The sequence below is a fragment of the Dermacentor andersoni genome, chromosome 11, assembly GCF_023375885.2.
Source record: "Dermacentor andersoni chromosome 11, qqDerAnde1_hic_scaffold, whole genome shotgun sequence".
Classification (NCBI taxonomy): domain Eukaryota; kingdom Metazoa; phylum Arthropoda; class Arachnida; order Ixodida; family Ixodidae; genus Dermacentor; species Dermacentor andersoni.
The window spans coordinates 13,081,530-13,142,566 of NC_092824.1; the positions used below are offsets into that span (position 1 = coordinate 13,081,530).

At 47.5% G+C, this 61,037-nt stretch overlaps 2 pseudogenes; both read right to left on the bottom strand.

The window, feature by feature from the left end:
• Positions 1 to 40,362: 40,362 nt before the first annotated feature.
• On the bottom strand, positions 40,363 to 42,978 carry LOC140214184 (uncharacterized; annotated as a pseudogene).
• Positions 42,979 to 52,153: 9,175 nt separating this feature from the next.
• Positions 52,154 to 60,544, bottom strand: LOC140214185 (uncharacterized; annotated as a pseudogene).
• Between the last annotated feature and the right edge of the window lie 493 nt (positions 60,545 to 61,037).

Here is a 61,037-nt window from a genome sequence, read left to right on the forward strand (position 1 = left end):
AAAGAAGAGAGAAGAAGACAGGAAAGGTCAAAAGTGAGAGATAAAGACGAAGATTTGAGGAGAGAGAGACAAGAAAAGGCGACTGCCGATTTCCCCCAGGTGGGCCATTCTGGAGGTGCCGTCTATGTGAAGCAGAGGCCAAAGGGGTGTGTTGGCTCCGCCGGGGGGCCTTAAAGGTCCAAACACCCAGCATCGGCTCAACCACCAAGATCCCCCTTCCCCCAGACATGGATAAGCCGCCCACGGCTACACGCGGGAGGGGCCAACCCTCGTGTGCTCGGTCGGGTACGTGGTGTCGCAACACACCAAACGTCTGCTCATGCACACGCCCCTGCGGGGAATTCTACCGCAATAACGAGAGGGTAGCAGTAGTCGTAAGCAAACTTAATAATTGGTATAGATTCATCATCATCATCATGATCATCATCATCATCAGCCTGGTTACGCCCACTGCAGGGTAAATGCCTCACCCATACTTCAACAACCCCGGTCCTGTACTAATTGTGGCCATGTCGTCCTTGCAAACTTCTTAATCTCATCCGCTGATCTAACTTTCTGCCGCCCCCTGCTACGCTTCCCTTCCCTTGGAATCCAGTCCGTAACCCTTAATGACAATCGGTTATCTTCCCTCCTTATTACATGTCCTGCCCATGCCCATTTCTTTTTCTTGATTTCAACTAAGATGTCATTAACTCGCATTTGTTGCCTCACCCAATCTGCTCTTTTCTTATCCCTTACTGTTACACCCATCATTCTCGTTTCCATAGCTCGTTGCGTCGTCCTCAATTTAAGTAGAACCCTTTTCGTAAGCCTCCAGGTTTCTGCCGCGTAGGTGAGTACTGGTAAGACAGAGATATAATACACTTTTCTCTTGAGGGATAATGGCAACCTGCTTTCATGATCTGAGAATGCCTGCCAAACACACCCCAGCCAATTCTTATTCTTCTGATTATTTCCGTCTCATGATCCGGATCCGCCGTCACTACCTTCCCTAAGTAGAAGTATTCCCTTACCACTTCCAGTGCCTCGCTACCTATTGCAAATTGCTGTTCCCTTCCGAGAATGTTAATCATGACTTTAGGTTCCTGCAGATTAATTTTTAGACCCACTCTCCTGCTTTGCCTCTCCAGGTCAGTGAGCATGCACTGCAATTGGTCTCATCAGTTACTAAGCAAGGCAATATCATCAGGGAATTCCTTATCCGCATATTATTCTGTTCCGCAAACTCTACTAATAACTCTCCCCTGCTCTTCCTAGTGCCTGTGCCATATTCCCCCACTGCCTTGTCTCCAGCCTCCTTCTTGCCTACCTTGGCATTGAAGTCGCCCATCAGTATAGTGTATTTTGTTTTCACTTTACCCATTGCGGATTCCACGTCTTCATAGAAGGTTTCGACTTCCTGGTCATCATGACTGGATGTAGGGGCGTAAACCTGTACAACCTTCATTTTGTACCTCTTATTGAGTTTCAAAACAAGACCTGCCAGCCTCTCGTCAATACTACAGAATTCCTGTATGTTACCAGCTATGTTCCTATTAATCAGGAATCCGACTACTAGTTCTCGTCTCTCTGCTAAGTCCCGGTAGCACAGGACAAGCCCGCTTTTTAGCACTGTATGGGCTTCTTTTGGCCTCCTAACTTCACTGAGCCCTATTGTATCCCATTTACTGCCGTCCAATTCCTCCAATAGCACTGCTAGACTCGCCTCACTAGATAACATTCTAGCGTTAAACGTTGCCAGGTTCATATTCCAATGGCGGCCTGTACGGAGCCAGGGATTCTTAGCCCCCTCTGCTGCGTCGCAGGTCTGACCGCAGCCGTGGTCAGTTGCTTCGCAGCTGCTGGAGACTGAGGGGCCGGAGTTGGATTGTTGTATTCATATAGGAGGTTGTGGCCAAGTACTGCACCAGGGTGGCCAATCCTGCTCTGGTGAGGGAGTGCGTTACCGGTTCTGGTCACCGGGATCAGGCCACACTCCAAGCCTGTTTATGCAATTTTATCAACAGGCGGATTTTTTTAATCCGGTGGAAAATTGCGCGGCACCGGGATTCGGACCACGGACCTCTTGCACGCGAGGCGGGTGTTCTACCTCTACGCCACCGCTGCATCGACTGACAGCTGGTATAGATTAAGGTAGTACAAGCCTACGCTCCAACATCCTGTCACGATGATGACGAAGTAGATGAGTTTTATGAAGATGTTGAATTAGCGATGAGAACAGTGCAAACTCAGTATACTGTAGTATTGGACGACTTCAATGCAAAAGTGGAGAACAAGCAGGCTTGTAAACAAGCAATTGGCAAATACGGCGTCGATTGTAGAAACGCTAGAGGAGTGATGCTGGTAGAATTCGCAGAACGAAATGCGCTGCGAATACTGAACGCCTTTTTCAGGAAGCGTAACAACAGAAAGTGGACCTTGAAAAGCCCTAATTGTCAAAAAAGAAATGAAATTCATTTCATACGTTCTGCTGATCCCAGCATAATGCAGGACGTAGAAGTGTTAGGTAGGGTAAAGTGCAGTGATCATCGGTTAGTAAATGAATGTGTGTGGTATAGTGGCGCAAGGGCCAGATATGGCCAAAGAGCGCCAAGACAGTGTTAGTGCTTTCGTGGTGGAATAATGAGTTTTGTGAAGATGTGACTTGGCTGTAGAGTGGCCTAAAAATAGTCGCTGTAAAGTGTGCGAAATCTACGTGCTATAAAATTATGGCGATGACTAATGACGAATACTATGAACATTAAAATCCATCGTAGAAGAATGATGCAAAATAGAAAATATATAAGATGGTAAAATGGCTTGGAGCACTGCTGCCTTGCCAGAGCCCTTGAAACACAAGGGCCTAGAGGCATGTGCTATGCGAAAGAGCTATCACAGCGGCATCCTCTGAAGAGAGGACCCGCTACGAACATGTGGGGCTAAAAACATGCAAGACGACATCTTTCAGAAAACTTAGGACTGCGTTGGTGTCAAATAAACGTTCTGGGCCGAGTAGCATTACCGGATGTAGGGGGATGTGCTGCCGGTATGCTAGGGAAAAATGTTTCCTTCTTTCAGGTTCGGCTGCCCGACACTCCAAGAGGACGTAGAGGACGGTCAGCCTCTCGCCGCATCTACCGCAGGTTGGAAGACCATTTTCAGTGCGCAGAAAGTTATGCGTGCCAAATGTGTGTCCTATTCTGAGGCGACAGAATAGGACATCTGTTCGCCGTGATTTTGCCACGGAGGGCCAAGAACCTAACTGTGGCTTTATCACGTGCAGTTTGTTATTTACTTCTGCGTCCCACATACGTTGCCAGTGGTTTCGCGGTTTTCTTCTTAAGAAAGGCTTGAGGTCTGTGACAGGGACCGAAGCAGTAGGACTAACTGCATGCAACGAAGCTGATGTGGCCATCTGGTCCGCTAGAACGTTTCCCTCGATGCCCCTATGTCCAGGCACCCAGCATATATTCACATGTTGGTTAGATATATATGCTTTACACAGTACGGAGTAGAGTTCATTAATTACTGGATTTTTGTGGTTACAGAAAGACATCAAGGCCTTCACAACACTAAGGTAGTCCGTATATATAATTGATTTCTGGAGTTTTGATTTATTTATATGCTTTACGACCGGCAGCAGTGCGTAAGCCTCAGCCGTAAAGATACTAGTTTACGGATGCAGTAGTACATCGGTTTCCGAGAAGGATGGACCGACGACTGCATAGGACACCCCGTCGTGACTTCGATGCGTCTGTGTAGAACTCCGTGCAGGAGTATTTGTGCTGGAGTTCCCGGAAATGCATTTGGATTTCAATCTCTGCAGCGTGTTTTGTAACTTGCATGAAAGATATATCGCATTGTATCAGCTGCCACTCCCAAGCAGGTAGCAGCTTGGCTGGATGCATTAGGCGAAGCATCGGTTAGTGAGGGCTAGGATTCACTCCAATTTGAAAATAGAGAGGGTAAACTTGCTCAAGAAGAAAAAGGCCAACCTAGAGGCAGTAAGCGTAAAAGCATACAAACTTAGGCTGGTACTTGCAAACAAAAATACAGCCTTACAACAGAGAGATGAAGATGACATAGAGGTAATGAGTGAAACCGTAACTAGGCTGGCTTCAGATGCAGCAGTTGAAGAGGGACGTAAGGCGCCAAGGCAACCAGTAAGTGAGCTCTCCCAAGTAACAAAGGACCTAATAAAGAAACGACAAAGAATGAAAGTGTCCAACTGAAAAGATCAGATACAATTCGTGGAGCTGTCAAAACTAATCAACAATGAGAAAATACGGGATATTCAAAGCTATAACGTGATAAAGACTGACGAAGCCGTAAAAAATGGGCGCAGTATGAAATTAGTGAGAAGAAAACTTGGCATAGGACAAGCCAATATGTATGCACTGAAAGATAAGCAGGGTAACATCATCAGCAATCTTGAAGGTATAGTAAAAGCAGCGGAAGAATTCTATAATGACCTGTACAGTACCCGGAGGAGTCATAGTACCTCCATCGGAAGCAGTAATGAACAGGAAACGTAAACTCCTCCTATAACTAGCGATGAAGCCAGAAGGGCCATGAAAGACATGAAACGGGGAAAAGGGGCAGGACAAGATGGAATAACAGTCGATTTAATCAAAGATGGAGGTGACATAATGATTGGAAAACTGGCGGTTGTCTATGCGAACTGTTTATGTACTTCAATGGTCCCAGAAAACACCAATAATGCAAACATTATATTAATCCACAAAAAGGAAGACGTTAAAGAATTGAAAAATTATAGGCCCATTAGCTTACTCCCAGTATTATATAAAATATTATTGCCATAGATATATATTACATAAAATATAATTTGCCATAGAATAAGCGCAACATTAGACGTTAACCAACCAAGGGAACAGGTAGGCTTCAGGAAGGGATACTCGATAATGGGTCACATCCCTATCATCCGTCAAGTAATCGAGAAATCCGCAGAATACAATGAGCCTCTCTATATCGCTTTCATAGATACGAAAAGGCGTTTGATTCAGTAGAGATACCAGCAGTCCTAGAGGCATTATGAAATCAAGGAGTACCGACCGCTTACGTGAATATCTTCGAAAATATCTAGAGACGTCCTGTCTGCTTCTAATCTCTGTCCGTGTCACTTCGCCCTACAGTCCAAGAATATCTATAGATTCCACAGCTAGCCTAATTCTACACAAGAAAAGTAGGAACATGCCTATCAAGAAAGGCGTCGGAAAAGCACACACAATCACTCTAAAGCTATTCACTGCGTGCTTGGAAGAAGTATTAAAGCTACTAAATTGGGAATGCTTGGGAGTAAAGATTGACGGAGAATATCTCGGCAACCATCGGTTTCCAGATGACATTTCTCTATTCAGCGACACTGCAGACGACTTACAACAAGTGATCGTGGACCATAACAGCGGGAGTGTATAAGTGGGGTTGAAGGTTAACAAAGAAAACAAAGGGTAATTATCAATAGGCGGGCAAGAGAACAAGAATTCCGAATTCAGGGCAAGAATTCAGAACAAGAATTCAGAACAAGAATTCAGGGCAAGGAACAAGAATTCAGGAAGAGAACAAGAATTCAGAAGAAGAAACTGTGGGTTGGAGAAACTGTGGTTGAAGAAACTGTGGTTGAAGAAACTGTGGATTGAAGAAACTGTGGTTGACTCGTGAAGCGAACAAGAAGAAACTGTGGGTTGAAGCAAGCCTGGGAAAACGAAGGGACAAGTCGCGTTCTGTTCTGTTCACGGGCTGTTGTCCCTGGTCCCTGCTGGCCTCGACAGAGCGACCGCTTCGTTGACCTGCAGTGGTGTTTCGGCTGAGTATCGGGTGGTTTATGGTGTCTCAATAACCGTTTTTTTAGTTCCTGGTTGATTGGCATTCCTTGCGTCAGCCGTCTTGAGCTGATGTCGACCAGTTCTCCTGGCCAGGCGCGATCCGCCTGGTCGGCATCCCTGCCACCTAATGAATTGCCCATAGATTTATTTTTCGCAGTGGCGTCAGCACCATTCCTGTGGCGCTTGTGCCTACCAATGGAGGTTCCATCAGGATCACGAATCCACAGGCTGTCCAGAAGGCACTTAAGGCCCCGTCCAACCACTTCCAGACCGTCACTGATGTGCGAGCGTTCGGACGGGGAGGTATAGTGTGTCGTTCACCCGACCAGACCTGTGTAGAAGACCTCTTGAAATGCACTTCATTCGCTTCCACCCCGGCGAGTGCTTTTATTCCGCCTCACCTTGCGTGCACCAAGGGTCTTGCACGGGGCGTAGACTCCCGATTAAGTCCTACTGAAACCCTGGACAAGCTATCCGCAGCAGGCGTCATTGCCATCTACCGTTGCAATCGACTGGCCAATAACGAGAGGGTTCCGACAGAATCTGTAATTGCAACGTTTGTGGGCACATCATGTCCATCTGAAATAAAGGTGTGGCCTCTTGTGTTCCGTGTAGAGCCGCTTGCGTCACGTCCAATCCAGTGCAAGAATTGTTGGAGATTCGGGCACAGCGCAGGAGGATGTAAGTCTAGCTTGCGTTGCCGCACCTGTGGGGATGGTCATTCTTCAAGTGAATGCTCTACTCAATCTCAAAAGTGCTGCCTCTGTGGGGGAGAACACCCAGCAGACTATTCGAACTGCTCAGCTAGCGCTCAAGAAATACAAATTCTTGAAATAATCGACCGCCGTCGTTGCTCCCGAAGAGATGCAATTTCAGTTATCAAAGACAGGGCCTTCGGATACTCTGGTGTTACAGCGCGCAACACTCCAAGCATGGATCTTAACCTCTCAGAAGCAATTGACTCTGCTGTGCAAAAAGCAATGGCTAAAACTATGGACAAACTGATATCCAGTCTCTCTGATTGCTTAGCGCAAATCATTTCCAGTCACATGATGCAAATAATGCAGCCCACTAAGACACCAATGCAGTGCCCAGTATCTAACGCCACACCTCGAACGCCTAGCAACGAGGTAGACACGCCTTCCACAGTTGCAGAATATTGCACAGACACTACTTCGCTATTCCGAACACGCGAGGATGAGCCCTCTTATTCAGACACTGTTATTGTCACAGACATGGAACTTGAGACTCGAGCTCCCAAATTAATGGGGTCCCCAATTTCAGAAACTATGAAACCAAAATCAAAAAAGAGTCAACCAACTCCTGTGCTTACAGAAAGTATTCTAAAGGCGGCAGTTGCCGCTGCTGTGCGTTCAACACCATTGGACAGTTGAAAGTGCTGCAGTGGAACTGTCGTTCTATATTTTCAGCTTCAACAGATTTATCTTGTCTATCTATTCAATTCAATCCAGATATCTTACTTCTTCAAGAAACGTGGCTTTCACCAGAGAAAAATTTTCATTTAAAAGGTTTTCGCTCCTTCCGATTAGATAGAGACTCGCGAGGTGGAGGATTAATGATACTTGTTCCCAGTAAAATTTGCCACAAGCCAAAAATTTCTTTTCAAATCATGGACTGCGACTATAATGCTTCTTATATATATTTATTATGTATATTTATATTAATTTATATTATAAATGCTTATTTCTCCAGCGGCGTGCAAGTACACGTCAACTTGATAGGGCTGTGGCTGCCTGTAGAAAAGAAATTTTGTTTGTAGGGGATTTTAATTCGCATCACGTGTCGTGGGGGCAAAAAACAGATGTGCGTGGTAAGCGACTTTGGGAGTGGACTATTGATAGTCACCTTTCATGTCAGAACACAGGACAAGTAACGCTTGTTAGAGGACCCTTCCGTTCAGTGTTAGATTTGACATTTTGTAGCGCTGGCATCAAGGTTTTGTCGTGGGTAGCGGTTGAATCAGCAACCAACAGTGATCATCTTCCTGTGTCATTTGAAATCAATTGTCAAACAACATCTTTAGAATACCAGGCATGCACATTTATGGACCATACGAAATTTAAGACTTTCTTGCGTTCTGCCGTTTCGAAACTTGCCAATGCCAATGATAAGGAATTTGCTTCAACCATTTGCTCAATACTAGAGGATTCCCGGAAGCAACCTGAATTTGTCATCCCTTCGGCTAAAGGCACCGCTTGTCGTTGGTGGAATAATGAGTGTACGCGGGACTATAGAAAAAGAAAGGCCGCTTGGAAAATGCTTCTGCATAATCAGTGCCCGACAAATTGGAAAAATTATCAGTTTCATGCTGGTGTATTTAAGCGTACTGTTAATCGAGCCAAAGAGGAATACGATATTAGACATTACGATTATCTATCTAATTCAAAAAATAAGCGTGCCTTATTTGCATTCCTTCGTGCTAGGAAGGTGCTACCAACAAACACCCTTAACATTAGATTCAATTGTTTTGACCCCGCAGGAACTGAGCGCCTCCCTAGAAGAGATTGCCGAAGGCTCAGAAAATCGATTTACGGCCAGTCATTCTACATTAGGTCCTTGGGATGGCTTTACTCCAATTTCCTTAGCTGAACTAAATGAGACTGCACTATGTTTACCGAATTCAGCCCCTGGCCCTCATGGCGTCACAGATGCAATGTTAAAAATATTGTTACAGGAATCGCCTAACGTTCTTTTAGACCTGGTGAATTATTCAATTAAATATGCTTGGATTCCATTGCACTGGAAGCTTGCCAAGGTAATATTGATGCTTAAGAAACAAGAAGGAACGTATGTATTGGAGAACATTAGGCCTATTGCGCTTACATCAAACGTAGTAAAATTCATTGAGAGGCTTCTTCACCGTCGCATCATGAAATTTATTAATGATAATTTCATTCTTAGTCCCTGTCAGATTGGTTTCAGGGTGGGCTGCTCCATCTGGCATGCCCACGTCGACTTAGAAAGCCGAATACAACTCGCTCGACGTCATAAGCAATACGCTGCCTTAGTGACGCTCGATATCGCTAAAGCATACGACACTGTGGAGCACACTATATTGATCAATCGGTTAACTTCCTGTGGTGTTCCTGGGTATATAGTAGCGTGGATTCAGTCATTCTTAGGTGAAAGAGAATTCTATTGCTACGAAAGCGGCGTTTCTTCTTCTAAACACAAACAAACGAGAGGCGTACCGCAAGGCTCAGTGCTTTCCCCGGTACTTTTTAATATTCTCATGAGCACACTACCTTGTCATCAAGAAATAACTACTTATGTTTATGCAGACGATATTGCGTTTTTTGCATCTGCAAACGACATCCACACGCTATAGCAACGACTGCAAACTTACCTTTATGATCTGGAGAGGTGGTTAGATGCTAGTCACTTCACACTCAATGCCAGCAAATGTGCTGTTCTCGTTTTTCCAATACGTGACATAGTGCCGATTTCATTGCCTTACCACCTTCAAGACATACCACAGGTGGAATCTGTTAAATACCTCGGAATTATTTATAACGCCTCTCTCAACTGGCGCTCACACATAGATCTGTTGACTGGGAAAGGTACCCGTGCAATTGGCACATTGCGTAGGCTGAGCAGTCGTCGAATAGGATTGAGAAGAGATACACTCCTAATGATATATCGTATGTACGTTCGCCCTGTATTAGAATTTGGTTGCGTACTCTTCTCTGGAGCTCCAGCCTACATGTCCCGTCCTCTAATCCTCTTAGAAAGACAAGCATTACGTCTGTGTTTAGGTCTTCCTAAATTTGTTGCAAATTCTATTCTTTATCTAGAATCCCATGTTCCGCCACTTTCGTGCAGGTTCCGGCTTTTGACGGTGCAGACGTTCTTAAGGATTTACGAATCACCACTGCGTCATCCCCAAAGAATCTTTATTTCACAACCTGCGTTGTTTTTCGGTGTCATCTGGCCGCGCCTACATAAGCCGCAAATTATATTCGTGCAACAATTACTTGACTCTTTGGGCGTGCGCATATGCGATGTACTTCCTGTTACCGACAGAGCTGTTGCCACGGATATTCAATTTGATGACATCTTTCCTAATAATGCAAAATTACTTCCACACCGTATTCTAGACGGTATATTACAAGATCACCTGAAAACCTTCAAACAAACGTTGTGATTGCTACAGATGCTTCACAATGTGAAGAAAAGTCAGGTGTAGGAATATTTTCCGCGATTCTCGATTGGACATTTTCTCTTCGGCTGCCAGATTTCATACCGATTTTTTTAGCCGAATTCATGGCCTTCGTGTTGGCATTACGCAAATTAGGACCATCAATTACGTCAGCCGTGATAGTCACTGATTCTTTATCATTGTGCTCATCCCTTACTGCTTCTAGTGATTCTCGCGTGAAGAGGACATTTTAATCATTGGTACCTGGTTACTTGAGAAGCGTGCGTTTGATTTGGGTGCCTGGCCATAAAGGACTAATCATTAATGAAATTGCAGACTCTCTAGCCAAGGCATCGATAAGTGGCCCGATTCTTCCTTGCTGCCCTTTGACTGCTTATGTTACTGCAGCTAGATTTCGCAGGAGTATCATTACACAGTCAGTATGAGGCTCCGCAATTACTAACTCTGTGGATTACGGACATCTCCTGCACCCTTGGAACAGAGATTTTTGCCGAACACGGAAAATTGAAGTGTCCATCACGAAGCTGCGCTGCCGTATACCTGCATTGAACTTCTATCTCCACAGGTCTGGTCTGGTCCCCTCACCATTATGCTCATTCTGTGGTGAAGCGGAGACAATCGACCATTTCTTGTTGTCTTGCAGACGTTTTTCTATTATAAGAAAACGACTACTCGAAATCCCGCTTCGCTCTATTGGTCTAACTTTAGCAGTGCCTGTTATCCTATCTTTTGGAGCCTCCATTGTTGGGTTCAGCCACAGAAATGTTTGCTTGGCGATCCAAAATTACCTAATTGAAACCAATCGATTTCCACGTTAGGTTGATCGTTCTCCCTCCCAACCATAGCTTTCTTTTATTTCTTATCTATTATTAATTATTATTGTTATTACTATTATTATTTTCTTAAACCCGGTTTTCATCTGATTATTTTTTTTCTCCAAACACAAAACGTTTACTTTTAAACTCACACGCCCAAATTGTTAACTCCCTTGCTATCATTATTATTTTTAGGCATCTAATTAAACCGCCCGATTCTTGGCCAATCCCCCACTGTGGGTATGTGCCACGGCCACTCAGGACAACAGCAACAACAATTCAGGATGGCCAATCAGCTTGTAGAGTCTGTGAAAGGATATGATTACTTAGGTCAATTATTCACAGGTAACCCCGATCATGAGACGGAAATTCCCAGAAGAATAAAATGGGTTGGATCGCATACAGCAGACATTGTCAGTTCCTTACTGGAAGCTTACCATTATCATTACAAAGAAAGGTGTACAATCAATGCATTATACCGGTGCTGACATATGGGGCAGAAGCTTGGAGACTGACAAAGAAGTTCGAAAACAAGTTAAGGACCCCGCAGAGAGCGATGTAACGAATAATCGGAGGCGTAACGTTAAGAGACATGAAGAGAGCACACGGGTATAGCCGATATTCTAATTGACATTAATAGAACAAAACGAAGCTGGGCAGGTCATGTAATGCTCAGGTTAGATGACCATTGGACTATTAGGGTTACATAATGGGCCTCAAGAAAAGGGAAGCGCAGTCGAGGACAGCAGAAGTGTAGATAGGGCGATGAAATGAGGAAATTTGCGGGCGCTAGTTGGAATCGGTTGGCGCGGGACAGGAGGGATAATTGGAGATCGCAGGGAGAGGCTTTTTTCCTGCAGTGGACATAAAATAGGCTGCTGCTGTTGATGATGATGATATACTTATTTATTTCATTTAAGAAAGAAAGGAAGCTTTGGCTTCGCAACTCCTATCTAAATACACGAATCCGGCGAAATTGTTGTGCCGGCACCCACTGCACTGAATTTGTTCATATTCGTTGCATTTCAAGGGGGAAAAAAGTTGAAACAAACTGCACTGTGAAAAATTCGACGTTGTTTTTGCTGCACTTTTTCCGGCTGTACAGCCTGCCAACTATTTCCAGCAAAATGTAGAGATGTCTATAATTTGGTTCCGCAGTGCTACAGTAACAAGCCGTTACAGTTATAGTATTTCCCATAAAATATACATAAGACTGTAATTTCATTCCACTTAACCGTAAAGTCAAGGCCATCAAGTTTAGGGGAACTTACCGCAAAAAAATACAAAAGTCCAGTTATATTCCGTGGCACCGATAAAAGGCCGTCATATTACAGCGATTGCCGTTCTAGCAGGAAGGTGCTTTACAAAGTACGGTACATGTATTGAGATTTTACCAGGAAAAAAAGTTATGTGAAAATAGGTGACTGATTTTTCTGCGTTTTTGTAACGTTGCAATAACATTACTGCGGTGAATCACGTCTTCTGTTCTTCCTGGAAATCAACATAACCGATTTTATTTGTGTAGTACTTTGCACCTAACCTAAGTATCAGAAAGTAAAATTATTGTTTCTTTAGTAACAGACTTACGTTTCCTCGTAAAAATCACAATTTTCTTGGTGCAGACGTGCAGATTTCTTAAATGCGTGTTGACCAGGAGAGTGTGCTTGTTAGAGCGAGTCCGAGATATTTGTATTGATCACACATGCCGATAGACATATTGTGAAGGGAAGAAGAAAAATGTCTCGGTAACTTTTTCGTGCTATTCTTAAGGGAGCGGTTTTTTTTCTTATTAAGTCCTGTGTCGCATTGCTGGCGCCATGACATGACAAGAACTTTATTTGAGTCCTGAGGGACTGAGGTCTTGGGGAGCTAAAACCGAAGGCTCCCGAAGATCAAGTCGGTGGCGCCACCCACGATGGGACCGGGAGATGAAGTTCCACCGTGGGCCCTCTGGACAGCCTGGAGTTGCATGTGGACATTGCTGCTCTTGAGCGATTCCTGCCATTGTTCTTTCGTGATGGGTGGAGAGGCGTTAAGGGCTGGGCACAGCCAGAGCATGTGTTCAAAAGAACATGAGTCATGACCACATTTGGGGCACGACTGTGAGTGGGCAGGATCTATCCTTTTGAGAGACCGAGAAGTGGGATATGAACGGGTTTGCAGAAGTCTGAGTGTGCTAGCCTGAGGTTTGTTCAATTTAGGGTGAGGGGGTGGAAATGTCCTCCTGCCAAGTCGATAATGGGAAACAATTTCATGGAAAGTACATAATGGATCTTTGTGGATGTTGACCACGTTACGAGCCTGGCTACCCGCGACAGCGCGGTACGTGAAATCACGCGCTCTCCGGTGGGCCTGCTCGTTAGGATTACATCCAAGCGGGTTAACTGAGCTATCTAGATGGGCTGGGAACCACGAGATGTGGTATCCTTCGCTGCTCGCCCTAGTCTTTTGAAGTGCTTTAAGCAAAATACTGTTCGCCTGTTCAGATACGAGAGCGGACGAGAAGGATCTAACCGCCGTGCGCGAGTCCGAGAAGATGATAGCGGGAACTTTTGAGCTGTGAAAAGCCAGAGTGATCGCCGCTTCCTCCGCCACATGGGTAAACTTCGTATAAACAGAGGCTGCATTGACCAGGTTGCCTGCCGCGTCCACCACCGAGACAGCGAACTTATCCCCACTGTCATATCTGGCAGCATCGACAAAGAGGGCATCTAGTTTCTTCTGATTTATCTTTTTAAGGATGGACTTGGCTCTCGCTAATCTCCTACCCTCGTTATGCGCTGGGTGGATGTTTCGTGGAACGGGCTCAACTATGATGCGATTTCTGGTTTCCCGGATCAAGCTAACTTTGGTCGCCGGTTCATGTCTTGGTTGGATTCCCGCTTCTTCTAAGATCTTGATCCCTGGCTTAGTGGATGAAAGTCTCATTATTTGACCCTCTGTGTGAGCTTCTATTAGCTCATCGATGGTGTTATGGAGTCCTAGCTCCAGCAGCTTCTCAGTGCTTGTGGACTGCAGAAGGCCGAGCACGCGCTTGAGGCCGGTTCTGATTAGGGAGTCGAGCTTGGCCTTTCCCGATTTACCCCAATTAAGGTACGGTGCGATGTAGATAACATGACTCAGGAAGAATGCTTGATAGGCTCTGAGCAAATTGTCCTCTTTGAGACCGCCTCTTCGATTTGAGACGCGGGCTACAAGTCTTAGGACATTACTAGCCTGTCCAGTGAGCCTGTTGAGGGCCGTCGAGTTACATACAGCCCTTGGCATCAATGAGGAGACCTAGAATTTTCACCGAGTCCATCCTCGGTATAGGATGCCCATTTTTAGCTGGAATTTCTATCGGCAGAGTTTCCAGAGGCGCAAGGTTTCTGACCCCCTGTCTGGACTGGCGGTATAACAAAAGCTCTGATTTAGCGGGGGAGAGTTCAAGGCCCGTGTTTGAAAGAAAGTCTTCAGTAGCCTCCAACGCGCTCTGTAACGAGTGTTCGAGCATGGCTAGCGATCCGGCCGGTGCCCAGATCGTGATATCATCCGCATAAATGGCGTGACCAACGTTTGGGATTGCAGCGAGGCGAGTGGAGAGCTTGTGCATGGCTATATTAAATAAGAGTGGGGACAGGACCGAGCCCTGCGGGGTGCCGCAGGTGCCTAGTTCGTAGGGTCCTCCTGTGGCCATGCCTAATCGGAGGTGTGCCTTGCGATCTGCGAGGAAAGATCTGGGGTAATCATGAAACCGCTGGCCCAGGTTGAGAGACGAAATCTCCGTCAGTATGTGTTTATGCGTGACCCTGTCGAAGGCCTTGGAGAGGTCCAGTGCGAGGATCCCTCTCACGTCGCGAGTATAGGGTTATCAAAGATTGCTTTCTTAAGCAACAGCATAGCGTCCTGTGTGGACAACGCCTGTCTAAATCCAATTAGGTTGTGTCTAAAGAGCTCCTTGTTTTCAATATGTTCGGTTATCCTGTTATGTATCGCGTGCTCCGCAACCTTGGCGATGCATGATGTAAGGGAAATAGGCCGCAGATTATTTATATGTGGGGGTTTTCCTGGTATGGGTATGAGTACCACTTTTGCGGTACGCCATTCTATCGGGACCTGTCCACTTTTCCATACCTCATTTATTTTGGCCGTGACTATCTCGATTGCCCTATCATCTAAGTTCCTGAGAAGTTTGTTCCTGATTCCATCAGGTCCCGGGGCTGACCTGCCGTTTAGATTGAAGAGAACGTGTCTGATCTCTGACACGGTGGAAGGTTCGTCTAGATCAGGTGCCGAGAATCCCATGTAGTTCACACGCTCTACCGGGCGATCCGCGTCTTTAGCGAGGGGGAGATAAGTATGAGCTAAGTTGTTGGCTAATTCGATGTCGGTGAGACCGATTGCAATTTGCTTCTTAATGAGCCTATCCGTTGCAAGGTTAAGGGTGTCCTTAGACTGTTTATCGTTGAGAACACTTTTCAATAAGCTCCATTTGCTACCTCTTCGCATAAGCCCGTCCATTTCGGTACACGTCTCATCCCATTGCTGCCGGGCGAGCTGGGCCGAATAGGCTTCAATCTCCTTGTTAAGAAGTGCGATTTTGGATCTTAAGCTACGATTAAGCTTTTGGGTCTTCCACCTTGCTGAGAAGGCGTGTTTGGCCTCCAGAAGGTGAGCGAGTCTCGAGTCCATTTTAGGAACTTCAAGATCCGTAATGATTTCTTTGGTTGCTCCTTTAACTGCCAAGTTCAGATTCTCTAGCAGATCTGCATACGTCTCGTCTGGCTGGACTGTGTCATTTCTGATTTTTCGAAAGAGGTCCCAGTTCACATACTCATATCTCGTGGGTGGTCTGGGTTTGACACGCAACAGAACTTCAAGTATGTAATGGTCACTGCCTAGCCACTCCTGGAGGTTGTCCCACGTGCCTTCGATACCACGGAGGAAGGTGAGATCGGGGGTCGTATCTCGACTGACCGAATTACCGGATCTGGTGGGGAGCCTTGGGTCTGTGACGAGTATTAAGCCGAGCTCTGTAGCGTTGAAGGCTAAGTTCGTTCCTTTTGCACTTTTGTAACCATACCCCAATTCCGTATTGGGTGCGTTAAAGTCACCCGCGACAACGAGAGGCGCGCTTCTCGCCGCCCTAGACGTGGTGCCTAATAATGTTTTGAAGTCTCTTTTCCTGCCCGATGGTGCGCTGTCCACGTTGAGAATGAAAATGTTAGAATTGATTGTTCTGTTGGGTACGATTTCTGTTAACTGGGCCTCGAGTCCCGCTTTGTACGCGCGGACCTCGTGCTCAACGAACGAGATGTTCTTTCTGATTAGGGTAGCGATACCTCTGCCCTTTTCACTCCTCTACGCTATGGTGCGGTATCCCGAGAGTGAAATTTCTGCTGTACATAGCGTTTCTTGTAACAATATAACTTGCGGCTAGTCCGCAATAGACCTGATAAGCTGTCCCAATGGGGTCTTGCGCCTCTGGAAACTTGCGCAGTTCCACTGCCAAATTTTCAGATTGCTGCTATTTGTGTTCGCCATTTTGTCTACTGAGAATGATCAATTAGCTCTTTAGCCCTACTTTCGGGGTTCGGGTTCGCCTGATTCTGCACTCTCGACACCGTAAGCCTGCCTTTGGCTTGGACCTTGGGCCTCTTTAGTTGAGTTAACCTCGTCTCCATCCCGGAGAGCATTTCCATCATGCGTCCTAGGGTCTTTTCTATTGCAGCTAGCTTGCCTCTGTTGTTTATTTTGGCCGGAGGATCGGCGGCGGCAGCTGTGGCTTCGCTCGGCTCGGCCATCTCATCCTCCTCTTCTGTCTCGCTCACCGGTTCTGGGTTGGGAGCTTTACGCTTGGATTTGCCAGCAAGCGGGCCTAGAGCTTTAATTTTATCCTCGTCGCGGTTCGAGATTTGCCCTCTAATGCTATTTAAGGCCTCCTTAAGTTCTGCAAGTTCGCGCCTGAGCTGTTGATTTTCCGCCTCAAGTGATTAGATTCGGGGATCATTCACTTGCTCGGACTGTGCCTCACCACTTGCTCCTTTGGCCGTCGTAGTCTTCTTTCCCATCGACGGCGCTGTGCCGGAGCCCTTGACTTTGTCGGCCCACGTGGCCCGCTTGGCGGGCTGGGAGCGAGACCGGGACTGGGATCTCGATCTGGATGGGCTGGAATTTCCGCCTTTCCCTGAGCTGGTTCGCCTCCTGGAGCGAGAGCGCCCCCTCGATTGTGAGCGGGCTCGCAGGGTGGAGCCACCATGTGCTGCCGCAGGTGTCGCCGAGTTCTGTGCGTAGGAGATCATGATGTCTTCGCCGCTGTCCATCTGTATTCTTCGCTCAATTTGTCATCGCCTTCGACGCCGACGCCTAACGATATATGGGATCTGGTAGCGTTGTTTGCATGTCCTATCCCCGGTGATATGGGGGTGGCCGCATGCTTCACATTTGGGTGTGCATTGGTGTTCCTTCTCTTGCGACTCTGAAGACTTCATTTTCCCACCGCCACGGCACTTGTTCTTTTCCTCTTCGCTACTGGGACACACGTCGGCTCTGTGACCCACGTGACCACACGCGTAGCATACATCCATCCACCTGCCGTTTGTACAGAAAGCATGGAACGAGGGCGGCTCCACACATGACCGTGTTGGGCACTCGCATGCCGTCAAAGAAGTAAAACATGATTGTTTTATTAACATATTTCTTTAAACACAACGCAGTCATCTGCAAATAATTGAATAAAGATTTCATTAGGTAAGATCCTAAATAAATTACTAAGAAAAATTAAAAGCAATAACGAACCTAACACACTGCCCTTTGCTACACCTGAAGGAACACTCAGAATGGTAGAACAACCCTTGAGGTCATCAAACTGATTTCTGTTAGGTATGCATAGATGCATTTAATAATACCCGGTTGAAATCCCACACCTTAAAGTTTAAACATTAGTGTTCCAGGAGGCACTTCACCAAAAGCGTAGCAAAAATCTAGAAACACAACCATCTGCCCGGACATGTGAAGCGCTCGCGAAAGGTTATGCACTGTAGTTACAATTTGAGTTACTGTGTACATAGTTCTAATTCATGTTGATACGATGACAAAACATTATTATCTGACAAAATTTCGTGACCGTAACCTGCAACGACGTGTTCTAATAACTTACAGGAAACACTAGTGATAGAAAGTAGAAAGAGGGCGGTAATTAGATGAAGAACGGAAATCTCCCATGTTAAAAGAAGCCCACAAGTACTGTACGCCAATTAGCTGGTATCTTACCACAATCAAGTGATATTTTGAAAGACGGATGAGAAAGTCTGCTATTTGCTCAGCATAGCGCCTTACAAATGCATTGGTTAGCTATGCCATCAGATCCAAAAAAAATTTAGGAATAATTTGAAGCAGCATCTCTAGAACACCCTCAAGGATTTTTCACTACTTCTTTTCACTACTCAAGGATTTTTCACTACTTCACTTTCACTCGGCAGCAGTGGCTTCGCTCGGTCTTGCTGCTCTGATTCTGAGCAAGCATCATCTTTCTTCACAGGAACCGACGCGTCACATACCAGGCAAGAGCCCGGCGCATCCCGTGACCTAGAAGACTGCCATTGGCTCCAAGAAAGAACCAGCTCCTTACGTCAGCGCAAGCTTCTACGAAATGACGCTGCCATTCCGCAGGCACCCGCACACACTCGGCAGCAGTGGCTTCACTCGGTCTTGCTGCTCTGATTCTGAGCAAGCATCATCTTTCTTCACAGGTTGGTTGTTTTTCAACTTGTACTCGTACGGTCTAGTGCTACTACTGCTGCGGAGTGATCACGTTTTTTGACGTGACAACTTAATCATGTCGGACTGTCTTGTTTGCCACAAACCGCTTCACGACGATGGGCCATACCTATCATGCTGTGAATATGATTTTAGTTATCATGCCGGCACTTGCTCGGGAGTAACATTAAGTACGTATCGAAAAAAAATCCGAAACCGCCTTGAAATCTTGTAAGAGTGCGACATGCAAAACAGGCAGGACCAGAAGCGGTCCGAGCACAGCAAATGAAGACGAAGGAGCAAAATTGAACCTAAGAAACGAAATTTCAGAAAAAAACCACAAGCTTGCTGTGCTGCTTGAAATGAAAGTCAAGATAGACGCTCTGGAAGAAATAAATTAACGGTGACAAGCGTTGAACAGGCAATGCAGGCAATGGCTACAAAATATGATGAGGCCATCCTTGAGATGAAGCAGCAAAATGCAGGCATTGCAGGCCTTCGAAAGCGTGTGGAATAACTTGAGATCAAGGTAAAAGAGCAAGAAATCGACAAACTTGGGAAATACTTGAATGACATCGATCGGTACGGCAGACGCCTGAATTTGGACGTGCATGGTCTGCCGCATCATGTCCATGAAAACTTGCTAGAAAAGTTGAACTGTTTAGCGGATGATCTCGAGCTTCCACAACTTTCGAAACAAGACATTGAAGCCGTCCACCGCATTCCGTTGAAAGTCAGGGCTGACTCAGTTGACGTTGAAAATGAAACAATAGGCAGAGAAAAATCACAAAAAGTCCCACCTGTCGTGGTTCGCTCCACTTCTCGCGTGCCCAGAGATGCTTGGCTCGGAAAAAAAACGAAACTGTGAAAATCAAAATCAAAAATTTATCTCAATGAAGATCTCACAGCACAGAACAAAAAGTTTTTCTGGCATATGAAGACGCGGGCGGCTGAAAAAGAGTACAAGTTCGCCTGGCACAAGAATGGAAAATTCTTCGTGCGTCGTGGTCCTCGTGATCGAGTCATCAGGGTTATCACAATGGATGACCTTGACAGAATAAGATAATCAGAAAGTATGGTGTTTCATGCGCGTTCTTCAAGAATACAATCCCTTTTCAGGAAAGCAAGTACTACGACAAGCTTTCCTTCGACAGAGCAGAGAGTTACGTGATAGAACTCAGATATCTTTCTTTCACTTGAATGCACAAAGTTTAAAAAGCAAACACGTATCTGTCTCCATGCTTCTAGATGAATTACAGCTTGAATTTGATATTTTAGCGTTCGCTGAGATTTAGTTCCGCGACGAGTACGAGGCTGTACACTTCTCAGGCTATAAGTCTTGTTCACTATCCCGAAAACATAAGAAAGGGGGTGGTGTAGCAATATATGTAAAACACGATCTATGCTTTGATGTAATTTCTGAGTTTCCTGTAATGCACGAGCATTATGAATCCCTCATGATCAAGTGTGCGAATACTATAATTGTGGTTATTTACAGGCCTCCATCTGCTGTTATATTCATGTTTAGATTTTATTGAATGTATGTTGGATTTTTGTACACAGCTTGGCACTCCCCTCATTGTAACGGTCGATTTTAATATTAACCTGCTTTCAATAGACCGATCCAAACACGCGTTTCTGGATGTTTTCTTTTCGTTTGGCTACGAAAATGTTATTAATCTTCCAACCAGGGTGACGAACAATTCCGAAAGCCTACTTGACTTGTGTTTTACAACGCGATTAATTGGATTAGTGTCGGGTGTCCTCATCTCTGATGTAAGTGATCACATGCATACTTTCTTGTTTTTTACAGGTGAGACGAAAGTGTGCCGACAGCGCAAAAGTGACACGCGCTCCCAGTACAGCTGGATAAAAAAGAACACGATTGCTGATTTTGAAGCGTCAGTCAGCAAAGCGGAATGGTCCGAAATATACGCATTGACGGATCCCGTCAAGGCTCGCTTTTTCAGCATAATGAAAGACCTTTATCACAAAGCTTTCCCTCTAAGAGAAGCTAGAAGAAGCAAAAAATGCAGAAAACCGTGGGTTGACACGGCGCTTCTAAAACGCATAAAGGAACGCGATAGACTATTCGCTACCTATATAATGACAAGGCAACCAGAGTATTTAATGAAATACGAAAAGGTCAGGAATAAATTGGGCCGTGATATAAAGCAGGCAAGGGAGAGGTATAATGAGAATAAGGTCACTCATATTCTTATTGATCCAACAAAAGTTTGAAAAACATTCAATGATCTGCTTCCGAACAGTGACCGTAATCCTGTTCTTGAAGTTATGGATAAAGGCGTATCTTTCACAGAGACTGCACTGGCTGATAAGTATAATCAGCATTTCTTACAATGTGGCGCGTTCGATGCTGATAGCCCAAGTTACAGGTGCTATATTCCATGTAGTATGAGCAGATCGCTATTTCATGTACCAACAGTTCAGGCTGAAATAAGTAGAATATTTCTAAAGTTAAAGAATTTTATAGGATGTGGTGTGGAAGGCATAAAGGCAGAACCTATAAAAGCTGTGGCGCTGCATATTTGTAAAGTAATGTCACACATATGCAATTTAATTTTGTGCACTGGCGCATTCCTCGATGAATTAAAGATTGCACGGGTATCGGTAGTTTTTAAAGGGGGAGACAGGAATGAACAACTACAGACCGATTTCAGTTCTCCCAATCTTGTCCAAAATAGTAGAGCAGTTCATTAACGAAATAATTTTAAATTTCTGTACTGAAAATAATATTATAACAGAAAAGCAATACGGTTTCCGAAAACACCAATGTACTGAAAAGGCGTTGCTAAAGATCAAAGAAATAATAAGTAACTTTGAGGACAAGCTGTACACTATAAGAATACTTCTTGACTTTAAAAAGGCATTTGATTCCATTAAACACGATATCTTGTTACAAAAGTTAAATGAGTACGGCATTAGGGGAATTGCTCTTAACCTAATTAAATGTTATTTAACCAACCGACTACAGTACACATACATTTGTCATTCCAAATCAGCAATGGGTGAAATCAAATATGGTGTTCCGCAGGGGTCCATCCTAGGGCCACTTCTTTTTTTTATTATACGTTAATGACATCACAAACGTGTCTCTAACACCTGACATAATCATGTATGCTGATGACACTAATATCTTCTTTTCTGGTGGAAACTTGCTTACTTTCGAGCAAGAAGCAAATATTTGGCTCAGTAATCGTTCAGACTGGCTTAGAGAAAATAAATTGGAATTAAACACTAAAAAGAGAAAATACATTATTTTTCGGCCTCGTAACAAGGGCATTGATGATAGCTTAGTATTACAATTCCGTGATGAAGTCATTATACGTTCTATGTCCCAGAGGTTCCTTGGTGTTACGTTTGAAGAAAACTTCAACTGATCCTGTCATGTCATCCACATTAAAACCAGCATTTCAAGATCCATCGGTGTTATTAAAAAATTAAAGCGTCTAATACCTTCTAGATGAAAAAAACAATTATACTATAGCCAAGTGCATTCGCGCCTCCAATATTGTTTATCTGTCTGGTGTACCACGACGAAAACCAACATCCATAGTTTACTAACCTTGCAGAAACGCATGATTCGGGTAATTGAGAATGTGCACTATAGAAGCCACTCCACTTCGCTTTTCAAGAAGAATCGTATTTTAACATTAGAAAACCTTATTAACAAAAAAACAGCCATTGCAGTATTTAAAGAGGTAAGACTCGATGAAGGCACCTTTTTTAAAGCATACCTCCCGAATGAACTCAAATACAACACACGGCAATTAACTTAAAACAAAGGCAAGATCAGTACCAATTGCGGCATGCAAAAGCAGGCATTCATAGTTGCAGATCTTCTGAATCATCACCCTGGCTTACTCACTATAATAAATGAATCGCCGTCCCTAAGCACATTTAAAAAAAGTGAACATGTATTTGCTGTCGCTTCAGGTATGACTGTTGATTCTTTTGTACACAAATCGCATTCAGTATTTCTGTTACGTATTTCAAGTACTTTTCATATTTTTGTGTATGTGTCAACTTTGTGTACCATGCTTGCCCTGTGTGCTTGAGTGTTTTGTGCACTGGGAACGGGTCGGGGAAGGGGACTGACACTTAGTCCGGCATTCGTGTCTTTTTGTCAGCCACATTGAAGGAGATTCTCTGTATTTCTTCTGTCAAAATAAACATTCATTCATTCATTCATTCATTCATTCATTCATTCATTCATTCATTCATTCATTCATTCATTCATTCATTCATTCAGTCGTTGGTAATGATGTGTCAAGTTTAGGTCATGCCTTTCTGGAAAATGAAAACACTCCAGAAGTATCTATAAAAATGACTGGCGATTTGAGTTCATTCGTTATCATGTCGTTATCATCAACCTCTATTTTCGACACTTCACCTTTATATTTTACTGAGATAACGGCAAAATTTGCCGAGATCCGACTTACTAAACTATCGAAGGGTATCATTAATAAGCAATTTCTAGCATCTTTACCACTCTAGCAATTTTTTTTTCGCTTGAGACAACTGTGCTGTACCAATTTTAAGCAGCCTTCAAAGCCTCTTACTTTTACGTTTCTTCTGAATAACCTGGATTAGGAAGACGTTTCGCGATTCAAAATTTTGCTACTGTGTTCTTCACTGTCACTACAGTGGGACACCTGTTAGAGGTCCTTCTTTGTGTGACGGAAGCCTCCTGCTTGCCCAAGCCGGAAAGACATCGTCAACGTCGCGAGAGACCATCGAGCTAGTAGCAGACCGCAAGGTCTGCAACCCGAAACTTCCAGGAAGATCACGGCCAGGCCAACAGCGAAATCACACGTGAGCAAAAACTTCTGCCCAGGATTTACAAGAAGAGACAGGCCGAGACAAGAGCCGAAATGACAGTCTCGTGTCTCCGATCGTCCTGAAACAACCCAGGAAGCCACGAAACTTTCGCGGACTATCAGTTGAATACGCCGAATGCTGGCTGAAAAAGCACGATAGGGTCGCGACGTTCATCAGCTGTAACTTTGAGAACAAATTGTGCTATGTGTACTTCTCATAGGAAGATACCGCGAGGTCCTGGTTTGAGAACTGTCAGTCGACCTTGACGACATGGGACGTTTTTCGCAACGGCTTCCTGCAGACCTTTACGAGCGTCGTGCGCAAGGAAAGGGCAGAAGCTTTGCTGGAAGCCCGAGTGCAGCTCCCGAACGAGACAGCTGCCATTTACACAAAACAGATGACCCGTCTGTTTCGCCATGCCGACCCGAATACATCTTAGGAGAAGGAAGTTCGTTTACTCATGTGGGGAGTTGAGCAAGAACTCTTCGCTGGATTGACTCGCAGCACGCAAAATACAGTTTCGGAATTCTTAATCCACGGCCTTCGGAAAGACGCCAGAAATGCGCAGTAGGCAACACCACCGCGAAGTGTTTATGCCGATGCACAAATTCCAAGCACTTCACTCCGACGAGCTCCGAGAAGTCATCAAGGCCGTCTTCGCGAAGAACTGCGTAAAAACTGTCCCTGCGTCGCAGCCTCAAGTGGTCTCGATCATCGACATTGTGAAAGAAGAAATTGAATGGTCACTGCGAGTTCCCGATGTGCAGCCCGAATCACCGCAGCCGCAGCCTGAAGCAATGATGTGTGTTCAATGGGGCTGGTTGGTTCATCTTTAGAATAAATAACATAAACAGTGCGACACAGGGCGAGCGAGTAAAGAGCACAGGACAGAGCACTGAGTAGCAACCAAATGCTTTATTTACAGCGTCATCATATAAAGATATCCTTGAAGGCGACATTAAGAACAGAAAAAGAAGGATAAGGATTAGCCACGGAGATAATACAGTTCTTTTGTGGATAGCGCGAGGGACGCAGAACTGACGCATGCGTCACCACTTGTGAATATCCAAAATGCCTCAAAGATTTCCCTCTCACTCTTTTCACTATATCTCCCAATTATTTCCCACGTCTTATAGATCGGTGTGCAACCACACGCGTTACAGTAGGCAGCCAGATGACTGTACGGGTTTCCTTTTAGTGAAGCCGCATGCTTGCGCAGGCGATCAATAATGCACCTCCCCGTTTGCCCGATATAGCAACGCTTGCAATAGAGCGGGATTCTATAGACCAGTTACGCTGTACAGTCAATGAACCCGCTAACATGATTCTTATAGCAACTTTTACGTGCGACAGTATCCACACTGTTGACTATCTTGCACAACCCGCTCAGTTTATTAGGCGCACTGCACACAACCTTCACTCCTGCCTTATCCGCAATTTTCATAACGTTATGGGAAACAAGGAATACATAGGGAATGACGGAAAGCATAGATCCCGAAGGCGGTGACTGCATAGTTTGCTTTCCGGCGTTCTTTAACTCTTTTACCAGGGCACCAGCAACACTGCAAAACACGCTGGTCGGGTAGTGATGTCATCGCCCTTGCACTTTATACGAAACATGACGGTGACGGCAGGAATGCGCTTGGAGTGTCCATATAATTGCTATCGCAATAATATAGTAAGAGTATCCGGCAACTGAAGCGTCCCGTGGCCCATTACTTTCCGCATAGGAAGAAGTAACAAAATCGAACTTTCACCATGCAACAATTCGCTGCACCGCAACAATGTATTTTCCTTCCTTTTGTGGGGCGGGGGCACCGAAATTAAGAAACCCCAATGAAAATATGTTGGCCACAATTGAATGCCTACTTTGCGTACCTAATGTGGCTACCGAAGAAATATCGCAAAAAAAAACGTGAAACGCTTGGTCTACAGAAAACCATACGCATACTGTTCGGTGTCCTACACCGGCGAGCCAAGACTTTCCGGAGAGGTTGCCCTCAAGCGAACACGGTGCAATACGTTGAGCCCCCACAGTGACGGCGGCGAGCGACCATTGTTTCTTTTTCTCGTCTGCTAGCCAGACAGCGTCTAAAACTCTGCCACGCGAAAATCCACTCGGCCAGAGCAAACCAAACACGCACCGAAGCGCGCCGCGCGGTGGTCAGGGCAACACGAGAAAAACGTATGCGCTCTAGCTGGCTCTGGCAGACCGCGGGTAGGGTAGCAAGACCAAAAAAAATTGAAGACGCTCAATGTGTCCTCGCGAATAAAAGTCAAAGTAGGAAAAATAAATAAGAAAGTAGTTACCTTGGCTGGCTTACGCGTCTTAACATGGTTGCTTTGGCGTTGGTGAAAAAAAAATTTGATATTTTTTGTGCGACATGACGGCACAAATGAACCACCACAACGCTTCGTCTCATCGGACCTCGCTGCGTACTTTGTCAACTTGTCTAATAGTGTGTTGATTTAGCTTGTCCCGTTGTATGTTCCAATGCAATATTTTAGAAAAGTCAAAGCGCCTTTGGCGTCAAATGTTTATAACAGCATTAGACTCACAAAGTTCCGCAATTGAAAATATAAAGCACTACTTTGGAATTGTCAATGCACCTTTCACATCAAAAGTTTATGAGATTTATACCCATAAAGTTTCGGAATTGATATCCATGCGCTCCGTAGATTTCGCAGCCTCCGCGAGATGCCACGGTGAGCCCGTTTGTCATCAAAACGCCATTGAAACTTTGTGCTCGGATGGGGCTGCTTGTGCTATGTGACTCCCGGTGCATGGGCGCTGCCACGAAATCCAGCCCGAGTTTGCAATTTTCGCGACGAAATGTCTTTTCGAGCATGAAAACAACATTCTAGACAAAATCCAGAATGATTTCCGGCGCCGGGGGTTGCTTTGGTCGGCGGTGCATTGACATCACAAAACAATGTCGGGGGGGGGGGGGCTGAAGCACCATTAGCCCCCCCCCCTCTGGCTACGCCCCTGCCCCAGAGCACGGACTTCTATCTGAGACGACACAAAAGATCGTGGCCAAGACAACCCCAATGGCTGCCCCAGCGTCCCCCGTTATCCTGCAACAACCTCGGGACCCACCGACCTTCTATGGAGCAGCTACTGAAGACCCGGAATCCTGGCTGGAAACCTACGAATGAATCGCGACTTTCAACAACTGGGTCTCCGACGACAAGCTGCGGCATGTATACTTCGCCTTAGAAGATTCCGCCAGAACGTGGTTTGAGAACCGGGAGTCGACCATGACAACGTGGGACCTGTTCCGTAGCGACTTCCTGCGCACCTTTACGAGCGTCGTGCGCAAGGAAAGGGCCGAAGCTATGCTCGACGCCCGAGTGCAGCTACCTAACGGGAATATTACCATATTTACGGAAGAAATGAGCCGCCTGTTCCGCCACGCCGACCCGGATATGCCCGAGGAGAAGGAAGTCCGCCTACTCATGCGTGGTGTGAAGGAAGAACTTTTCGGCGCAATGATACGATTGCCACCGAAGACTGTAGAAGACTTCCTTCGCGAAGCCACCAGCATCGAGAAGACACTCGAAACGCGGAACCGGCAATTCAACCGCCATACGAACTCTACCAACTACGTAGGAATTCAATCACTGGCCAAGCACGATCTGCGCGAGACCAACAGGGCCATTGTGCGCCAAGGACTGCGCAAGGTCTTGCCTTCGTCGTAGCCTCAAGTGGCCTCGATCGCCGACATCGTGAAAGAAGCGGTGCACCGATCACATGGAGTTCCTGAGGTGCAATCCCAATTACCGCAGCCCCAGCCAGAAGCGATGACCTACGCCGCCGTCGCCCGCCGTCAAGGTCCCCCTAAGTGACCGCGCCAGGGCCCTGCAACGCTGCAATTCCGCCACAGCCGCCGCCAGGATACCCACCCGTGGCCCAGCTCGCCCACGCGAGGAAAACGGTCATTTGGGGAGCCCCGGACCACCGCCCGCTCTGCTCTGCTCTGCGGAGAAGCCGGCCATTTGTACCACCAATGCCCATACCGGGAGATGGGGCTGGGAGGTTTCGCCGTTAACGCGCCGCGACCACAGATTGGCGAACGACCTCGCAATATCGTCGACTACCTCACCACCACTCAATGGAGCCCTCGACGACAGTCACGTTCGCCGTCACCCGGCCGCTCCATATCGCCGCAGCGCCGACCATACACTGGCCCAGCCCGGGGCCGGTCTGCGAGCCCATATCCGGAAAACTAAAAGCAGCAACCGATGGAGGTGCGGTTGCTGTTCGTCGAATTGACGAAGATCCTCAGCCGCCGACGAAGACGCCGAAGAAACCACCTATAACGACACGCCTCCGTCCCGACGAAGTCTGCAAGCAAAGAATACGCCGAAGAAAGACGACCTGACGATGCCATGTACCAGCCACAGGCCGTGATTCCTTGGCATGTGTGCCTACTACAGGCGGTTTATCAAAGACTTCTCACGCATTGCTGAGCCGCTGACACATTTAACTAAATCTGATGTGGAGTTCAAGTAAGAAACACCGCAGGCCGACGCATTTGAAGAACTCAAATGACGCATGCAGTCGCCCCCAGTACTTGCGCACTTCGACGAGGACGCCGATACTGAAATCCACACCGGCGCCAGTAGCCTACGCCTCACTGATGTCCTAGTCTAGAGAAAAGATGGACTTGAACACGTGGTAGCTTACGCTAGCCGGTCGTTGTCGAAAGCGGAAGGCAATTATTCTACAACCGAAAAGGAATGCCTCGCCATCGTTTGGGCTACAGTGACATTTCGCCCTTACCTATATGGCAGGCCATTCAAAGTCGTCAGCGGCCATCACGCCTTGTGTTGGCTAGCGAAATTATAGGACCCTTCAGGACGGCTGGCGCGGTGGAGCCTAAGACTGCAAGAATATGATATCTCTGTAACCTACAAGTCAGGAAGAAAACACTCTGATGCCGATTGCCTATCACGCACCCCCATCGACTCACCGCCGCAAGATTACGAGGTTGACGACGCCTTCCTTGGCATATTAAGCACGGAAGACTGCGCTGAACAGCAACGAGCAGACCCGGAGCTGAAAAGCCTTGTCGAGTATTTGGAAGGGCACACCGACGTTGTCCCTAAGGCATTTAGGCGAGGATTGTCTTCTTTCTCGCTTCAAAACAGCCTACTCGTAAAGAACTTCGCACCAGTCCGCGCCAACTACCTTCTTGTTGTTGTCTCAGGGCTGCGGCCAGAAGTATTGCAGGCCCTACATGACGATCCGACCGCTGGACACCTCGGATTCTCCCGGACGCTGTCCAGGATACGGGAAAGCTATTATTTGCCGCGCGTGACCGCCGACTTCGCCCGTTATGTGAAAACATGCCGAGACTGCCAGCGGGATTACTACAGCCAATCGAGCCTCCTTGCCGAGCGTTGCAGCAGATCAGGATGGACTTGTGGGACCCTTTCCCACGTCAACAACCGGAAATAAGTGGATTGTCGTGGCGGTGGACTACCTAAGCCGCTTCGCTGAAACGAAATCGCTGCCGAAAGGTATCGCAGCCGAAGTGGGGAAATTCTTTGTCGAGAACATCCTGCTGCGAGATGATGCCCCAGAAGTCCTTATCACAGACAGAGGAACGGCCTTTACAGCGGAGCTCACCAAAGCCATTCTGCAGTACAGTCAGACAAGGCACAGGAGGACAACTGCCTACCACCCACAGACGAATGGTCTCACGGAGCGCCTGAATAAGACCCTTGCCGACATGCTAGCAATCTACGTCGACGTGGAACACAAGACCTAGGATGCCGTGCTGCCATAAGTAACATTCGCTTACAACACGGCTGTGGAAGGAACAACACAGATTACTCCGTTTAAGCTTGTTTACGGCAGGGACCCGACGACGACGCTCGACGCAATGCCATCGCATGTCACTGACGAAGAGAATCTTGACGTCGCTACCTATCTCCAGCGCGCCGAAGAAGCCCGACAGCTCGCCCGCCTACGGATCAAGAACCGGCAGCGTACCGAAAGCCGACACTACAACCTCCGACGACGCTTCGTTGAGTATCAGCCCGGCTGCCGTGTTTGGGTCCGTGCACCAATACGCCGACGAGGACTGAGTGATAAACTATTGCGACGCTATTTCGGACCCTACAAGGTAATTCGACCTATTGGAGCACTGGACTATGAGGTCGTGCCAGACGACATTTCGCATTCACAGCGGCGCCGCGCACGATCTGAAGTGGTCCACGTCGAGCATCTTAAACCATTTTACGGACGCTGACGAACTTTCTTATTTTGTCGTTCTCTTTGCTACGGGTTTTTTCATTTATTACTTTCCTTTGCAGCATCGGGTCGATGCTTTTTAAGAGGGGGGTATTGACACGTGCACTTGTTTGTCTTTATTGCGCGACGCGTTTCACCGCCTAACAAATGTTATCGCACAGCGCAGGACGCGCATGCATGTATCGGTAGTTTATGGAATGTATCGATGCTTCCATCCGCCGTCGGTGACCGAACCTTGCGTAATCTGATCGCATATGTGCGCGACGTGAAAAATGTAGAACTTGGTGGAAGGCACGCGGGTCCCAGCGATTACTCTAGAACGTTCGACTACTGATGTATAAAAGCCGACGCGCTTGACCCGCTGATCGGATTTTCGACGATCGCCGACTGTGTTCGCCGCTGTCGCATGGCATGGCATGGCAAGAACTTCATTTTAGTCCAGAGAAACTAGGGTCCGAGGGCACAAGCCCCCAGGCTAAGTCGGTGGCTCCGCCCACGTAGGCACCGGTAGGCCAAAGGCTTTCCCGATGTCGTGAGCTCTCCGGACGGGCAGGAGTTGATCTTGGAGGACTTCGCTGGATATGCGCCGACTCCAGTCCTCCTCACTTTGATGTTGAGATCCGAAGCCCTTTGGCTGGGGCACAGCCAGAACATATGATCAAATAGACATGGACTGTGTCCACAACTGTTACATTCCGCGGGATAATCCTGGTCAATTTTGTTAAGCACAAAAGGTGTGGGATAAGATTTAGTTTGAATCATTCCTAATGTGAGTGCCTGAGCTCGGTTGAGCTTCTGATGGGGGGGAGGAAAAGACCTACTGCCTTCCCTATAGTGCGAGGTGATCTCGTGAAAAGTAGTAAGTGGGTGTTTGTAGGAGCCGCAGTCATCCTGCAGCAGTTCCTGATCTGATGTGCGGCATGTGAGATCTCGCACAGCAGAGTGAGCTTGCTCATTAGGATTGCAGCCATTGGGGCTGACCGAGTGGCCCTGATGAGCCGGAAACCAGACTAGGTGTGAGCTATCCAGTTGATCGTAATTATGAGTATTAATACTGTGTATAAGTAACTTGTGTGCTTCCACTGAGACGAAGCCGGCTGAGTAATTCCTAATAGCTGTACGGGAATCGGAGAAAATCGTGGAGCCTCTCCTCAAAGTAATTGCAAGTGCTATGCTTGCTTCTTCGGCGGCATGAATGGAGCTCGTTCTTAGTGACGCCGCGCTTATTAATTTACCGCTCTCATCGACCACGGCAATAGCGTAGCGGTTGCCCGATCCATAACTAGTTGCATCGACAAAAAGAGCTGAGCTGTGTTGTTGTTGCCGTTTACCCAGAATGCATCTGGCCCTGGCGTCCCTCCTGCCCTTGTTGTGGACAGGATGAATATTTCTAGGTATGGGGTCTACAACTAATTGTGTCCCCACCTCCTTGGGTATCTTGAACTTAGAGACGTATCCTCCTCGAGGCAGTATTCCGGCTTCATCTAGAATTTTACACCTTGGCTTAGCGTTGGAGAGTCTTGCGATTTGTGACATCGAATGTGCCTGAATGAGCTCATCTATAGTGTTATGAAGTCCTAACTTGTTGAGGAGTTCGGTACTCGTTCCGTGCTGGAGTCCCAGAGCCCTTTTCTGTCCGGAGCGTGTAAGTGTGTTTAGCTTAGCCTTCTCTCCTTTCCCCCAGTTCAGGTATGATGCAATGTACGTCACATGACTGATGAAAAATGCAGGATATGCTCTGATGAGATAGTCCTCCTTGAGGCTTGCATTGTGATTTGAGACCCTGCCCAGGAGCTTTAAAGTACTGTTGGCCTGACCTGTGAGACGGTTCAGGGCCGTAGCGTTACAGCTCCTTGCGTCAATGAGAAGACCCAGAATTTTATTTTTTTCTACTCTGGGTATGACCCGTCCTGTGTTGTCTGTGATTTTAACTGGCAGAGTTTCTAAAGGCGCAAGGTTTCTAACACCTTGTCTCCCCTGTCTAAAGAGCAGCAGCTCAGATGTACTAGGTGATAGCCTGAGTCCGGTGCCCTTAAGGAAGGATTCTGTGGTGTCTACCGCTGCCTGTAGTGTCTGCTCTAGTGCTGCGAGTGACCCCCTTGAGACCGACACTGTGATATCGTCAGCGCATATGATGTGCCCAAGCTCGGGATTTTGGACAATTCCTCCGAGAGCCTGTGAATGGCAATGTTAAAGAGGAGTGGGGACAATACTGAACCTTGTGGTGTGCCGTTGTTGCCTAAATTGTATGGACCGCCTGTGACTATCCCAAGCTTGACCCGAGCTGTCCGATTAGCTAGAAAGGACCTCACATAATTAGAAAAATTGCTTCCCAGGTTCAAGGTTGAGATTTCATGTAGGATATGTTTATGTGCAACCGTATCAAATGCTTTGATAAGATCCAGACCCAGGAGGCCCTTTACGTCCCTGCTAGGGTCGTCAATAATAGCCCGTTTGATCATGAGCATGGCGTCCTGTGTGGATAATGCCTTCCCAAAGCCTATGAGATTGTGCCTGAAAAGCTCCTGGTTTTCTATGTGTTCTATTATCCTGTTATGAATAGCATGTTCGGCTATTTTGCCAATACAGGATGTAAGTGATATGGGCCTGAGGTTCTCCTTTGTTAGTGGTTTGCCGGGTTTCGGTATAAACGTCACCTTGGCCTCCTTCCATTCCGGTGGGACAGTGTCGGATCTCCAGTGACTATTAATGTTGACCGTGATTATGTCTATGGAATCATCGTCCAGGTTTCGCAAAAGTTTATTTGTGATGCCATCCGGATTCGGGGCAGATCTCCCATTTAAATTAAAAAGTACATGCCTTATCTGAGCTGCAGTGAAGTCACTGTCCAAGTCCGGTTGCGATATTCCGGAGTAAGGTTCGCTTATTTCGTTTTCGTTTTCATATTCATATTTAAGTGGCAGGTACATGTGTGCGAGGTCGTTTGCGACTTGATTTGCTGTCCGCCCTATAGCTATCTGTTTATTGACGAGTCTGTTTATGGTGAGGTTTGTAGTACCTCTGGAGAGCTTGTCATTAAGTAGGCTCTTCAATAGATTCCATTTGCCTCCTCTGCGCAATCTACCGTCTGTTTCTGAGCAAGTTTCGTTCCATTGTTGACGTGAAAGTTGAGCCGCGTATGTTTCGACATCACGATTAACTTGGGCGATCTTGGCTCTAAGTCTTCTATTGAGTCTTTGACTCTTCCATCTGGTTAGAAGGGAATTTTTCGCTTCCAGCATGTGAGCTAGCTTGGAGTCCATTTTTGGGATATCGATTTCTGTTGGGACTGCTTTAGTAGCTTTCTTAATCGTTGCCTTTAGTTGATCTAAAAGCTCCTCATAAGATTCGTCATCTATGCTGGTTTCCTTACGCAACTTACGAAAGAGATCCCAGTCCACGTACTCATATTTCCTTAGTGGTGGTGGTTGCGTCTGTAAGATGACTTCAATTATGTAATGATCACTTCCTAAATTCTCCTGCAGACTGTCCCATGAGCCTTCAATTCCCCGAAGGAATGTTAGATCCGGGGTTGTATCTCTGGTAGTGGAGGTACCAGTTCTCGTGGGGAAGTTAGCATCTGTAATAAGAAATTTTAATTCACTTGCCGTGGTTGCTAAATTAGTACCGTTGACGCTCTGATGGCCATAGCCCCATTCTTTGTTGGGAGCGTTGAAGTCCCCAGCCACTACGAGTGGGGCTGTATCTGCCTTATTGGAAATGCTGCCCAATAGGATCTTAATATCCCTTTTGCTATCTGCCGGAGAGCTATAAACGTTAGCTATAAACCCGTTAGCTGTTTTTTTGATCTTCAGGATGAGTTCGATCATTTGTGCTTCTAGACCAACCTTGTACATGGGAAGCTCGTGAGTTAATAGGAAGTACCCTTTCTAACCAAAGTCGCTATTCCCCGACCCCCTGGAATGGTCAAGGTTTCGGAGTTGTAACCCGGTAGAGAGATATCCTCCTTAGCTAGTGTTTCCTGTAAGAGAATAACGTGCGGCTTAACTTTTGCTGATCTAATGAGCTGCTGCAGGGGAGCCTTGCGCCTTCGGAAACTCGCACAATTCCACTGCCATATTTTAATGTTATTCTTGTCGTTTGAAGCCATTCTGATACCATTGGTTGACTACCCGAACCCCTAGAGTCCGCGCTCGGGCTACCGTTTGTGCCTCCGTGGACTGCCGATGCAGCCGCTGCGCTTGCCTTTGCCTTAACTTTGGGCCTTTCTAGTTGACCCACTCGAGTATCTAGATTAGTGATGAGCTCCATGATTTTCGCCTGAGTCCTGTCTATTGTGGCTAACCTTACGGCTATTCTGACTTTTTTGTGTTTGGGGGGTGCCTCACTCTCTCCCATTTCCTCTGCCTCAGAGCAGGGGCGTAGCCAGGGGGGGGGGGGGGGGGGGGCTTATGGGGCTTTAGCCCTCCCCGAAATTTTTTCGTGCTGTCCATGCACCGCCTACCAAAGCAACCCCCGGCGCCGGAAATCATTCTGGATTTTGTCTAGAGCGTCTTTTTCGCGCTCGAAAAGCCATTTCACCGCGAAAATTGCGAACTTGGGCTGAATTTCGCGGCAACGCCCATGCACCGGGAGTCACATAACACAAGTAGCCCCATCCGAGCACAAAGTTTCAAGGACGTTTTGATGGTGAACGGGCTCGCCGCGGCATCTCGCGGAGGTCGCGGAATCTACACTCTATCATGGAATTTACGGAGCGCGTGGATATCAATTGCGAAACTTTATGGGTATAAAGTTCTCATAGACTTTTTATGTGAAAGGTGCATTGACATTCCGAAACGTGCGCTTTAGATTTTCAATTGCGCAACATTGTAATATTTGACGCCAAAGGTGCATTGACTTTTCCAAAGTCGTACATCGGGCCATACAACGAGACAAGCCGAATTAACACACTATCAGACAAGTTGACAAAGCCCGCAGCGAGGCCTGATGAGACGAAGCGTTGTGGTGGTTCATTCGTGCCGTCATGTCTCATAAAAAAATATCAACATTTTTTTTTTCACCTGCGCCAAAGCATCCAGTGAAGACACTGAAGCCAGCAAAGGTAACTACGTTCTTATTTATTGTTTCTACGTTTACTTTTAATCGCGAGGACACGTTGAGCCTCTTCAATTTTTTTTGTTCTCGCTCCCCTACCCGCGCGCTGCCAGAGCCAGCCAGAGCGCATGCGTTTTTATCGTGTTGCCCCGTCCATCAAGCAGCGCACTTCGGTGCGCGTTCGGTTTTCTCTGGCCGAGTGCATTTTCGCCTGGCAGAGTTTTGGATGCTTTCTGGCTAGCAGACGAGAAAAACAAACAATGGTCGCTAGCCACCATCACTGTGGGGGCTCGACGGATTGCACCGCGTTCGCTTGTGCGCAACCTCTCCAGAAAGTCTTGTCTCCCCGGTGTAGGATACCGAGCAGTATGCGCATGGTTCTTGGTGGACCAAGCATCTCGTGTTTTCTTTGACATTCCTTTAATAGCCATATTAGTTGCCCAAAGTAAGCATTCGATTGTGACCAACATACTTTGCGTTTTTTTTATTACGGTGCCCCCGCCTCACAAAAGGAAAAAAGAAGCATTGTTGCGGTGCACCGAATTGTCGCATCGTGAAAGTTCTATTTTGTTACTTCTTTTGCGGAAAGAAATGGGCCATGGGACGCTTCAGTTGCCGGATACTCTTACTATATTATTGCGATAGCAATTATATGGACACTCTAGGCGCACTGCTGCCGTCACCGTCGACCTCATGTTCCGCATAAAGTCCAAGTGCAGTAACATCGTGACCCCGCGCCGCATGCTGCATGTGCAAGTGAAAGCGTGCGGGGGGGGAGGGTGGGGGGGAATGGGTGAGCCGACGATGGTGACTGTCTTGTGTGCGCAAGGGAGAAACGTGAGGAGCAAGCGCGCCGCCTTCCGTCGCGCGCGATACATCGGATGGAGTGGATGGAATGGGGCCAGGATCTAGGATTCTGTGAATCTGTGATTGCGCAACATGTTTATTTGCCTTGTTTGACGCATTATATACCGTGACTTTTTCTTAGATACGTAGATTTATTAGAGACTTATTTATACGTATGCTTAAATATCTGGTTGCGAGGTTTTGTGTCTACATGCAGTGAACTTTGTTTCCAGTGGCACTGTTTTGCCCTTTATCAAGCTGTTTCTTCCCATTTGTATATTCCATTGCATCTTCGCATTTCTAATTTACGAGGGCGAGTCAAATGAAAGTGAGCCTACCCACCGCGCGCAATTATGGTTCTGTTGATTATCTGCAAGGCCTGCGCGTAGCACACAGGGATCTCTCATTTACAAAAGTGACACGCTGGTGTGAGGATAAATGCTCTTTAATGCTCTCATACACTGGGTTGTACATGGTTGCGTGCCGTAATGGACGTTCCAGAAGTTGAGCAGCGTGGTGCCGTGAGGTTTTTGACAGCTGAAGGTGTTTCTCAAAAAGAAATTAGTCGCCGTATGGCTGCCGTGGACATGGAACATTGCATTTCATTGGCCACTGTGAAGCGTTGGAACAAACGGTTCAAAAAAGGACCTGAAAGTTGCAAGGACGATCCCAGACCGGGCCAAAGCCATCGTGCAATCACCCCTAACAAAATTGCAAAGGTTGATGAGCTGATGAGACAAGAACGGAGGATAAGCATCGATGAACTGCTAAGCGTATGAATATCAGTCGCGGTTTGGTTCACGCCATAATTCATGAACATCTCCGTTATCGGCTCTTGTGCGCGCAGTGGATGCGCAAGATTTTGAACTACCGCCAGAATACGGAGAAGATCGGCGTTGCCTTTACTCATCTGATCCGCTATCAAAATAAGGGTGACGATTTCTTGTCTGCAATTGTGATTGGAGACGAACCAACATGCCATTACTAAGAGTCTGAAACACGACGGCAAAACTTACAATGGAAACATTCGAACTCGCCACCCCCAAAGAAAGCAGAGGCCGTCATTTCTGCCAGAAAAGTGTTGTTGACTTTTATTTTTAGATCATCAGGGGCCATTACTCATGGAATTTGCTAAATCTTGAGAGGCTATCAATTTTTTCCGATATTGCGAAACGCGGGATCGGCAGTGTGCCACAATCAAGAACAAGCTACGTGGAAAATTGACGAATGAGGTCATCTTGTTCCATGACAATGCCTGTCCCCACGTCGCTGATGGGGTTAAAACAAAACTGGCAAAGTTCAAGCGGGAAACGCTGCAACATCTGCCACACAGCTGAGACCTGTTGCCTTGCAACTTCCACATTTTGGGGCAAACGAAAAAACAGCTCAAGGGAACCAGATTCGTCTCGGACGATGAAGTAAAAGTCAGTTGCAGAGGTTTTGAAGGAGCGACCCAAGGAGCTTTATGAGACGGGAATTGCGCTACTCGTTAGTCAATGGGACAAATGTCTAAATGCTCATGGGGGCTACTTTTAACTATAGTACCCCGTTTGTCATATATTCGCATTGGCTCACTTTCATTTGACTCGCCCTGGTATATTCTGCAGAACTCCTGCTTTTTATACGTGCTCTGTTGCGACTATAATTTCGGTGCAATTACGATACACGTCCGGTGACAGCTGCTGCTGCGTAATACGCTGGAACAAATGACAGCGTCATTGAAATTTTTCACTGGCCGTTGCATATGTACAAGAATGCAAACAAGGATCTTGAATGACAAAGTGTCATTAATATATTTGTTCTCAACTGGTTCATTTCATGGCCTTTACATTTTTCATATCAGCGGAATGCACTGCTTTGCTGGCTTCGAACTGATGTAGTTCTAAAGTTCGTGTGATATTTTCTTTCCTTATTAAATAGACAAAACACATGAAAGCGTTGACATCAGTTATGTGGGGCACAATGTTTGGCACATACGAGTATATTATTTTATGGAAAAAATACATATTTTACTTGTATTGACAGTGCTTAGCGTTCAAGAATTCGTTTGCAGCATCTTTGGCAATGGAAATGTAGTTATTATTCATGTATTTGATCCCTAGGCAAATTGTTTGAGAGGAAGCTTTAGCTCGGGCCCTACTCCGACGCGGCCTATTCAGATACATGTAAAACGCAGAAACGCTTTTCTGTGATAACTCCTGAATCGCTTTTAACGAAATTTGTTGCATTTGAGAGAGTAAGTTAAATTCTAGTGTCTGTTGGAAGGGGAATTTCAATTTAGGGCCTGAACTTTGTTTAAAATATATAGAAAAATTTGAAAGTTCGAAGGAAATATAGAAGCACGAAGTTTACAAATTAATAGCTCTGCATCAAGAACAGATATCGCGGATCTGTAAACGGCATCCATTACACCATTCAAAGCGGACAAATTCGATATGTCAATTTGTATCTTACGTGGATTAGTAATGTTATGTACAAGGGTTCTGCAAAAGCCGTACTTCCATAATACTTAATTTTTTTAGACTCAAGTGTAACATATCAATATTGTCCGCTGTAGATGTACTATTATGTGCGATTCACAGAATTGTGATATCAATTTTCATTACTGATTTACAGAGTTCTAAACTTAATTGTCTCGTTTTCTGAAAATTTTCGATTTTTGCCACTTTCAATAAAATATTCACGACCTAAATCAAAAATTCGAAACAAACGTTCACTAGAATTTAAGTTTTTCTTTTAAATCCAACAAACCTTGTCAAATTTGGTGCAGTGGTTGCCGAGAAAAACGAATTCTCCTTCTACGTGTACTTAGACAGGAGCATCCGACCTAATGTTTCCTCTTAAGGAGGAGGCCGAGCTGCAACGTGAGCCCCCCCCCCGAACAAAATTTCTGGCTACGCCACTGCCTCAGAGGTTTCTAAATCTTCCTCCTCTGTTTCGCTAATGGGAACAGGGTGGGGGGCTTTACGTTTAGGTTTGCCGGCCAAGGGTTTTGGAGCCGTTTTCTCCATCTGACTACGGGGTGTTTCGGACTTTTCTTTAAAGGATTTGAAAACCTCCCTGAGCTCAGACAGTTCTTGCCTTAATTTCCGATTTTCTGATTCTAATGCCAATATTCGGGGATTTGACTCACGTTCCGGCTGTGCCCTACCATTAGTACTCCTAGACCTTGCCCTTGTCGGTTGTCCTGGTTTCCCAAGGCCTCCGTTCTTGACTCGATCGGCCCAGGTTGCTCTTGGGGTCGACTGTGAACGGGACCTCGATCTTGCCCCAGGTCCTCGGGGTCGCGGGTCGGCACCAGAAGATTCTCCAGAGCTGGGTTGTCCTCTGGATCGAGAACGCCCCCTGGAGCGGGAGCGCCCTCGCGAGCTGGAGAGTCCTCTCGTGCGAGAGCGCAAGTTGGCGTCATTTTCTTGCATGATGCCTTTGCGCTGGGAAACGTCGCTGTCTTCAATGTCGTCGGCCACCTGTGTATAGCGTGCTTGCTGTCGTTGGCGCCTTCGACGCCTTTGTCTCAGAATATAAGGCATCTGGAATCTTCGACTGCATTTTCGGTCCCCAGTTGGGTGTGCGCCACCGCAAATAGCGCACTTGGGATCACAATGATGATCTTCAGGTGGGTAAGTGATTCCACAGCCCCTACACTTTCTAACACTTGCCGGATTGGGGCACACGTCGAATCTATGTCCGATTTCACCACAGCCGTAGCACACATCTATCTGTCGTCGGTAGAGATAACAGGGCACCAGTACGTTACCACAAATAACGTGGTTTGGCACTCTTTGTCCTTCAAAAAGTACCACCACCGTTGTAGTTTGCTTGATCCGACGTACCTCGACGAGGCCCGGATTTCGGTGATTGACGAAAAGGGTTTTCAGTTCCTCGTCGATACCGCGAACAACACCCTTACATGTATCTTCTCCTGCTGCGGTGTAGGCCGCCACTTCGAAGGGTCCATCCTTCGTATGGACCTTGCGTACCTTGGCGTAAGCTCTCGCGTTTTCTTCCCGCGGAGTCGATACCACCAAAATGTTTTGACAGCCGTTCGGACAGTACGTGCCCTCCGTCGTGTCTTCCGGCGCTAAGGCTGCCGCCATGGCCAGCGCTCTAGAGAGATGTACCAGGCTGAACTTTTTAACGTCGAGGCCGCCACGGGGGCGGACAATTATCTTGATGTGATCCCTCGGTAGCATCGGCCACAGTCGCCGTTTTTTTTTAGTGTAGCCTGTTTTTGAGGGCACAAGTTCGCCCAATAAAACGCTAATTTCGTCTTTCTGAGTTTGGCTGCTTTCTGCACAGTCACTACCACGTGACCACATAATAACCAACCAAGGTAGTTAACATGACATTTTTTACAAAATAGGCAGACAAGTGTTTCTATTAGACTTTTGTTATCAAAATGAGTGCTTTATTATTTGAATAAAGGTTTTGAGGCCTCACTCACATGTGATAAGCAGCAGCCCACAGGTATCGATTGCAGTCCGTGTCGTTTATCGATTCAAATATTACGACGGGAATATTTGCGATCGGGGTAGTAGTTTCTGTTGAGGAGCATCACGCAGATTCGTCTTAATACAGGCCACCATACGGACTCTTTGGCTCGAGCTCTGCATTTTTCAATTCCTTGGCGACTTTCGTGCAAGTGCGCCAAGACCTCTGCGCGTCATTTTTGTGGGATCACCAGCCGCACACCTTTGAGTAGCACGCCTTCAGCGACTGTCAGCGTTGCTCTTTCCTGGCACTATGGACGCAAGGCCATCGACAGCGATGAGAACTTTGGCCAGCCTTCCAGGCTGAATTTTACGAGAGCTTGACCGACTTCATAGGCTGCTTGTTCAGCTTGGACTCGTTCAAAAGGCTAGCCTCGATGGCATTTGTCAAACAGCCAGAAACGAACTTGGCGATTTTGCCAACATTCAGCGCATGAGCATCAATTTGTTTTCCCTGAATCGGGGCTCTAGACAATACATCTGCAGTAACGAGGCTCTTACCCGGTACATGCACAACCGCAAAGGTGAACCGCATAAGCCTCATTCGAAAGCGCTGAATACGAGGTGGCAAATTATCTAAAGGTGAGTTTCCCAACAAAGTCACAAGGGGTTTGTGGTCGGTTTCAAACAAAATTTCAAGACCTTTGATGTACCCTTCGAATCGTTCTTCCACCCAAGTCATTGCTAACGCTTCCTTCTGAATCCGAGAGTATCCGGTTTCGGCAGGCGTCAACGAGCGTGACGCAAATGCAACGGGTCTTTTTTTACTGTTTGGTTGAACTTGCATCAGTACGGCGCCCAAACCGAATGATGACGCGTCAGCGGAAAGAATCGTAGGGTACTTTACATCATAGTTAGCCATGACGCGCGTCGAAGAGATAACGTCTTTGACGTACGACAGCGCTTGCTCTTGGGCTGGTCCCAACGTCCGCTAGGAACTCGTCAAAAGCAAGTGACGTAAAGGCGCCGTTTTCGAAGCCAAATGTGGTATGAATCTTGCCAGATGATTAGCCATACCGAGCAGCCGCGCGAACGTCAGACACGTTAGCTGGCGTCGCCAGCTCTTTGATAGCATGAAGTTTTTCAGGATCCGGCTTGACGCCATCTCGCCTAAGCACAAAGCCAAGAAATTTTATCTCAATTACCCCAAAAGAGCACTTTTCTTTGTTTAGCGTAACGCCGGCACTTGCGAGACGATCTAAAATTAGACGCAGGCACTCGTCATGTTCAGCCTGGTCGTTGCCAAAAAATGAGCACATCATCCATCATGTTTATCACGCCTGGGATTCCTTCAAGTATCTGCGACATTTTCTTCTGAAAGAACTCGGGTGCGGACGTTGTTCCAAACGTCAGTCTTTGAAAAGAATATCGTCCAACTGGCGTTAAGAACGTAGTTAACAACTGGCTTTCAGGCGACAACTTAATTTGAAAGAAGCTAGAGTTGGCGTCCAACTTCGAAAACACAGAGGCCCCACTTAAAAGACCGAGGCTATCATCCAATGTCGGCATGACATAGCGCTCGCGAAGTACACGTTTGTTTAACTGCGTGAAGTCAACGCAAATACGCACCGCTCCAGATGGTTTGAGTACTGGCACAATTCCTGCACACCATTCTGTTGGTTCATCTACTTTGCGGATCACACCATCTCGCTCCATGCGTTCGAGCTCCTGCTTAACTCGGCCACGCAAGGATAAGGCTATGCGACGCGCAACATGAATTGCAAAAAGTATCGAGTTCGGCTTTAGTTTAATTTTGTATTCTTATGTTATCGCTCCTAGACCACTGAAAAGCTGCGGGTAGGAAGCTTCGACGGCAGTTGCGCTACTGACCGAGTCTGCGAAATTAACTTCCAAAGCCTCAAGCGCTGGGAGACCCAAAAGTATGGAGCGTAATGGTGAGACCACGTACACGATTTGCTGGACAGTGTTTTGTTTCCACTGGACAGTGGCATGAAACTTTCCCAAAACATTCAGTGGCTCATTTGACGGGCCTGTTGGGATTAGGTCGCACTTTTCTAGCCTGGTAGACAAACCGGGAAACGTTGAGGGCACAACGTAAACTTCGGCACCGGAATATACTTTAGCGAACACCGGAGTGCCGTTAATGACGACTTGTACATACCGAGAATTACAGTACTCCTCGTTCACCGCGCCAACGAAATACGCCCCCTTGTCCATACGTAGAGATGAAAGTTGTACCTTCTTTCGACCACGTGCAGCCTTTTTGCGACATACAGCTGCAAAGTGTCCGGAACAACCGCAGTAGCTGCATTTCGCTGCTTTTGCTGGGCACGAGACACTGGGGTGCGCTCCTTGACCGCAGTTGGGGCATGACCCGGGGGTTCCTGGTCGGTAGGACTGTGCTCTGGGGCGCCGACCTTGCATTCCAGGTGAAAAGTTCTTCGGCGAGCTGCCCGAGTGCTGTCCTGAAGAATCTTTCCGGGCTGCCCTTGCTTGCTGACCGCGTCAAGATTGCTGGTCGCCGCTACCAATGGTTCGTCGTCGGCTTCTCGCAGTTGCTGCTGCTGTCGTTGGACGGTCTCCTTTAAGCGCGCGTTCGCCAAAGCGCTGGCGAGAGTAAATTCGCATCCATTTGAAGCGACTCAGAGAGCTTAGCAACCCTGAGGCCGACCACGAGCCTGTCGCGAATCATGCGCTCTTTTTCCTTGTAGTCGCATCAGTCCGCCAGCGTGTGCAACGCGGTAACGAATTGGGTGACTGACTCTCCAGGTTCTTGAATGCGACGGTGAAAGCATGCGCTCTCATAAACAAGGTTCCTTGCGGCGACGAAGTGCTTGTCGAACTTCTTTCTGACGACTTCGTATTGCTTCTGTTCTTCTTTGGGTAATGCAAAAGTAGAGAAGATTTCTCTTCCTTGCCTGCCCATCGTATAGAGTCCGGACCTGCGCTTCTTCACTCCGCTCATTTAGGCCCCAGGCGAAGCGGTAGTCATCAAAGAGTTGGATCCAAGAAGGCCACTCGGACGTCCGGTCGAAGTCAAACCTTGGCGGAGCTGGAACCGCGAACACGCCGTGAAAGGGCTTGACTGCGTTGTCTTCTGACATGGAATGCCAAAGGAACACACTTCTGACACCATGTGGTGCTTCGGCCCTGGCCGGACGCCGAGCACAGCCGGGCAGCGGGCAGGAAGGAACTGAGCCTGACTCCGATCCCGGCACGATAAAGGTACGGACACACTGGCGGCAAAACACGCACGGCATGCCGCAGGCGGCGCGCCGCGTGCCGCGAAACCTGCCGCGGAAGCGGTTTGGTCTGCCGCGCAGAGGATGGGTCGAGGAGCCATTTTCGGCGGCTTGCCGCGTGCCGCGAACCAATGAGAGACGTCTGGATGGATGGATGAATGTTATGAGCGTCCCCTTTGGAACGGGCGGTGGGTTGCGCCACCAAGCTCTTGCTACTATGCTGCCTAATATCCTACCTAGGTTAACCAATGAAAGAAGAAAAAAAAAAAAAACACTATGAACTACCGCATCCAAACTTTCTGATCCCCTATTGCGAATTGTGCTTTTGTACGTCTCCGTCTTTTGTCGTTTCCCTACTTTTCTTCCACCAATCCTCCAATCGCCTCTTACTAATGCCTATTGCGGACCTGTTTGCTTTACCACTGCTCCCGCTGAACCCAAGGGCTTCAAGGAGGCCAGTGGTGCCTAAGTCGACCGCTGTGTAGACGTCTTCACATTCTCATAAAATATGCTCCGTCGTTTCCCTAGCTTTACCGCAGCAAGCACATGATTCTTCTTCCTTCTTATATCTCGCTTTATAGGTGCGTGTTCAAAGGCATCCCGATCTCGCTTCGAAAAGTAATGAGCTTCCCTTTGAGTTATCATAAATGGTTTCTTTCCTGATTTCGTTTTTTCCTCTTAAGTAGTTACTCATGGCAGGTTTCTTTTCCATTGCCGCCACCCATGAGATTAATTCAGCCTCTCTGACTTTCCGCTTTGTGCCTTGTCCTAAGCGCCACCTCTTGGCTACTGCCGAAGTTAACTTCCAGCGGCGGCGGCGGAACCACGATCGACGACCGAGCGCTCCGAGCCAGCCGCGACAAACAGCGCTAGTGCTTTCTCCTCGTGTGCATCCACGTTGCAAAATGAATTTCAGCCGAGAGAACATGATGGAACAATTTCTGGAGAATGTTCGCGTGTTCCTCTTTTTGTACGATAAAAGTCACCCGGAGTACAAAGATAAGGACGCCAAAATGAACCGGTGGACGATCATTGGCAGAACATTCGATCTCACTGGTGAGTTGTTTTCATTCTTTATCTGAGCTTCCGCTGAATGTTCACGTCGGCAGGAATGTGCGGGGGTGAGCACACTTGTTTGGAGTGCTCTAGCGGTGTGCTGCGGAGCAAATGATGTGGAATCTCGGTTTCCTACGGGCATGGTGATTTTGCCTGAGCGGTTCGCATGTCGTATCAGGCTGCGCGCTTCGTACAGCGCCGCTTGAGCACTCAAACAAGTTGCTCATCTTTTCATTTTGCAACCTTTCTTGGTGATAAACAATGGCATTTCTGTAGGACCGCAAGCAGCCGCAAAATGTAAAAATTTGAAGGATGGTTGGCTTAAAATTGTGTCGGCGTCGGAGGGGGCCCGGAAAAGTGGCGCTGGAGGAGAGGCCGGAAAGGTCCATACGAAGTGGACACTTTTCGACATCGTGGATGGCATGTTGAGGAACACACCACATTATGCGGACAGGTAAAAAGAAAGGCGACTTAGTTGCGTAGCCATCTGCGCCAACTCAAGCCTGGCATCGATAACTTCACTACTGTCACCTGTCCTACCACTCTTTCTTAAGCCGCTTTCTTCGTGTTTAATGTCTTTTTACCTGCTTTGACTGCCCAAGCGTCTGTGTTTTTAAGAATTTATTCCCTTCAGCTGCACTGGCAGTTTCGCTATTGTTATTTTCACATTAACTTTTTCCTGGCGAGAAATCTGCAGGGATTGCATCTAAACACCTCAAATTTTATATTTCAGGTCTTCATCAAATGTGCCCCCAGAAGAGGACATGTACGTTAAGTCTTGTTTCCGTAAGTGTAACTTCAGTTTATAAAGCTTCAAGTGATTTAACTTGTTATGCATCTGTGCTTTTGTGCAGCTCCATTTTGCCATCTCCCCTGTCATCCAACAGCCCTTCCAGTCTGACACTGGTGGCCATGTGTGCACCTCGCTGTTTGCTTACCATAACGGTTACTGCAGTGAAACAGTTTATGCACAGCATTGTCATTTAATTCACCTGTGTAGCTGTGTGTCAATCCCGGCTGCTGCGCTTTTTCAAGAAATGTAAGCTGTACTAATTGTGGTGTCATTATCCACCAATAGAAGCAACAACCTATGTCTTTATATAATGCAGGTACTCTGACAGCCCCAATGACTTTACCCATGAAGACGGTTTGAGGTGGGTGGTGATTTTCAGTTTTCCTAGCTGTGGTGCATCACAGGTTCCATATCAATACACCCTTTCCACAAGCATTTCACATTTAAGAGTGGGTCCACTCTATTATGCACTGTTATGCTGCACTCCCATTGAAATGGATTAGTTTATATGTGCATACAGATCTTGGCTAAGTTGCTGTCATGACTCGCCGCTGGTCTGCAGTTTAAAGTGAATCACACACTCAACACTGCATTGCAATGTACTGGGAAACACTTTTAAGTGTCCTATTTAATGACTGCACGTCTAAAAACTGCAACAAGGTGTGAAACAAAGCTTTCGGGTACTAGATGAGTGTGATGTGTCTTGCTCTTTTTCATAGCATTGCAAGTAGACATGTTTTTTGCATGGCATAAATGGCAGAATTTTTATTTTTTCTATAGGCTCCCCAGCACATCAGAAGGTGCGGCATCTGCTGCTGGCTCTTCAGTGTAAGTTAGTGTTCACTTTCTTGTGTCGGAATATGACACCATAACAAACATTTTTTTGAGGCAGGTTGTCAACTTCACAAGCAGGAGGCGCTGCCCCGGATCCAGGGTAAGAAAGCTGTGCGCACTTTCTTTTATTGGAAGAAGACATACTTTTCCAGTGCATTTCTTGAGTGCAGTGATGTGGCCTGTGCGGAATGAATGAATATTTGATGTTTAATGGCGCAAGGGCCAGATGTGGCCAAAGAGCGCCATGCTAATGATTAATGAGTTCACAGTGCCTGATGGGTTTTATGGTCTTATGCGCCGTGGCTGTAAAGGGGCCTAAAAGAGTTGATGCAAATTCCATAAAATATACGAGTAATAAAATTATGGGAATGACTATTGGCGTGTACTATGAACATTAAAATGTATTGAGAAAGGATGATGCAATATATAAAATATGTGATTGTCTAGATGTATAATATTGTCTAGAGCACTACTGCCTCACCGGGGCCCTTGAAACGCAAGGGCCTAGAGGCATGTGCTATACAGAGAATCTATCCTAGCGATGTCCTCTGGAAAGAGGATACGCTAAGAAATGAATGGGCTTGTAACATGTAGTAGTACAACATCTTTCAAGAAAGCGAGGACTGCTTTGGTATTAAAAAGCGGTTCTACACCAAGAAACATGGCCGGATGCAGAGGGACGTGATGGCTGTATGCAAAAGGAAAATGTTTTCTCCTGTCTTTTTCGGCTTCCCGGCACTCCAGGAAGACATGGAGGACGGTCAGCCGGTCGCCACATCTACCACAGGTTGGAGGCTTGTTACCGGTCAAGAGAAAATTATGAGTGCCAAATGTGTGTCCTATTCTCAGTCTAGTGAATAGGACGTCTGTTCTTCGTGTTTTCGTTGTTGACTGCCAGAAACCTAACTTAGGCTTAATTACGTGAAGCTTATTGCTCGTTTCTGCGTCCCACAAGCGCTGCCAGTGGCTTCGCAGTTTGTTTCTGAGGAAAGGCGTCATGTCTGTGGAAGGGACTGTAGCAGAACGAGTACCCTGCGATGCCATTGATTTGGCCATCTCGTCAGCAAGCACATTTCCCTGGATTCCTCTATGGCAAGGAACCCAGCATACTACAACATGTCTATACATGTGATGAGCAGATGTTACATAAATGTGCGTAGAGTTCATTGAAGACAGGATTTGTATGCTTTTGTAAAGAAATGAGTGCGTTTACAAGACTTAACGAGTCTGTGAATATTATTGCTCTGTCAAGTTTCAGTGTCTTTATATGTTTTACTGCAGACAGTACTGCATAGGCTTCTGCAGTGAAGATACTTGTTGGGGGGTTCAACACATCAGATTCAGAAAGAGAGTCACCAACAGCAGCGTAGGATACGCCAGCATGAGATTTGGACGCGTATATGTAAAATTCGTAGCAGGAGTACTTCGATTGAAGCTCTCGGAAATGCATAGCAATTTCAAGCTCAGGAGCGTGCTTCAAGACCTCTACAAAGAATGTGTCACATTCTATCACCTGCCACTCCCAGGGCTGTAATAGATTAGCAGGAGCCATTAGGCGATGTTCGAGTATTGGGACATCCATTTCTTCACGCAGCGACAAAGGAAGTCTCATGGAGGGTCTGTTGCGGAAAAGTGTTTCACACGTGAAGTCATTTACTGTAGTGAAACACGGATGTTCCTTATTAGAGCGCACTTTAAGAAAGTAGGTGAAGCTGATGCATGTTCTCTGAAAATGTAGTGACCACTCGTCTGACTGTGCATATAGACTTTCGACGGGGCTTGTTCTAAATGCGCCAGTGGCGAGGCAGATACCCAGATGATGAACGGGGTCTAACATCTTTAGCGCGCTCGGTGCGGCGGAGTGATAAACCACGGCACCATAGTCCAGTCGTGATCGAACTAGGCTCCTATAAAGATTCAACAAACACTTTCTGTCGCTACCCCATGTTGTGTGGGATAGGATTTTAAGTAAGTTCATTGTTTTAAGACATTTTGATTTAATATATTTTATGTGTGGGATGAATGTAAGCCTGGAGTCAAGTATAACACCCAGGAATTTGTGTTCCTTGTTTACGGGTATTCGTTGCTCATATATTTCAACAGTGGGATCTGCAGCAACCCCTTTTTTCCTGGTGAAAAGAAGGCAAGAACTTTTGTTGGGGTTCACTTTGAACCCATTTTCGTCTGCCCACTTGGAGATTTCGTTTAAGCACTGTTGTACCTGCCTCTCACAGACTGTTAGGTTGCAGGATTTGAAACCTAGTTGTATGTCGTCTACGTAGACGGAATAAAAAATAGATCGGGGTAATGTTTTACGAAGCATGTTCATTTTAACTACAAAGAGCGTGCAGCTCAGTACGCCTCCCTGGGGTACCCCAGTTTCCTGTATGAATGCACGCGACAGCGCATTACCTATTTTCACTCGGTATGTACGATTATGCAGGTAGCTTTCTATAATGTTTAACATAGTGCCGCGGATGCCCAGCGTCGATCGCTCACGCAGGATACCGTAGCGCCAAGTTGTATCGTACGCCTTTTCCATATCGAGAAAAACGGATAAGAAGGACTGTTTATGCACGAAGGCGTCGCGAATGTTTGCTTCCATGCGCACTAGATGGTCGGTTGTAGATCATCCTACTCTAAAACCACACTGATACGGATCAAGAAATTTATTTAATTCAAGGAAGTGTAAAAGTCGACGGTTTATCACTTTTTCAAAAAGTTTGCATATACAACTTGTGAGGGCAATCGGGCGATAACTTGTTACTAATGTGGGGTCTTTGCCCTGTTTCAGAATCGGAACGACCAGGGCTTCTTTCCATGCGGTAGGGAGGTATCCCGCAGCCCATATTGCGTTAAAAAGTGCTAGCAGAGTAATTTGAGTATCACTGGAGAGGTGTTTAATCATGTCGTACATGATCCTGTGCGGTCCAGGTGCGGAGCTCTGACATGCAGTCAGGGAGGCTCTCAACTCGGCAATCTTAAAAGGCGCGTTGAAGAGTTCGTTCTGTCTGCATTTGCGGTCGATAGCCTTGTGTTCTGCTACTTGTTTGTGTTTTAGAAATGCCTTGGAGTAATGGTTAGAACTGGAAACGCGCTGGAAGTGTTCGCCAAGGGCGTCTGCTTGGTCTTCCAAGCGGTTTGCTTCACTGTTTACTTAGGGCAACGGATGAATTTCTTGCCCCTTAAGCCTTCTCAGCCCATTCCATACTTTTGATTCTTGAGTATACGAGTTTATACCAGATAGAAACCTCTGCCAGCTTGCCAGTCATCGCGTCCTTCTTCCCTGCGATTTAACCTGTTTAAATTCTATTTGATTTTCTGCTGTAGGACTTTCGCGTAGTTTGCTCCAAGCTTTATTTTGTCTCTTCCGCGCCTCTCTACAATCGTCATTCCACCAGGGGACCCGTCTTTTCGATGAAGTGCCTCGTATTTGAGGAATGGACTTTTCAGCGGCGTCAATGATAAAAGCGGTGAAGTATGAAACAGCATGATCTATAGGAAACTTATCTATAACATCTCGTGATATGTGGGTGGATTCCCTAAAACGTTCCCAGTCAGCTGAGGCCAATTTCCAGCGAGGGAAGTGTGGACGCAAGTCATGTTTGTTTACGAAGTTCAGCGTTATTGGGAAATGATCACTTCCGAATGGGTTTTTAAATACATACCATTCTAAATCAGGAAAGATGGAAGCGGAGCCGATCGCCAGGTCTATTGATGAGTACGAGTTATGATGTGGATTTTAATACGTTGGTTCTTTCTTGTTAAAGAGACACGCACTGGAGGTTAAAAGGAAATTTTCAATGATTCGGCCTCTCGCGTCGCATCGCGAGTCTCCCCACATTGTGTTATTAGCGTTAAAATCTCCCACGAGTATATAGGGCTCGGGGAGCTGGTCAATGAGCTTATAAAAGTCTGTTTTTTTGAGACGCTGCTTCGGCGGTATATATATGGAACACACAGTTACTATCTTATTAAAAAGCATAGCCTGAACTGACACTGCCTCAAGGGGCGTGTTAAGGGCCACGGGACGGCAAGCTACCGCCTTGTCGGCTATTATTGCCTCTTCACGGTCTTTGCGGAAGATGGTGTAGTTTCTAAGAAAATTGGTATTGGTAGGTTTGAGATGTGTCTCTTGAACACACAGCAGCTTCGGATTGTGTTTGTGTATTATTTCTCTAATGTCGTCGAGGTTATGGAGAAGTCCTCTCACATTCCATTGTAGTATTTGTGTATGCATTATGCTATATGTGTTTGGTGCTGTGTGTTTAAGAGACTGAGGTTAGCTCACGGGCCTTTTTCAGGCGCCGTGACGGGAGTTTTATCTCTTTTGGAGCGGTCGAGAGCGCCTCGCCGCTCTCGACCGCTGGTGTTTGTGTCCATCGCCTCTTGCGAGGCTCTGAACACGCGCTGCTTTGTTTGGCGTGAAGGCCTCGGCACGTTGGACGAGGCCTTTGGGGGCACCTGCCCGGAGGTAGATGGCCCCGTCTGCTCGGTTGGCGCAGCAGCGCTAGCTGCAGCCGCCGGGGGGGGCGGATGGCGTTACTGCCGCCTCACTGGGTGCGAGTCGGACAGCCGCCGGAGACCGTTGTGGCGCTGCCCCCTGACGCGCCACTTCGGCAAATGTGTTTTTGGGCAGGTAGGATACCCGCCTGCGTGCCTCCTTGAAACTAATATTTTCGTTGACTTTTATCGTCACAATTTCTTTTGTCTTTTTTCCAGAATGGGCACAACCGCGAGTATGCGGCGTGCTCCCCTTCACAGTTTACACAATGGAGAGTGTTCTCACAAGCTTCAGAGGTATGTTCGTAGGCACTGCACTTCGCACAGGTTTGACGGCCTCGGCAGCTCTGCTAACTGTGGCCGAAACGTTGGCATTTGAAACATCTGAGCGGATTGGGCACATATGGCCTAACACGGAGCTTGATGTACCCTGCCTCGATTGACTCGGGCAGGACACTTGATCCGAAGGTGATTATCAAGTGCTTGGTTTGGATTTCTTTGCCATCTCGCCTCATCTTAATTCTTTTCACATTGATTACATTCTGTTCACTGAAGCCCTCCAAGAATTCAGCCTCAGTGAGCTCCAGCAAGTCATCGTCCGTCACAACGCCGCGGGTGGTGTTCATAGTACGGTGCGGGGTTACTGTTAGTTGGTTATCCCGAAATGACACAAGCTTAGGCAGTTTCTCGTATTGTTTCTTATCGCGGAGCTCCAGGATGAGATCCCCGCTTGCCATCCTGGTCGCCTTATAACCGGCTCCAAAAAAATCAGTCAGAGTCTTTGATACAAGTAACGGTGAAATAGTGCGCACTAGTTTGCCGGGTTTTTCCGAGTGAACTACATGAAAACGTGGGAAGTTGTGGACTTGGCGTCCGAAAAACTGAAAAACTTCATCGGTGCGCCCTCTTTTCGGAGGGCGATCAGGGAGTGGAGGAAAGGAGCTGTCCATAAATATATGTGAGATTTCGGCAGTAACGCCAGCCGCCCACCGTGGAGTCCTACAAGGGGACGCTGCAGGGCCTGAAAAACAGGGCCTGCAATCGCCAGCTGTACGTTACCACTATAACCAAATATGAAATAACCTAGGTTGGCTATTCACTTAAGGTTAACCCTTGCTGCCTCGAAAAATCGGAAGTAAAGAGAAGCTAGGAGAAGACAGGAAAGATGAAAAGTGAGAGAAAGACGAAGGCTAGAGGGAGAGAGAGACAGGAAAAGGCAACTACCGGTTTCCCCCGGGTGGGTCAGTCCGGGGGTGCCGTCTATGTGAAGCAGAGGCCAAAGGGGTGTGTTACCTCCGCCGGGGGGCCTTAAAGGTCCAAACACCCAGCATCAGCTCAACCCCCAGGATCCCCCTTTCCCCAGACACGGCTAAGCCGCGCACGGCTACACGCGGGAGGGTCCAACCCCCATGTGCTCGGGTACGTGGTGTCACAACACACCAAACGCCTGCTGACGCAGACGCCCCTGCGGGGGTGGCCTGTACTGCAGGTCTGGCGAAAGGCGGGCATCCAATGGACCTTCCTCTCGGTACTGGCATGGTTCACATTTCCTGCAGTGATTGCAAGAAAACATTGTGCTGATATATTTATATGCAGGACCAAAAGAAGGCAGTCTGACAGCTTCGACGATGCGGTGAAAGATGTCTTGGGCAGCTGCTCAGCTACGCTGTTACAACTAAAAAAAATGAAATGCCTGCACCGGCTGATGACAGTCAAGAGGCAGCAAACTGGATAGCTGCTAAGCTGAGGATGCTACCACACAAAAAAAGATGTGAGGTAACATTCAAAATCCACAAGCCGAAATGGAGCAGTATGAATAAATGAAATGTAAAGTGCAAGCAATCGATAATATTTTTCTATGAAAGCAAGCAATTTCGGCTTTCGTTTGACATGATAGTGTTTGTGCATGCTGACAAGTAGTTGCCTGTTATCGGAAATTACCTGCCGTCCCGCACGGGTCACGACACGTTCCTGCCATGGCACCTGGCCGTCATTCATGAAGTAGGATGCCAGTCTATCCCTTACTTCCAATGCAGCCCTGTAACACAGAAATGCACGAGATGTGCAACGTTTTCCTTCAGCTTATTCTGCCTGTCTGACTGAGGTCACAGTTCTAATGGGCGTGTTTTACTCCTCGTCGTTAGCTGTACCCACTGACTGTTGAAAACATGCACTACGCATGTATTTTTGCACTGTTACAATTCTTAATGCAAACTCTAATGAACAAGATGTCATGTGTTAAATGATCAAGTTAAATCAAATGTTTTGAAGGTCTCGCTGTTTGTTATTGATGAGTTTCAATTTCTTTAATGTAAATAAAGCAGAAAATGCAAACTATTGCTGATTTCATGCCGTCATGGAAATAATTACCGAGCAGAGTGGTACCCCTGGTCTGTCTATCCAGGAAGGGCACTACTGTTGTTCCTCATTGCCCCATTTGTGACATTTCCCTCCCAGTCTTCATGGTCAACAAATCCAGGAGGGTTGTACGTTGTCCTTGAGAACACTGAATCTCTCATTATAAAATTGTGGAGCGCCACACTTGCCCTTACAATGTTCTCAGTGGTTTCTTCTGACGCTCGAAAGGGTCTCTTCAGTATTCGCCACCTACTAGCCAGGATACCAAAACTGTTTTCTATGAGCCTCCTTGCACGCCTCAGCCGGTAATGAAACACTGCCCTCTTCAAGTAGTCGCTGTACTGGCTGACCCTATAGGTATGAAGAGCTAGAAAAAACAAAAAGTCACGGCATTAAATATACAGCAAATATGTACGCACTCGGATGAAAAATGCAATGACACTAATTTCAGACCATTGAAATAACTGGCAGCTGTGCGCACCCGCTGAATACAACTTGAAAAGAAAAAAACTGTTCCTACACCTAATGTCCTCTGAGTGTCTCTTTCCAGTGCGGCCAAATTGAAATGCTACATAAACTGATATTATAAAGGTTTTTATTCATTTTTGCATGCTTAAGTTGTGCTAAAGAAATGCTACGTAGGGCCACCTTTGGCTGCATTGCACAACTTGTGATTTTCAGTATATTATCATGTCAGAAAAACAGGTTAAATAGTGCTCATGCATTTGCTTGCAATCGTGCAATTAAACTTTATATGCCAACATTGCATTTTGTTACTACATCATACTATTGCTTTCCTACAAAATACAACATAACATGTAAATTATCAGTAATAAAAGTATTTTAATACACTCATATTGCACTGGACACACGAAATTTAGTCCTCGGAACCATTTCCTTTTTTATGCAGAAACGAAACCTTTCTGTCACGATCCACCCCGGGTCGTGAACAAGGGAGGGCTTCTGGCACCCTCCGATAGACGGACGCTCCGCAGCGTGGTGGTGCTGAATGATTACTGACCGGCGAGCTGCCGTGCTCGTCGGTGTTTATTGTGGTGCGGTGACCAGTGTTGCCTGCCGAGCTATAGCAGGCCGCCGAGCTTGGCGGGCGAACCAAGATTATGTTCGAGGGGGCGTCACATACTTGCTACAACCCCTTACCCCCAGTTTGTTTGTTAAATAAAAAATAAACGTCCAAGTTCACATTATGAGGCTCTGCCTCCACCCTAGCTGGGTCGACGGTGCCTGCTACCCAGGCGAGTAAGGTTCTGGTGGCCTCCGCCGTCGAGTACTCCGCCTGGGCACCGGTGTTGACGGGTCGGGTGTGGCAACACCGGGTGCTGCGTGAGCCAGCCTTGCTCCATCCGGGGGGTTCGTAGTGGTCGGCCTTGCGAGTGGTGCTGGGCTCGACACCGGTACCACGGGTGCCGCACCACTGGCTACGGTTGCCGCCTCCGAGGTGGGTGGTACTCCTCTGGGAGCGACTGGTGCTGCCGCTAGTCCTCCTGCGGGCTGGAACTCAGTGGCAGTCGAGGGTGCTGGCCAGGTCCCGAGGTGAGGTCTGACATGGTCGGCGTGTCTATGCCACATGGCCCCGTCTGGCATGCGCACGAGCAGCGATGAGGCGATGGCAGGAGACACCACCTGTCCGGCAGACCAGGGTTGGCCAGGACGGAAGTTCCTGGCGACAACTGGAGCTCCCGACTCTGGAAAAAGGCCCGGGACGGCACCCTTGGTCAGCAGCCAGCTTCTGCTTCTGTTTCTCTGATTGGGCCTCACGCAGCTTGCGCTTGCTGCGGGAGACCTCGCTCTTGAGCTGCCTGTTGCGGCTCTGCAGGCTCGTTATAATGTGCCGCATCTCCCGGTTGATTGGCTGAGCCTGCTCGCTGGACACCGACGACGCCTCAAACTCAATGCGTAGATTCTCATACTCTCGACGAATCTGCGCGATGTTGTCCTCGAGGCGGATGACCTCCGAGCGAAGCTTCTTCTGGACAACCAGCTCCTCGCTTTCCATCTGCTCAATGTGGCGAAGGTGTGAGTTTTTGGCTGTCGACAGCAAGGAGCGACACTCGTCCAGCTGAGCCTTGAGTTGCACGCTCTCGTTGTACAGCACGGAGAACTGGCTCTGCAGGCACTTGTACTCTGCCGTGCTCACCACCCGGCTCTCGGGCAGCGACCGCAGCTCTATCCGCAGCCGCTCCACCGTTTTCAGGGCTTCCTTGTGGTCAAGCTGAAGCTGCTCCAGCTCCAGCAGCTGTGCCGATGCCAGCTCCCGCTGTTCCTCGAGCTGGCTCTGCAGGTCCTCCAAGCGCAGGGAGGCTGCTCCGCCATCACCGCCACAGCCCCCAAAATCCACATGTAGGCGGGACCAGGGTCTCTGTGGGAACGGCCAGGGGGTGCTTTCCACATTACGCGAGGCTCACTGATGCACCTGGCAGATTTGGCAGCCCTGCACCACATGCAGGCTGGCTTCCGGGTACTCTGGCAGACGAATGACCAGTGCATGAATCCAGTTTCGGCCCAGCAGTGTCGGCGACGACCCCTTCGTTAAGTAAAGGGGAAGGGTTGCCTCCCTGTCGCCATAACGAACGCTGACCTGTGCCTGACCCTGAACCTGGGAGAGTTGCACGGAGGAGCTGAGCAGCATCACGCCCGAAGCCTCGACGGACACGCCGGGGAAGGTACGCTTGAAGAGCTTCCCGGCCATTACAGAAACGTTGGCCCCTGTGTCCAGCTCCATGGAAATGGGGTGCCCGCAGATTTCGACGGTCAGCATGTATGGTGGCACAGACGACGGTACAAAGCCTGTGTGCCACATGTCGAAAATCGGCGGGTCCTCGGCCACGACGTGGAGCCTGGCCGCGGAAGAACTTGAGCTTGCTGCCGCATGCCTCCGCCGCGTACCCTTGCGACGGCTACCCTGGCCGCGGGCTTGTGTTGTACCTGGGCTTGAATCGGGCTGCTGCTTGCTATTCGTCCTCCCCCTTCGGCATACACGTGCCAGGTGCCCAGTTTTCCCGCACGTAAAGCATTGTGCTTGAGAGAACTGGCACTGTGAAGGGGAGTGGGCACCACCACAGCGACCGCAGGTACTGCCTTTTGTCGCGAACTTGTTGACCGCCGCTTCCGCCGACGGTGAGCCAGTCGCACGGGAAATCTCGCCGGCGTCCTTGGCGGCAGCTTCCATTGCCAGCGCTGCCTTCACGACGTCGTCCAACGACGGGTCGGGAAGCTCCAGGAGTCGCCTCTGCATGGCGGGGTTGTTGATTCCGCAGACGAAACGGTCCCGGAGCAGCGAGTCCAGTTGGTCCCCGAAGGCGCAGGCAGTCGATTACCCTCGTAGCGCAGAAACGAATTGCCCGAGGGTCTCTCCTTCCCGGCGGCTCCGGTTGTTGAAGCGGAAACGCTCCATTAGCGTGGACGGTGCTGGGTTAAAATGCGAGCGCAGTATGGCAAGCAGCTCACCCAGCGTCTTAACGTGCGGCGTGGCTGGCTTGAGAAGGTCGAGCAAGAGGCTGAAGACGCGGGTCCCGCAGCTGGCCACGAAAACGTCCCGCTGTTTGGCCTCGGGTGTGTCGTTTGCCCGGAAGAACACGTGGACTTGCTCCTCGTAAATTGGCCAGGCGGACCCATCTCCCTCGAACGGCTCGAGCCTTCCGTACAGCGGCATGGCGACAGCAACGGGGGGCGGTGTTTCGCCGCTCGCGGCGGCGTGGGACGCTCCGTAAGTACTCGTCGCCAGCTTCTTCGCCAGTGTCACGAGGATCCCATCCTCTCCGCCAGTGTCACGAGGATCCCATCTTCGTCGCCAGTGTCAGGATCCACCCCGGGTCTTGAACAAGGGAGGGCTTCTGGCACCCTCCGGTAGACGGACGCTCCGCAGCGTGGTGGTGCTGAATGATTACTGACCGGCCAGCTGCCGTGCTCGTCGGTGTTTATTCACAGAACACCTATACAAACTTAGAGAAGGGAAACTGTACCTTCCACAGTGCTACGGAAATAAGCGTAGCGGTGGCGTCGTGAACTAAAGTATGCGACCACAGGTGGCGCTGTACAACAGGAAACGGAAACGGGGTTTTGCACACGCTTTACCAGGTGTTCTGTGGCTTTACTGGGTTTCTGGCTGCTGCGCCTCGATCGTGCTCCCGCCAGTTTAGTTGCTGTGTAACAAACGTAGCGCCTACATATTCATGTAGGCGCTACGTTTGCCACACAGCAACCAAACTGGCGGGAGCACGATCGAGGCGCAGCAGAATACATTTAGCGCTGAGTCAAATCGAGTTAAGGCACACTCTGAACTGACTTTTAAGGGCATCCCGAGCGGTTTTCCGTTTATTACGCCGCCGTTACCCCGAGTTGTGCCGCCGCGCTCCAGCTGTTGCATTTCGTGTAGGGCTACTGACAGAATGCGGTTTCCAGGTGGCACGATGGCCTCGACTGGAATAAACGCACACGACACCAAAGATTGAGTAAGCCTGAAAATATTTTATTTGCATTTTACAAGTACAACAAAAAGCACACGTCTACGCATCCACACAAACGCGGTTACATAGTCAAGAACATAGTCAAGAAATGGCTCATTAATAAGGGTAGCACAAACGCACAAGAAAGAAGACCTAAGCTACAAAACGTACGGTCGGCTGCGAAGTATAATAATTTCCCTGTCAGCGCGTGTCACTTTTATACAGCATCTTTACAGCACTACCAGGCCGGGTAGTTTGGCGGAAAGAACGCAACAGCTTATACGGCCGTCAGCTGCCTCTTCCTTACGGGTGTCATAATTATCCTAATCTCCGCATCAACGTCGCGCAAGTTCGCATACAGGTATCTGTATCTGAACCATATGTGCCAGCTTAATACACGTGTAGTGAAATTATGATAACCACTGCGTCTTATCAAACGTATTGGTTTTGCAAATGCGCATTACAGCTGACGGAACGACATACTGTAAGTGAAGCACAAGAGAACAAGGACAAAATGAGGATACAACACTTGAAGAAATGAAGAATTAGTAGGCATACATCAAACAAGCGATGACGGAGAAAACACAATGATGCATCGGGTGTTCTGTGACATCGGTTTGCGTACTTATGGTGTTATGGAGATCAACGGCATAAAAACGTACCTTCAAGCGTACTCCCTCAGCCTCCGCCGCATTCATTATGATAATCAACGCCTAAACAAAATGAGGCACTATTCTTTGGCAAGAGTAGACCTTTTTACAGAAAGTCTATGTAATGACTCGCAGACGAAACCAGCATGCTTTCGAGAATGTTTTACCGCCGTAGTATTCGAACGCCAACGGCCAGGAAACACATCGATACCAATAGGCTGTCGGCTGTCGGTGATTAATCGAGCACAAAAACCTTGACGCTATGACTAAAAAGCAGCTTCAACAATCAAATTTAAAAAAAATCAACTGCCTATTTGCCTGAGGTAAAAAAGCATCCTTAGACACCTCGATTGTTCATGTCAATGGTTTGTGTAAATTAAAAAATTTGGCATGTTCAGCGCCCCTAGCAGAGAAAGCACAAATTAAAGTATTCGACCAAATTACAGCAGCTCCACTTGCGCGCTTACGCTGAAACGTGCCTCGATTGATTTTTCGCCCTCTGTGGCCATTTGTTGAACTTGAGAGTGTGCGGGGCCTGGTTTATTGTGGTGCGGTGACCAGTGTTGCCTGCCGAGCTATAGCAGGCCGCCGAGCTTGGCGGGCGAACCAAGATTATGTCCGAGGGGGCGTCACATACTTGCTACACTTTCCTTATAAGACTCGCTATGTACATGCATGCAGGGTAGACTGCATTTGCAAATTTTTTGTAGAAATTGTTTGACCATTTTTACCGTATGCATGCATTGCACGAAACTGTATCTGCTATGGAAAACAGTGGCAGTAGTAACACAGTGCAGCTGCATTTATATTTCATCTCGGCAATCAGAGCAACATGTCAGCGCTAAAAGTAATTGAAGTAACTTGCCACGTCGAGGATAAGGCCGCATGAGGTAAGGCTTCAATGGAAAGGCCCCGTCGCCCACCACCATGCATGGTATCAGTCCCGCTGAGCCCACTGTTGCTGCTGGGGGGATCCCAAATCTGCGCTCGCCCAATATGTGCATCAACTTCGTTCTTAACGAAACTCCTCCATCGCTTTCTCCCCCGTAGTGGCCAACGACCACATACACAAATCTGAAATAAAGCAAGAAGTTTCAGTGTAGCCCATTTAGCATCTGATGTAGCACATGACTTTCACCTTGCTCCTCCTGAAGTCACTAGTGCGTTCAAGTCTCGTAAAGTCATTTCTGTGCTGCATTATAGTTTGACTAAATATACATGCCACACACAATCACAACTCAGAGATTACCATCTTAACATCTGCTGCTATTTGTGCAGAACCAAATATGTTTACTGTGAACCTGCGTGAGCAAACCATTGTAATCATACACCTGTCTACGCTATGCTCCTTAATTCGTCATGTAACTTACACCATTGAACTGTCCTCTTATCTTTCAGTGCATACAATAGCACTCTCTTTCAATGAATATAATACACTGTTTTCATGATTCACAAGAAAAACTCACCATTAATGAGTAGTTTAACAAAAGTTTTGTTTTGCCATGGATGCACCATACCTATAATGTGCATCGCATCTTGTCATGAGGACTGTGCTGAATTTGCAGGACATTCAATGCTCACATGCTTTCCATCAATACATCCAATGCATTTGGGAACATTCCACTCGGCAAGCATGTCTGTGGCAATCTGAAAGAGTGATCGGGAGGCAATATAATATGAGACTGTGACAAAACAATAGCGTAGTAATGCATAAGACGACCTTTAGAGATGCAGGAGACGAGATGCAGGAGTTCAACACATTTGAAAAGTCGGTACACAGGGGGCATTGGGAAAGTCACTAGCATAACAAATGAGATAAAGAAAGGCAAGCTGGAGGCTTGTCAACACTATAAACCCTCTCCACAGTAACAAAACAGACTGCAGTGCACTTACTTTTTTCCATTCTTCTGCTGTTTGTGGAAATCTTGCATAGATTGGCTGAAGTATTTCCCATAATGCAGCACGTTTCTCTTACGATCATTCCAGCCGTTGATCGTCCTGTCAGGAAGTTGAACGACAAACTTCTCATTGTGTCGCCGTTTGCGAGAAATCTGAAAAGCGTATTCTCATGACATACGTCTCAAAGGATAAATGAGGAGGAGGAGGGGGGGGTGAGTTGCGTCGCAGTGCTCATGCGGTATGTCTTACACAATATTTTCCGGGGGACTGCTGATCAGGCACTGTGACGGGACAGTACCGGATCACGGACTTCGGACTTACCTTACTGTCATGGCAAGTCAATCGTGTGCGGATATCGACCACCTGAACGGAGTGTCCTGCCGCTCAATCACAGGCCGAACTAGGTGGAGCAGTGTGTCGAACGAGCTCGGCGGCATCTGAAGGAAGCTATAATCAAGAATCAAAGACATCACTATCACGTCACACACACGGCACACTACGCGTTTAAAAAGGTCGTAATCACTCACTCTTGGAAGAAGCCTTCATCTCGGGAGCGCAGCCGGGGAAGCAAAGCATTCGCTTGCCCCTCAACGTCTCGGTAGCGCCAGCAGGGGTGCACCCAAAACCTTCGTCTGCATGCCTTTTGTGCGCGCCGCCGTCGCAACAGCAGACAACACACAATGACCAAAACGCTCAACGTTATCAGAACATCGTCGTCTGCATCTGCCATTGCAGGAGTCAACGCGATCAGCACAGTAGATGACGAGGGACGAGGAGCTGGTATGCGGCCTGCTAACCGAGCAAGAAAAAGCGCGCGGAAACCGCGAAATAGCGCCTATGCCCGCGCGGTTCGAGACAAGGCGGGATCAGCGCTGTCACGTGACTCCGTGGCGGCCGCCGCGCGCACAACCGATGTGGCCTCATGTATCGGAAGTTTCTGGAATATTATAGGCGGTTCCGTTCACTGTCTGTGACCGAAGCTTGTGTAATCTGAATGCAAGTGTGCGCGACGCGAATAATGTTGAATTTTGTGGAATGCACGCGGGTCCCAGAGATTACTCTGGAACATTCGACGACTGATGCATAAAAGCCGACGCGCTTGACCCGCTGATCAGATTTTCTACGATCGCCGACCATATTCGCCGCTATCGTTCTGCTATAAGTGTAGCCTGTTTTTCTGGGCACAGGTTTGCCCAATAAAAGTTAGTTTTGTCTTTCACAGT